General features: G+C 31.2%; 1 protein-coding gene and 1 long non-coding RNA gene across 2 annotated transcripts; both read right to left on the bottom strand.

The window, feature by feature from the left end:
• Window positions 1–17,992: 17,992 nt before the first annotated feature.
• On the bottom strand, window positions 17,993–47,598 carry LOC132726494 (adhesion G protein-coupled receptor L4-like). Its single transcript, XM_060711816.1, has 28 exons — window positions 47,578–47,598; window positions 47,044–47,311; window positions 42,799–42,900; window positions 42,400–42,576; window positions 42,013–42,213; window positions 40,815–40,991; window positions 39,437–39,550; window positions 39,119–39,219; window positions 38,699–38,887; window positions 36,750–36,839; window positions 34,535–34,652; window positions 34,145–34,243; window positions 33,606–33,678; window positions 33,246–33,345; window positions 31,126–31,172; window positions 30,446–30,557; window positions 28,955–29,058; window positions 26,257–26,359; window positions 25,679–25,829; window positions 25,220–25,289; window positions 24,902–24,968; window positions 24,203–24,288; window positions 22,639–22,765; window positions 22,232–22,273; window positions 22,006–22,086; window positions 20,493–20,559; window positions 19,914–19,975; window positions 17,993–19,074 (listed from the first exon to the last, which is right to left on the bottom strand). The coding sequence occupies exons 1-28, from the start codon at window positions 47,596–47,598 to the stop codon at window positions 19,036–19,038; spliced, it is 2,988 nt and encodes a 995-aa protein (XP_060567799.1). The 3' UTR covers window positions 17,993–19,035.
• Window positions 47,599–47,611: 13 nt separating this feature from the next.
• On the bottom strand, window positions 47,612–50,755 carry LOC132726492 (uncharacterized). The gene is made up of 3 exons (XR_009625201.1): window positions 50,634–50,755; window positions 50,264–50,371; window positions 47,612–47,736 (listed from the first exon to the last, which is right to left on the bottom strand). It is a non-coding gene; the product is annotated as an uncharacterized LOC132726492 (long non-coding RNA).
• Between the last annotated feature and the right edge of the window lie 21,334 nt (window positions 50,756–72,089).

Here is a 72,089-nt window from a genome sequence, read left to right as displayed (position 1 = left end):
AGATCAACAAGGAAAGGCGGCGTTTAAAGAACGCAACCCCCACACGACCCAGCAACAAGAACCAGTGGCAAGGAGCCCAGACGGACCCCAAACAAAAACAGGACAGGGCACAAGACAGAGCTCGGACAAGTCTATCACTAAATGATAAATAAATTGAAACTGATTAGGAATCAAAAGAAACCAAATAAATGATTGAGTAATAGGCCCACAAAGGGCACAGGGGAAGGGGACAGGAGACCTGGGGAAGGGGGGGGGGGGTAATCAATGAAATAAAAACTAGGGGTAAAGGGGGAAGATACTTACCGTAGACGAGAAAACAACAAGGGACACAAGCAAAAGTGTCACCAAAACAGTATGAAACAACATAGACATACAACTGAGGAACACAGAGGGGCGCCGCCTTGGAACGGTAAGCAGCATAGTAATGACTGCTGGGGAGTTTAGACCGGTTAATGATGCATCAAACCTCGCTCTTAGCCCCACCATTATCCAAACAATCATTGAAACGGTCAGCAATGTCAAATGATTTCGTCTGAAAATTGTCTCGTGGTAAGAAGCGTTATTCTTAAAATTGTAAGGTTCTGAATATAGCTATAATTTCTTTGTATAATTATGCCACCACCATAGTATGCGCTGTTGGAGGGTATTATTTTAAGCACCAAGATTTGCATATTGTTGATGAAGATTTGTTTTAATCTGATGGTATGTATTTGACTTACCTTGGAAATGATGTGCGGTTGAATAACTTGTCAGCACAATTACAAAACTAGAACTGCCAATGTCTTGGTGTGAAAACCCCCGCATACCACATTGTCAGAATCAAGAGTGGCCATTAAGAGCTCAAGGACAACTTCCCTGTCAAATCTGAGGTTAGTAAGACAGTGTATTGCTAAGTTATTTATTCCATATGCTTCAAATGTGAAAATGTCAAAATCAAAACACTGCAGACAGGTATTCTTAAGCATTTGAGCAGACAAGCTTATTGTAGTTAAAGCCCCTGTAACCTGAACCTTTGAAACAGTGACCTCAAAATATATACGGGTCATCTGATTATCATGACTAACCTCAATGCCAAATGTAAAGACTGTGGGTCAATGGGTGGACAAGCTTTTTTTAAGTAAATGCCCATGTGACCTTGAACTTTTACCCAATGACATCAAAATCAATAGGCGTCATCAACTAATCATAACTAACATCAAAGCCAAATATGAAGACTGTGGGTCAAACGATTCTTAAGACATTAGGCAGACAAGCTTTTTTTAGTCAAGGCCCTTCCAACTTTGACCTTTGACCTCAAAATCAATAGGGGTCATATAATAATCATGACTTACCTCCATGCAAAATATGAAGACTGTGGGTCAAAGGAATCTTAAGTAATTGGGCGGACAAGCATTTTGGTCAAGGCCTGTCTGACCTTGACATTTGACCCAGTGACCTCTCAAAAACAAATTGGAGTCATCTACAAATCATGAATAACCTCCATGCTAAAATATAAAGACTCTTGGGAAAACAAGGTTTTATTAGTCAAGGTCCCTGTTACATTGATCTTTGACCCAGTGACCTATAAATCAATAGAGTTCATCTACTTAATATGGCTAACATCCGTCCAAAATGTGGCGACTGTGGGTCGAAGGAATCTTTAGTTATTGGGCGGACAAGATTTTTTTAGTCAATGTCCCTGTGACCTTAACCTTTGTCTTAGTGAGTTCAAAGTCAATAGAAAGCATCTACTTATCATTACTAACATCTATGCCAAGTATGAAGACGGTGGATCAAAGAAATATTAACTTATTGGGCGACAGACATTTTTTAGTCAATGTCTGTCTGACCTTGACCTTTGACCCAGTGACCTCAAAATCAATAGGGGTCATTTAATGGTCATGATTAACCTCCATGCTAATTATAAAGACTGTGGGTCAAAGGAATTTAAAGTTATTGGGCGGACAAGCTTTTTAAGTCAAGGCCCCTGTGACCTTGACCTTTGGCCTAGTGACCTCAAAATCGATAGGGGCAATTTAATGGGCATGGCTAAACTCTGTGCTAAATATGAATACTGTGGGTCAAAGGAATCTCAATTTATTGGGCGGACAAGCATTTTAGTGTCAAGGCCCCTGTGATCTTTACCTTAGGTCTAGTGATTTCAAAATCAATAGAGGTCATCTTTCAATCATGAACGATCCCAATACCAAACATGAAGACTGTGGGTCAAAGGAATCTGTAGTTCGTTTGCGGACAAGGAAAAACCGACTGTCCAAAAGAGTGAACTATAGTTTCTAATCGAATAAGCCTTTGTTGAAAGAAGGATTATTTTTAGTGGTGTTAGACCTGTTGATGTATTTCCGGTTTAGAAGAAAGCGTGGTTTAATAAATACAATAAACAAGGAATATCGAGAAATTTTGCATTATTGATTATTTTTCCTTCACAAATATCGATCCTTACGTCCGCCGAAGGACGCCTTAACGCCCGACGGCCAGACGGACAAGCTCATTCCAGTATACCCTCCTGACTACTTTGTTGTGCGGGGTAAAATAATGAAAATATTATTCAGCTATAGGCTAACATGCTTTATTAGCATAAATCATTTTGAACAAATTGTTTGATAAGTAATGTTTAATGCATTTATAATTTGTCTGAATTTCCTTTGTGTTGACCTCTCCATGGCGGTCAATTCGTGTGGGTGGTCCCGCCATGTTTTCTTTTCAAGTCAAGAGTGTGTTGTAGATTCAGGGATTCACATGTAAACTTTAAACAGGAGCTGTGGAAAAGTTTTTGCCAAACACTTAAAAGATAATGATATAACATAATATATTTTTTAGATTTGACAAGTATTAACATATTTTTGAAGTTGGTCAATGACAATTACAACCAGACTTTACCCATAAAGTATTCAAATTGATACTTTGACATAAGCCTGTGTCTGTTTTTCTACTTCTTACCACATTCCCCGTTAAGATCTGTTAACTCGAAATTAAATGCAGTAACTGTGCCAAAGACAAAAGGAACTCTCAAGAATTCCTTTAAAGGGACATCATACCTAAGAAATTCATAGTTTTAATTCTTTTGAAATGTAAAACATGTGTTATATTATGTTTATAAAATACATTAAGTGCAGGTTAGATTTTTTGTAACGGAAAAAGTAGCACCAAACATGCAGTTATGTGTCGTAAAGGTAGCTAAGTGAAAACAAAGTAGTTTTTGACGACCACACAAATACTAATTCACCATATTTATATCAATTGCTAACAGAACTAAAGATGCAAAAACAGTTAATGTGTATAAGCAAATGAGTATTCAACATTATTCTCACAATTATATAAACGACAGTTGAATGACACGCTCTTATCTTTATTTAGACGTGTTTTCATGTTTCCGGTTTTGCATGTCTTAAGTGAACGATAACAACCAATGATTATGAAATAATATTCAAAAACAACTGGGGATCATGACAAAGAACATTTATGTTAACCTTTATTCTTTCTTATGTTTTAACTCATTAACACTTTTTCCGTGGTTTTTTGTGTTTATTCTGTTGTAGTTATTTTTCTGTCAACATTACAATTTTTCCTGTAATTATTTGATATTTATGACCTGTCATACTAGTTTTCATTGTGGTGGCACTGGAAACAGTTGTACCTAAAATAGAAATTGTACTTCTACAATTATAATGTATTTACAATGTGTTTTAATGAACAATTTATTTACATATAAGCATATCCTGTTATGAATAAGGTTAAAGCAGGCATAGTACGTATTTCATAAAGCAGCATTCCTCCAGATTCATGCTAATTTTCATAATCAAAAATAGAAAATGTATTCAAAAGTAAAATATTGTGAAGTAAACAAAATAAGTAATATACACATTGCAAACGGCACTCTACGAAAATTTCCAAAAGAGGGGGTCAAAATATGTAAAAAAATATCCTTCACTGCGTTAGTCACACGGTAGAATATGGTGACAAATAAAGAAAATAATACAGTCATTAATCGCACATAACGTGTTAATTTTTACTTGAACCTTTTGACTTTTCGATTTGTTTCTTACGTATCTTGAAATATTTTGACTCATAAAAAGGTTTGCAACTTTAGGCTATGATCAAATAATTCCATCGAATATTAATTACCTTTTAACTTTACCGTGAAAACATTAAAAATAACATTTTTCATAATGAGTGTATCTTCATATTGTCGTAATAATATTATTTTAAGACACAAAGCCTTAAAAAATATTTTTTATGAAAGCGTTCTCTACGTAAATATACTGAATGATAATCACAAACTACAAACTGTGTGTTTGTTCATGATAATGCATAATTTTAACACGTATCAGTAAAGCAATTTGATCTCCGGCCATGTAAAACTGGAGATACCAAGTGGTTTGAAGTTTGAACAACTTCTAAATTCATAACAAGATACGAAATGTTTATATGTCAAGTGTGAATGTTTAAAATAAAGTATGCATAGAAGAAAATCGAGTTATTTAGTAAGAAGTGACATTTGACTTAATATTGAAGAAAAAAACATTTTTTTGTTCTATACACAACTTTATATGCATGTTAAGGACTTAAACCCGTGAAATCTCTGAGTGATGATCGAATAACATCGACCAGCAACTTGAAAGTAGCTTCTTCATTTTTTTCCCCAAAATTTGCATATCTTTAATCTCATCGTTATTTGAACTTCCCTAAAACAACTCATGCGATATAATGAGTTATTGAAAAGATAACAATAAATGGGATAGAAAAATATATATATACTAAAGGTTAATCGGGAAAATCAGTAATTTTGTTTTCTCGGGATTTTACCATACCTATAGATGTTGGCGTAACTGTCACAGTTGCTATCGTTGTAGGTGTTTGGCCTGGAATGTAAACAGGCATTATATTAAGTTGCATGATTCTTACACGACCCGCATTTTTCCCATTGAACATAGAAGAACCGAAAGTGTGTGTTATTATGCAAGAAAACCACAGTTTGACGTTCTATATTTAGGCATGTGACGTTATCATTATACACGTGATGTAAACACTAAAAATGTGACACGCTGAAGATAAGTACGCGCAATATAGGTTAATATCAGGTACGACAGTATTTATTTGTTGATGTCGTGTTAGTATCGAAATATTATATCCAAAAACAGTGATTTTATCGCTTGATAACATCACTGTTTGTCGTTCGGATGCGGATTATTATATCACGAGGGCTACGCCCTCGTGATATAATTCCTCTCATCCGAACTCCAAACAGTGATGTTATTGAGCGATAAAATCACTGTTTTGGATAAATTATATTATTTCCTAAATCAATATTCAATTATGTCATTATTTAGGTGACAATCATGAGTTATTTATTTATTGATTAACAAAATTAATGATTTAAACACCAAAGCAAAAAGCAAGTCGAGATTTGGAATTTAAAACAAATCAATATCTTCATTTCATTTCTTTTTGCATGTAAATTCCATGCATAGTAGCATTTCAAGCATTTTGTTTTAAGTAAAATGGTCGCTTATGCTTATTCAAGTCGTAAAAGTTAATTTAAAAGAAGTTTGTTGATAAACATTTATATATACATTAATTAGTATGTCTTAAACTTTTAAGTTGTAAGAATAGGTAAAAATAAATTCTAAAACTCCACGTGATTTTGTCACTAATAGACCAAGAAGAAGAAAAAGCGGTGTTATACTGTCAATAAACACTGGTGAGGGACTACTTGTAAAAATGGCTGTTATGTTTTCACCCTCGATCATATAGTTTACGAGCCTTTTCAGCAAGTCTAGAATAAAAAGCATTTTTATTTATATTTTCAGTTCTTATAATGTTTTCTTTTCAAACAATACCGAAATAATATCTCACATACAACAATGCCACAGATTTGATCTATATCAGTTAATAAATATTTTGACAAAACGGCGCCGATCCGTAAGCAGCGTAATGACTTCATCCTAAGAATACAACTCATTCATAAACGCTGACGTCATTACAAACACACAAGAATGATAAATTTAACACTGATGTAAACACAATACAATCCGTTTTAAGACGTAAGTTTTTTATTGTTGAAAACTTATTATATCTTTTGTTTAATAATTTCTATATCTAAGCAGCAGCAGGGTGCGAAATCGAACAGCGTTATACGAAAATCGGTACCGGAATTTATTTCCACTTGAAAAATAACATTAGTGAACTTCCTTATTTTATCTTGTTAGAATCGATAAAATATCGGTCTGAGTGGTGTTTATCGGCTATTTAACACCTCTTTTGTCGTTTGGATGCGAAAAAAATTAACCACTCAGACCTACGGCCTTCGCGGTCAATTCCTACGCATCAAAACTCCAAACGGTGTTAAATAGCCGATAAACATAGCTTAGACCGATATTATTTCTTAAAATTGTATCATTAGATGATGCTGAAATACAAGCTTGACATATAGTTATCTTTATGTCTGTTGCGTTATGCCTCCTTGTTATCATTATACACGTGATGTAAACACTAAAAATGTGACACGCTGAAGATAAGTACGCGCAATATAGGTTAATATCAGGTACGGCAGTATTTATTTGTTGATGTCGTGTTAGTATCGAAATAATATATCCAAAAACAGTGATTTAATCGCTTGATAACATCACTGTTTGTCGTTCGGATGCGGATTATTATATCACGAGGGCTACGCCCTCGTGATATAATTCCTCTCATCCGAACTCCAAACAGTGATGTTATTAAGCGATAAAATCACTGTTTTGGATAAATTATATTATTTCCTAAATCAATATTCAATTATGTCATTATTAAGGTGACAATCATGAGTTATTTATTTATTGATTAACAAAATTAATGATTTAAACACCAAAGCAAAAAGCAAGTCGAGATTTGGAATTTAAAACAAATCAATATCTTCATTTCATTTCTTTTTGTATGTAAGTTCCATGCATAGTAGCATTTCAAGCATTTTGTTTTAAGTAAAATGGTCGCTTATGCTTATTCAAGTCGTAAAAGTTAATTTAAAAGAAGTTTGTTGATAAACATTTATATATGCATTAATTAGTATGTCTTAAACTTTTAAGTTGTAAGAATAGGTAAAAATAAATTCTAAAACTCCACGTGATTTTGTCACTAATAGACCAAGAAGAAGAAAAAGCGGTGTTATACTGTCAATAAACACTGGTGAGGGACTACTTGTAAAAATGGCTGTTATGTTTTCACCCTCGATCATATAGTTTACGAGCCTTTTCAGCAAGTCTAGAATAAAAAGCATTTTTATTTGTATTTTCAGTTCTTATAATGTTTTCTTTTCAAACAATACCGAAATAATATCTCACATACAACAATGCCACAGATTTGATCTATATCAGTTAATAAATATTTTGACAAAACGGCGCCGATCCGTAAGCAGCGTAATGACTTCATCCTAAGAATACAACTCATTCATAAACGCTGACGTCATTACAAACACACAAGAATGATAAATTTGACACTGATGTAAACACAATACAATCCGTTTTAAGACGTAAGTTTTTTATTGTTGTAAACTTATTATATCTTTTGTTTAATAATTTCTATATCTAAGCAGCAGCAGGGTGCGAAATCGAACAGCGTTAAGTTTGTCGTTTGGATGCGAAAAAAAATAACCACTCAGGCCTACGGCCTTCGCGGTCAATTCCTACGCATCAAAACTCCAATCAGTGTTAAATAGCCGATAAACATAGCTTAGACCGATATTATTTCTTAAAATTGTATCATTAGATGATGCTGAAATACAAGCTTGACATATAGTTATCTTTATGTCTGTTGCGTTATGCCTCCTTGTTTTGAAAATCCAATCCGAGCCTGTGATTCTCTTTCATTTATACATTATGTATTAAATACATGCAGCTTACAAAGAAATACAATTTAAATGATATTTCTGATTGTTTTTATGTTAACATACAGTATTGAAGACTTGCTTTTTGAATTGAATTTGAACTAGTGACGTGTTACTTTGACAAGGTGTAACACATGCATGCATCTGTTTTACAAAATTTAAATGCAAATGTATAATCATAATTGATGTCTGCAATTTGTATGATAAACTAACCTTTTCAAGACCCACTGACTGTACGTTCGTCAAAAAATTAAAACAAGTAAGACATATTCAATGTTTTAAGTTCATACAAATGATGCATTTAAATTAAAAGTTAAAAACAATTAAATTATTTTAACCTTTGTGAAAATGAATTTGAAGATATGTTTTTCAATACATCGATATATGTTACATTTAATTAAAAAAGATAATAACACCATTGAGAATATTAGAGCTACTGTTAGCTGGTTAATGCATGTCTGAAGTGTACATTAACAACCAATGATTATAAAATAATATTCAAAAACAACTCTGGGTGAAAAAGAACATTTATGTACACCTTTATTTTTATGTTTTCACTCATGAACACTTTTTCTCTGTGTGCTTGTGTGTGTGTGTTTTTTTTTTTTTTTTTTTTTTTTTTTTTTTTTTTTTTTTGTTGTCTTTTTTTCTGTCAGCATTACAATTTTCCTGTTATTATTTCATATTTATTACCTGTCATGATAGTAGTTTTCATTGTGGTGGAATTGGTATCAGTTGTACCTAAAATAAAAAATTATACTTCTACAATCATAATCATGTATTTTACAATTATGTATTTTAATGAACAATTTATTTACATATAAGCATCATTAAATATCCTGTAATAAAAAAGGCTAACGCAGTCATAGTACGTATTTCATAAAATAGGATGCCGCCTCAAGATTAATGTTAATTTTCATAAAAGGAAATACAAAAATTAATGTATTTAAAAATATAATATTGTGAAGCAAATAAAGTGAGTTATATACACATTGCAAACGGCACTTAAACTCCACGAAAAACACCAAAAGATGTGGTCAAAATACGTAAAAAATATCCTTCACTGCGTTAGTCACACAGTAGAATATGGTGATGAATAATTAAATATTGCAGTCAGTAATCGCACATAACGTGTTAATTTTTACTTTGACTGTTCGTATTAAATGAAATATTCTTACATTTTGCTTACGTTTGACTTTCTTGAAATAGTTTGGTTCAATTTCAGGTTGGCAGCTTTTATCTATGATCAAATAATTTCACCGAATATTAAGAACCTTTTGAATTTACCGTCAAAAAAAGGATATTCATTTAATAAAAGCCAGTATTTTTCATAATGAATGTATCTTCATATTGTCATGATAATATTATTTTTAAGACACACACAAAACCCTAAAATTTTGATTTTTATAAAAGTGTACTTGACGTAGATATGCTGAATGATAATCAAAAACTATAAATGTGTGTACGTTCATGATAATCTCATGATAAATGTGTAAAATTAGAGATACAAAGTGGTTTGAAGTTTGAAAAACTTCTATAACAAGATACGAAATGTTTATGTGTCAAGTGTGAATGGTTAAAATAAAGTATGTGAAGCAGAAAATGAGTAATTTTGACCGGAGAGGCATTTGATATAAAATTAAAAGAAGAAATTGTTCTATACATAACTTTATTTGCCTATATGTCTTAAAAAATAACAATAATTATGGTAGGCATTAGATGGGTCCGTTAATCTGGCATACATCTTTTTTCTCTTTTCCTCCATATAAAGTCAAAATCTTTAAAACAAAACATAAATGCACTTAAAATGGAAAAATTTGCAGACGATAATAAAGCAATAAACACAGAGTAGATTTATATTAAAAATCAGTATCTTGCACGATCGTTAGCCTTGTTTTGGATGCAGCGCTTTTAATTTTGTGTCTTTTGCATAGTACATGTAAAACTAATTTTTCTGGAAAAACGGAGTGAGGGAATTATCAAACATTTTGAGTCAAGATCAACATCAAATGGCACGTTCAGGTCCCTTCAAGTCAAAACCTACAGTTGAATCCTTTAAATGTGATATGATGGTGGGATTAAATATAAATATAAATATTGAAATGCTGTGTATTTCATCTCAAATGTTCAAGGGACAGTTATTTTTCGAGATAATTGTTCATTTGATGTATGTCTACACCAATAACTTGTGTGCAAATTTTTTTGCTCAGTTCGTTTTTCCAAAATTATAATTCTAATTGTGAAAAAAGATCAACAAGCGTTGCAACTCTTTACACTTAAATCGGGCTAAAATAGCACAACATCTTTCTGTTTTACGAGCCCAAGTAAACCTATGTAAGATATTAAAATTTTATGTTTTATGCAGTTGGAACAAAGTTAATTTATTTTCATTACTGCGAGTTGTTTGATTTCGACCGGCTTTTTACGCACTAGATACTGTGAGTTCCATCAGACTTTTCGTCCACTGGATAAAAAATGATAAATTACATAGCCAGATAGACTTTACAAAACATATAACATCAATACAAAACGGCTAGTTAGACAAACTATTATATTCTTAAAACATTCGCAAAGCAAAAATACACAAGACAGGCATGTATCGTTTCTTAAACATAACAACATTCTTTAGACGCTTTATCAAAGGCACATTATTCCTCGGAAATGTTTATTTTTTCTGCAAAAGGAGGAAATATATGTTTTAGAATGGTGCAAAATTAGATTTAGAACAACGTATGATGCTTATCACTTGATTAAAAAGCCAAAGATGTTTCAGCTGTATGGCTAATGAGTAACGTTTTTGAAACTATAACAGGACAACAAAAATGAGAGCTTATAAGAACAATGATAATATTTCTGAGCCTTATTGTTGTTAATACAAATATGTGCATGCATTCAGTTATTCAGTTTGCATGTATCTATTTTCAGCCCCTTTCATGTGTGTTAAAAAAACGGGTACTATCCATTATCTGTGTGTCATTTTTACAACAACAAAAAATACATGCAATATCAAACTTGCACATATCTTATCATCAGACAATTTCGATAAACGTTAACAAAATTTAACTTACATATTTTTATAACTAAGATATTTGAATTCAATTAAAAAAATGAAAACCCATAAAAATCCTATGTAGTTTCATAAATTGAAGAACAATGCTTACGTAAGTATTGTCATCTGACATTGAATTAAACGGTGTTGACAGATAGTGAGAGTCCCTTTAACATATTAACAGATTTTTGGTTTGCTTTCTACTTCATGCTAATCTTTAAGTACTAGCTCACTCATTTGAACTTTGATTTTTTACTGTCAATGGTGGTGTAGGAGAAATAATAATGTTACAGGTCAATAGTATGAGGTTATTATACCTTGTCAAGTACAGCACTGGATTCTAAAAGACGAGTTCACAGCTAGCCGAGACGGACGTAGATTTTCTAGTACTAAGAAATCAATGTAAAGTTTTCTGCTCAAGGAAACAACGCCCTGCCCTTAACAGGGTTTAAACCCTCACGATCCTTAGATTACTAGTCCGACGCGTTCACCACTCGGCCACGCCGCCACTAAACCACTTTGCCACTTATGAATCTACAACTCTGTACAATGATGGTGTATTTATTAAGAAAAAAAATCTACATTTTTTTTCTCAATAAGTGAATAACCTTACTTAAAACAATTATCAGAAATTATTAAAAACATCCGATCTTGTTGTGCACTGTTAGCTTTTTAGGTCCTCACTTTTCATTTCCTTAAATTTCCCTAAAATTATGAATGGTTTTTGTCTAGCTTTAAAGATAAAGACCATTTTAGATATTAAGGTTAAGGAACAAGCATACATCGTCTTATCATGTACAACATGATGAATTCAGCAGGAAAGAAAACCCTATTCCCTAATACATACATAGGGTGTGTATGCGTGACAAAATGTAAGTTAATTGGTAAGTTTTGTTTTAACATGTTCTTCAGTTCCATGTTTCAGAGATATGTTGACGCTTATTTGAACTTAGCACGAGTCCGCTTTATGGAATTACTGCTGTCCTGAAGAAACATGGTCATGAGTAAATAAGTGCACAAACCACGATTCCAGAGTTGAATAAATACATTGGATTTTTTTTTAATTTACAAAACTGTTTATATAGAGGATATTTGTTTGTTTGTGTATCAGATGAAATTTCATTTCATCGAGTGGGCTTTAAAAAACAGTATTCTCACGAGTGGCGTAGCCATGAGTGAGAATACTGTTTTTAAAGTTCACGAGATGAGATAAAATAACATCGTACACTACAAACAAACAAATTTTCTTTTTATTTCATGCTTAAAACAAGTTAAAACGAAATGTCCATACTATTAACGTTAATATTAAAATCTGTTTTCCCCATTGAGAGCCTCATTTAGTCGGAATTTCTAATGAAATACAAGAAGTCTTGGGCTGAAAAAATAAGTTCGGCAATCAACGTTAAATGACGGTGATATTTTTCATTTTATTAAAAAAATATAAATGATCGCTTGTTTTAATAATAAAAACAAATTATTCTAGTAGGAGAAAAAGTCCAACCTTCAATCCATATTTCTGTTTCTTACTGCCAGTTTATATTAGACCTGGCTTTATTAAATGTAAGCGGTCGCCATTATCAAAAGTTGTGTATTTTACGGGAGGAAAATAATCGTGTTAGATTCAGAGGGATATCATTTGGCTTTGTTAGTCATACACCTTTTTAAGAGAAAGAAAACTTATTTGAGGATTGTAACAGGCAATAAATAAGTGTTGACAGATGTGAAAACATTCAAAAAGAGGCTAGGAAAATGGAAAACTTGGAACTAAAAAAGGCTGCATTACGAACGCTGGGTTGTTTACTTATTCTTCGGGCTGATGGCTGTCATTGCTTATCAAGTTTTCATAAAGCATACGGCAGTTAGTATTGCTCGTAGGATACTTAAATATGCCCAAAAGTTATCAAGAGCAGTTTTGCATGTGGACGGAATGTAATTTTCAGACTGTTTAAATGAAACAAACAAAATTAGAGACGATATTTGGTGATTGGAATTTTAAATGAATACGAGTAGAAGTAAGTTTTCTTCTTTTATTACTTTTGACATGACAAACAATTTATCAATTTCAGCTTTGCTTTTCTATAAACAGTCTGACATTGTCAGAATTGTCAGCAAAAATAAATTTGCTGTACCACATGAGGAAAATCTTAAAAAAGTAGTTTCGTCATTGAAAAGTGTGAAATTATATTTTGATAATGTTCACTGTGAAATTATCAAATTTAATGTTCACGGACAAATCAGTAATCCACTGAACAGCATAAAATGAAATGAAATGTAAGTAACGTACCATATATCAGTATGAATATATGTAACCAAGATAACTCCATTATTCCTATTTTCATCTGTTTATGTTAAATGTTATACAGTTATCATATGCCCGCTTCACAAATATGCATCCAAATAACACGTGGGTATTTTTATTTATTTTTATTTTTTTGTATTTCAAATATTTGAAAAACTTGTCATAACGGACAGCAACTAGCTTACTCTATATCTGAAAGACGATAACCAACAATGCATATTGACACAATGTATCAGATAGCATTTATAAGATTTGATAATGTTAAAAGTTGAAGTGGAGTTTTTGTGATAATTGTGCAGATAACGTACAGATAAATCTTCCTTCTGTAAAAACTTAAATATTAACAGGAAATGATATATGGTTTAATAACTATAGTTTAAATAACCCTTTAAAGGAACTCAAACACCTTAAAAACATAAAAGTCGAATTTCTTACATACTCGTAGATCAGCTGGTACACTTGAAACAGAAAGATATACAAAAGATAATAAAGAAATATACTCAGAAATAAATTGGAAATAGTATTTTTGAGCTATTTTAGTCCAATTTGAGTTACGCATCTCAATTTTGCGGCATTTTTCACACTTCTACTAATAATTATCCTGGAAAAAGCTGTCAGCTATTGATCCGAAAATTTTCACACAAGTTTTTGATCTACACTCATATCAAATTGAACAATTTGAACAATAATCTCAAAAAAATAATTCCAATCCTGTCACGACAAATAACCTCAATAGAGTCCCTTTAACATATTAACAGATTTTTGGTTTGCTTTCTACTTAATGCTAAGCTTTTAGTACTAGCTTACTCATTTGGTTTATACAGAATTTATTTGAGTTCGATTGTGTAGGAAGCTATAAGCTTATAGACTCACTTTTGAATCCGTTCCTGGAACCAACCAGTACTGAACAATGAGTGTAAAGTTTCTTGCTCAAGGAAACAACGACTATATATAATTATATCAGCTAGGCTTCAAGAGCGAAATCTTGTTTTATTTTTATAATCAACTTGAAAGTAACAAAATGAATTGAATATACGTATATTTGACAATATGTATTGCATAAATGTGGTAATAAATGTGTCAAACATGTAAACTAAATCATGCCCATACCATGGAAAACTTTTTAGTGCTTGACGCGCTTGTCAACAACGAGCTTGCATACTTCCTTTTTCGTCTTTCATTAACCATTCGTATCTTTCAAAACAAACCAAATTTGTACGTGATAAATTTGAAACAAGTATCTCTTTTGCAAATTTTCTGTTCAAATGTTACTGTTCAAAACACTAAAAGTGACATTATGCTCAATTTTGCATTGTCAAGTTGAGCTGATTGACTATGTATTTCAAAAGATGTTAAGAATGAAATATAAATCTGCCTTAAATATTAATATAAATCAAAAACAATGCCCCACTCTTTTTATAAATTGAACGTTACAGGTATTTATAGAACTTTTCTTGAGCCACATTATTTTTTTTTATGTTAAAATAAATCATGAAATTTATAAAATTGAAAGAAATTAATGCAAAATTGAGACTTATTTTGACCTTCACTTGTTCACCAACTATAAACTCTTGGATGGCCATAATGTAACTTTTAATAATATACAAATATTTTACATGATATATTTGATACATTATATACTATGGCAAGTTTAATTTGTTTTTCAAATTTCTTCTGTTCAACACACTTCAAAAATAAGCCATTATTATCTTTGTAGATTTTATATAACTTTTTACTTCTGAATAAGCTAATTTTCTTTTCAAAATTATTCTGTTAAGAACACTAAAATAGGCGAATTTTTAGATTTTATATAAAATATTACAACATGTAAGAAGATTAATTGAAATATTTCATTCCTGGTATTATGTATTTCGCTATGATAACCATAAATATAATTATTTTACAACATCTAATGAACAAGCTACATGAAAATATGATTCTCAAAAATGGCAGTATTGTAACAATACTGTAAACAAAACAAACTCTTCATTCAATAGTAGATAATAAGTATGATAATTTTAACCAGTTCAATGCGCAATGAAATATTAATATAACCAAGCCCTACAATACAAAATGATTTTCTTTCTACCAAAACATTCAAAGTCATTTTTAAGATAATAGATATGAGTTACAAAGACATATTTATAACTACAGATACAAAACAAACGTTCAAGATTGCAGTGTATATCCTCTGAATATCATCTGTTGCTTCATCAAGCGGTTTTTTACACAACATGTTGGATTAGTGTTCATCAGTCATAGTCAGTACTTTTGGCGACTCGATACAATAGTGCGTTAGTCAATATATCTCTTGTATCATAACAAAACGCATCAACATTTCAATCCAGCTCTGAAATGTAAGACAAAATGTATATAATATTATAGTTTAAAAATATAATTCAAACATAAATATATTAATATAGAATAGGAAATGGCGAATGCTGATAGTATAAAAGTTGTATCAGTTGTTTTATAAATTTAAACCTCATGTTGTAACAATATGTTTGGGCATACATTCCTCGCTTGGATATATGTCCGGTACTTCCAAACAACAATATGTAACTCAAAAATTGTATGCCTCGGAAATGCTATCATTTTTATTTCTCAAAAAAATGTTTATTTTTGGTATCTTGTTACAGTTTCCAAACATATACTCATTTCCTATTTAACTGAGCTATCTTTGCATTTATAGATATGTTGTCAATTACTGTTTTTATAGTGACTAAGTATTTTGTATTGAAATCAAATGACTACTTTGTTTAAGTTTTGCTACCTTTACGACACATAACTGCATGTTCGGCGCTACTTTTCAATTGTTCAACAACTAACATGCTCTTAATTTTACACGTTATGAAACACATGTTTGATATTTTTAAAGAATGTTAAAAAATGGAGTTCTGGCATTATGTGTCTTTAAAGTTTTATCAACAAAAGAAAATTTAAACCATTATACATATAAACTGGGATCGAACACTAATATATCAGACGCTTTGATCATCATAGTTTTTCAATGCAAGTATTTACAAATAATTTATGAAATAATATTGCTGCATTAAATAGTTTTTCAGCAAAAATGTAGTGTAATGCTCTTAGGTCCTGAAACTATTATGAAAGCTATTCAATAATAAATCGGTGTATATTGTATAGCTTTCTTTTTTTGAGAATTTAAATTTCTTTATTTTCTTTTGACGCAAATGTGGTCGATATGCATGATCAGTTACATGCCATTTATGAAATATTCGTAATACTTTTTTCATAAAACCCAGCAACAAGAATTTGTAATAAACCTATTCTGTTTATAGAAAGCCACAAACATATATATGGTTAACAAATCATGTTATCAGTCTACACATACTTTTCATTTTATTTCAAACGGCATTGCAATTGTGTTATGAAGCATTGTAATATAGTTTAAAAAAATATGGTTACTTGGTTTGTTCAGATTTTTGTTTGTTTTTTATTTCTCTGCAAGCGTGCGAGCACCAAATGCAGCTCGTAAAACGAGGTCAAGAAGGATAAAATTCACCTGTTTTAAGAAATACAAGACTGAACTCTTCTTTTAGAAGACTTTCACTTGAAAAAAAGGTTATTGAGACATTTGATTAAGTAAACATTCTTAAATTATAAAATTATTGCCATTTGTTTCTTTTGAAGTAATGAAGTAATGAATATTAGTCAACAACTTTTGATGTTGCTACAAATGATCCTATTTTTACATTATTCATTAAATTTTATTACAATAAATTTCTTTAAAAAAGAAAAATGATCAAAGAAATTGTTTTCTTCGTAAATATCTAAATTTACTGAATATAATTATTGGTTTCATACTTTCATTTGTATGAAAATATCATTGTCTTTATACTAGCTTTGGTTTAATTCTTTCAGTTTATACTTTATAAAAATCAAGTTTATGAGAATTTTTCATACAAATCTGTACTTACAACAATTATTTTAAATGCTGGAGCAACAAAGGCCCAAATAAGTCCACTCTCAACAGACACCCAACAGCTTCAAAACATTCAATACATATTGTTCATGATGACCGGGAAAGTACAGACCTGCACAAAATGTTACTGTATTCTTTTAAATGTGATTTCAAACTATTACTGTTACTGAAGCGCTGCTAAATTGTTGAATCAACATAAAATAACTTGGAAGTCAGACACTTGCCAAAGAAAAATAAAGTATGTGTCGGTATAATTATGAATAAACATATGTCTGACAACCATTTTTAATTTAAAAATGCCCACTGATGCACAATTTTAAACAAATCCGACTTTATGTCAACAGAATTGCATTTTGTACTGTCGGGTTCTACAACCATAATAATAAATATATAAATAATGTAGTGTTTGATTTTGTATCTATGAATGAACTTACTTTAGGGGGACATTTACTTTATTAATTTGAAATAAACTTGTCAAGATCTCCCAGCATTTAATTACTTTTTGTTAATTTCTTAGCGTAGGTTAGACCGAAATACCGTAGCCGGTCTATGTATTCATACTATTGTGTTTGAGGTCCTTATCCGAAGACTTACGGAAAGGGCCGCAAAGTTGCGATTGGTGTATATGTTGACTTCTAGAAAGGCATCAGACCCATCCGTGCATATTATATTACTTGTATATTATATAAAGATTCATTTAGAACTTGATTATGTTATGTTATTATTTATTGTCTCAATACTGAGATATTGTTCGAGAAATACACAGCTGTTAAACTGTTATAGATTTTGGAACTGTGTACGGATCCAGTAGAATCAGTATTGTACTCAGCCATATGTATAATGGCAATATTATTCCACACCACCATATTAATGTTTGACTTGTTAACAGAACTTACTTCGGGTACATTGAAGATTTGATAGATGTTCAGGCCTCTGAAAAGAAAATGAAACTTGACGCAGAAAAATAATGATTTGATATCCATGGATGGTTTCAATTGAAAGAAAAAATGAAGCTACATGGAGTACAATTGTGGTGTAATATGGAATGTTATGATTTTCATATTGAAAACAAGGCTATATTCTTAACGTTGAATCATATCATGCGTTTTATTATGTCACATGGTGCAAACGCTGGACGTTCATTGATAACATTAAATGAGGTGTGAAATAATTGTAGGTACGCCAAAGAAGAAGGTTCGTGTTTAATACGTATAACCTTGTTCATGTATTGTGCAATAACCATTGTAATTTCTAATTGTTCCTTGGTCTGATTTCCATGCACATGTCTTTTACTTGTGATCTTTTAAGCATCTTCCGTATAAGTGCATCATACGTAATACCTTGTATGGTGCAATAACCATTGTAATTTCTAATTGTTCCTTCATTTCAATTCCATGCACAGGTCTTTTATTCGTGAACATTTAAGCATCTTCCCTATAAGTGCATTTACACGTTCTAATGTCTGTTTGTAAGACTTGTTTATTACCTACGTATATTTATTTCCAAAATGATTTGATATTACTTAAAATAACAATTGTTTCATGTTTTCTTTATTCTGCATAATTACAACAGACACACGTATTCAAAATGAAATAAACACTAATTTAAAATAAAACTACTATAGAGTTATTATATAATGACAACAAGAATAAAATTTCATGTTTTCTTCACAGTTCAGACTAAATATCACAGAAGCCTGTCCTGAAAATGTCGAGAACATGTTGATATGTAATTAATCTCAGACAATGATTTGATTGTAGTCCATGTTTGACGGAATCGCCAATCCAGTTTTAAGATTATTTAAGAATAATCATGAATTCAGAAGAATCAAGAAGAATCACCATGCACCGCAGCTTCCAACATAGCCATAGATTTTAAGGTCACTATTCATCAAACTGGTAACGTCGGTCTGAATAATGTTTCTAGAACGATAAATAATAATATGTATTATTACTAAGATCATTGAAATCTTTTTCATGTCCAATGTATCAGAAAGCGCAAAGATTGACACGAATTAGGTTATTCAAACAGATAAAATTGCATGTAAGTCTGAACATATAACAGTTTATAAACGGATAAATGTTAAAGCAAATTAAAACATGATAAACAAGATCAACAAGGAAAGGCGGCGTTCAATGACCGCAACCGCCACACGACCCAGCAACAAGAACCAATGGCAAGGAGCCCAGACGGACCCAAACAAAAACGGGACAGGGCACAAGGCAGAGCACCAACAGGCTAACCACTAAATGATAAATAATTGTGACTGATAAGGAATTCAAAGAAACAAATAAATGTTTGATTAATTTGGTAAAACAGACTTTTTTTCAAATGTAATATATATTAGCAAACAGTAATGTAACGCTTTGTAGATTATTAGGAATCATGTAAAGAATAATATATTTTTATCAATTGACATGAGCTCATGTACTGTATTTGTATTGTTGAGTAATAACTATAATATCTAAGAACTTCTAGATGAACGATATCACGACCTGTGCTTTTAATTGTCATGATCTGAGTTTCAAAGCTCCAGATTTTGAAGCATTTTGTAATGCAAGGACACTTTCCTTTTAACTTTTTCTCATTTATTTACTCATATTTAAGCAAATTTCATTGGCCCTGACAAGTTGATTTAAAACATTTAAAGAATACAATATCCTCTTAAAGTGTCAAATCTGCTTCAAAATTAAGATGGAAGACACTTAAATAAATCATTTCATATATTCAATAATCTAAAGTAATTTTAATTGTAACTCACCATTTCAATTTCTTCAGCCCCTGGACGCCTTTCGCGAACATTCCTGTCTTGGTGATAAGTTGCTAAAATAACAATAACAAACAGATTAATGATGTTTTGAACTCATAATGTTTGATTCTTTACTCACAACGTATACTCCATGGTCCGTTAACTCTTCCGCTTACAAGCTAGTAAAACTTGAAAAATAACCGATTTGTACTGAATTTGATAACTTAGCCAAATAAAGATCAATCATTGAGGAATGCTACTTTTTTAACAAGGGTAATTATTTGGCTGAAATACGAATAAATACTAAATATTATACTTTGAAATTGGTATTTGCAGTCGACAAAAAGACCTGTTTTAGTGTTTTACCAATGAAATAATACGGATGGCCAAACACATAACACTTATTCAATGATTGATTTTTACTGAACTTTTTTACTTAGTCACAAGCGGAAGTTATAGCTGAAACTGGGAGTATGCTGTGATACTACATAGCAATATATTAAGATAGCATTTGAGAGGAACAAGAAAGAAATTATTAATATGAAAAATAATAAGTTAATGGTTTAAAATTAGATAATAAATTGAACATACTCTCTGCTCCACTATCAATGATACTGTTGTATAATTCTTGTGTTGATGAGTTAGACTTTGCTCTCGGCTGCAACATATCCAAGATTAAAACCAAGAAACAAAATACAATTAGCAGGCTAAGCATTTATTTTTTTCAGTTGTATCAGTATTTTTGTGTTTAATTTTGATACAATAATTGTGCATTCAAAAAAGTCACATTCAATCAAGTCAAATGAGTTTTTATGACATCAATGGAAATGTGTTTACAATGTGATAAAGGTCTGACCCCATAAGTTATGTGGAAAAAAAAACACATTAATCGGGTGTTGTTGTTTTTTATTCAAATTTTCTTCTAAATTATCATTTTATCACTCAAAAAGACACATACATGAAAAGCGTAGGCCCCCTATATCCGTTTATTTAATTATTAATCGTACTATAAGCGATCTCCTGTATACCTTTTGTATATTTGCATTCTCTGAGAGGTTTTGTTTACGTAAGAATTATATTTATTTTAGCTTTTCGACCTCGGTTAAGTTCCTATCATTTAATGACGTTATTTATTTATGACGTGAGAATTTGATGTTTCCTATCTTTAATATGAAAAGTTTAATTTATATCTAAAATATATTTGAAAAAAATAATAAAATTTATTTTAAAGGTTGTTAAATTATCGGTAAAAGGAGAATACCTATAGTATGCTTTCCATATTGGAACGTCCGTTTCCGAATGGTTAAGGTCGCTGATAACAAACAACTTACCTGTGGGAATATCTCGGCCATTATCAATAATAACATCATACTTAATATGGATTGAAATAGAAAACAAAAATAGAGGAAGTGATTTTTGATATTTGTATATATTTGACAAATAAGTCTTTTTTGGTAAAATTCTGATAGAACATTGTCTGACAAATGCTCACTGATGTAAAGTTATAACCAAAGTCGAATATATGTCAACAAATAGACATGTTTTACTCTCTGTTTCAAAAAACCATAAATTGTCCATAATAATAAGTTTGTAAATAATGTCCTGTTCACTGTTATATTTTTTATATACTTAATTTAGGTGGCCTTTAACTCGATATATTGGTATAAATTTTTATTTCAATCCCAAGCACGAAATTTCTATTTGTTTACATGTTATGTTTCTTGGCGTAAAATTGGCCGAAATACTGTATCCGCTCCGTGTGTTTGTATTTTTACGACTGTCTTCGTGGTTCTTATTCGAATATTGACGCAAAGGGCTGAAAAGATGCGATCGGCAACTTCCCCTTCACCGCTGCGAGTTCGAATCCCGCTATAAGGGAGATTTCAAGCTGACATCGTCGGTGCTTCTATTTCGATGCCCGTTCGTACCTAAATAATGTACGGAGGGGCACCTGAGGTCTTTCTCCACCAGTAAAGCTGGAAAGACCCTATGTAACCTTTACAGTGCTGGTGCGACATAAAACCTAACGTAAATCAAAGTTAACCTATAATGAATATACTTGATAAACATTATACATGTAGGAATATATAAGAAAAACGCTTACAATGAGGATTGGATTTGAAGTTGACCGTGTGAACATACCAGAACTTGCGTATCTCTTCTTTCTTTGGTAAGCATGCTTTATCTGAAATGTATAAAGATACTTTCCAATATAAGTCAATAACAATTTTGAAGTTTGTCTTGAAAAGCAAATAGAACAAAATATATCTTTAAGAATTATTTTTTTGTAAATAGATTATGTTTAAGTATCAGATCAGATTGTACTCTACCTGCGTGTTAAGTAAGCAGTGGAAAATGAATATCGCCAAACCCTGAAACGTAAAATATCAAATGAATACCTATAAAAGGAATTGATTTCAAAATTTAAGAATGAAAATAACTAGAGGAGACAGCGGCCAAATTTATTTGTGCTTTTATTAGCTTTATTTGCTTTAACATGATATTTAGAGAAATTAGTAAACAAAACACAATGCATGTTTGGGTGTTCAAAAATTAAGAAGCTTACTGTTGCGTTTCGTGATTACATTGTAATTTTTATGATAACTTTGTTAGTTTTTTTAATATGTTTTACATATTCTTTTCAGTTTATAAAATGTTTTATGATAAGAGAGGCATGGTGTTTTATACATAAAACCGAGCTCTCACTCAATGCGAAGAAAACAACACCCTAGTGTACCTGAAGTCCATTACAGACTGCCGAAACATACTGTATCCATGCAAAGTCTTTATTCACATAAAATATACCGATAACCCACGTACAGCCAACAAGAGGAAGTAATACACAAAGACAACGAATACCAGTTCTGAAATATATGGCAATATGTAAATCAGAGACATGTTATGTTTGATCTTAATAATGCCAAGGATATGTATTTATATCTAAATAATGTCGAATATACATATGTTTGATTTTAATAGTGTTAGAAATCATAATGTTTGATCATGATAATGCAAAAGATACGATTTCCTTGACTTTGTCATGTATATCTACGTTTTGTTTGGTGTTAATGATGTCGCAGTTCCGTATATTTGATCTAAAAAAGTCACAAATATGAAACATTTTTATAATTTCAGATATACATATGCATAAGATCTAAATAGTGATGAAGAGACACATTATATTTGATTATAACAATGTTGAACAAGCGTATTTTTATAAGTATCGGAGATAAGTACAACAACCATTTTAATTCTAGCCAGAACAACTTCTTAAATTCTAATTTTAGACAGAACAACTATTTTAATTCTAGACAGAACAACTATTTTAATTCTAGACAGAACACCTATTTAAATTCTAATTCTAGACGGAACGACTATTTTAATTCTAGAAAGAACACCTGTTTAAATTCTAATTCTAGACAGAACAACTATTTTAATTCTAGACAGAACAAATACTTTAATTCTAGACAGAGCAACTATTTTAATTATAATTCTAGACAGAACAATTATTTTAATTCTAGACAGAACAACTGTTTGAATTCTAGACAGAACACCTATTTAAATTCTAATTCTAGACGGAACAACTATTTTAATTCTAGACAGAACAAATACTTTAATTCTAGACAGAGCAACTATTTTAATTATAATTCTAGACAGAACAATTATTTTAATTCTAGACAGAACAACTGTTTGAATTCTAGACAGAACACTCATTTAAATTCTAGTTCAAGACAGAACAACTCTTTTAATTCTAGACAGAACAACCATTCTAATACTAGACAGAACAACTTTTTTCCATTCTAGGCAGAACAACTATTTTAATGTAGGACAGAACAACTGTTTTATTTCTAGACAGAACAACTATTTAAATTCTAGTTCTAGACAGAACAACTATTTTAATTCTAGACAGAACAACTATTTAAATTCTGATTCTAGACAGAACAACCATTTTAATTCTAGACAGAACACCTATTTAAATTCTAATTCTAGACAGAACAGCTATTTTAATTCTAGAAAGAACAAATATTTTAATTCTAGACAGAACAACTGTTTTAATTTCAGACAGAACAACTGTTTTAATTCTAGACAGAACAACTATTCTCATTATAATTTTAGACAGAACAACTATTTTAATTCTAGACAGAACAACTATTTTAATTCTAGACAGAATTACTATTTAAATTCTAATTCTCAGAAATCCAATAATGAAGTGTTAGATTCGTACATGTAAATCTGTTTAGCTACTAAATTTATGTAACTATGTTAAGAATTTGAATAAAATATTACAAACAAAAACATACATGGTTCTTTCCTTCAGAGATTTCTGTGACAAATTTTTTGTCTTGAAAATGGCTTTCAACACAAGAACTATCAGAATAAAATTCACCTGAAGACAAAATAAAAAGCAAATGAGTCCTAGGGCATCTAAAATAACAGAACTGGGAAAACTAGAACAAAAACTACATTTCTTTAATTAAATGGTGTTTATAAATCTTTAAAGCTAATAATGTATATAGAATCCGTTATTTGAGTTGTTGATACCTGAATTTAATTTACAAATAAAATTGAGTGCATGATAAAATGATATTTAGTGTCCCTGCTCTACAAGACTCATGAAAGTTTATATCAAATGCAATAAAAGTCAGACTATTTATCACAACACTACATTTAAGCGATAAATTTCGTTTCCCTTAACAACATATGCTTTAGTAAAAAAAGAGTGGTGTAATAAAACACCTATGTAATATGAAGTATCTGGAAATGTAATATTAAAAAAGCAAAAATCATGTAATAAAAGATGATAAGAATAAATATTCTAAGTGTACATATTTTAGTTTTACGACATGAATGAACTGTGTGTAGATATAATAGATGAAAATAAATCAATTTATGATTTTGCAAGCATTCATACCAGTCAAGGGATACATTGAATATACCTCTTACAGCAGGAAAAATATATGTCACAATAATAAAATAGTGTAATGTTACTAACAACATACCAAAATAATCAAAAGGGCCGGTCCTACGAAAGCCCATTTGAGTCCATCATCAATTGAAAGCCAGCATCTGATGTAAAAGATTTATGTAAGACAACGTTTTCTTCAGAAAATAACTGGTGATTCAATACAGGATTTGTGATTATAGAAAAGTACTATTTTTATAAAAATGCTTGCAATGGACGTAAAAAGTATAAAAAGGTAATAAATGGTTAACGGTATTTTGCTAGACCAATTATACAAACGCACATTATTTATATATTTATAGTTTAGTTGTGATAAATGCAATACCATATCATTTATTCAATAGGAAATACATACGATTTATCGTTTCCATAGCCCTTTGTCTGAGTAACCGCTAAAGATATGCCAACTATTACAGCTGGCAGTACTAAAAACACGAAATGTAAAAAGAAAATACATGCAAATATTTGGAAATAAAAGACATGAAACAATAACATAGCAAAACATATTCTAAAATTCGTAAAGTTAACTTAAATAGAAATAATGTAAACATTTTTGCTTAAAATCTGTCATTAGTCTTATAAGATAGACTTTTACTTTTAAATTAACAAACACAAGTAACTTGACCAATGGTTAGTTTTACTATATAAAAGAAGACCACAAAATAGAAAAAAGATATACAACGCTCATAATGATTAAAATTGTATAAACAGAAATATATGACAAATCAAAGAAAATCAACATTTGGAAAAGTTGTGGTGTGAATATGTTTAGAGAAACAAACAAAAACTAGACAAGAGATTACTAAAGACATACACCAAGCTAATGGTAGTATCCACTTTAGTCTAGATTCAGTAGTAAACACATATAGAACAACAAAAGATATTTCTACAGCCTCTGCCAACATTAGAAAAAACACCACGAGATAAATGTAATGTAGTAATACCGCGATTGTTGTGCAGACATCCTGGAAAAAAACAAAAATGTCATAACAAATATTAAATGTTATCTTTAAGTGTTGGTCATCTTCTCCTGAACAATTATTTCCATTATCGATACTCATAAATGTCTATTTCCCTATTCCCTCCTTAAGTGCGCGGTTTGAGGCTCCTATTTTAAAATGTTGGTTGTCAAAAGTTTGGAAATGTTAATGACCCCACATTGTGTGTCCTACCTGTTAGACAATCATATTTCTCCATTTATATACGGTGCCATTCTAGCGTTTATGTGCCCCTGGTTGTTCAACAGTTTGTGGGCAACAATTTTCTCTCATAATTCTAAACAAATGCTGATAACAATTCAATTTTTATCATACACAACAAGATATAACGTCGACATAACAGCTTATCTTAAAATTAGTGATACTATGAATTGAATGATTTTAGTGAACTTACCTCGTTTGTTGTTTTATCAACACCGCCGATAAATATACTGTAAGAAATCAGCAAAGCAAAGCAAAGATTCATCAGAATCTTCACGCGATCGGATTTCACAAACCTGAATAAATGTAAACAAGAGGGCCATGATGGCCCTGGATCGCTCACCTGACACAACCGCATCCAAGCAATGTCTTAAACAAGCATCATGGCCAAGTTTGATGACAACTGAGTCAAACATGTTACCTCTAGTGTGTTATAAAGATTTTTCCATATTTGGGCAATATGACCTAATGTTTGACCAGACACGACCCATATTCAAACTTGACCTAGAAATCATCAAAACAACCTTCCTGACCAATTTCCAGGAAATTTGGATCAAAACTGCAGCCACTAGAGTGTTAACAAGCTTTTTCTATTTTTAGCTCCTGTGACCTAGTTTTTGACCGGACATGACCAATCTTAGCACTTGACCCAGAAATCATCAAAACAACCTTCCTGACAAATTTCCAGAATATTTGAATCAGAACTGCAGCCACTAGAGTGTAAACAAGCTTTTTCTATTTTAAGCTCCTGTGACCTAGTTTTTGACCTGAGATAACCCATCTTCGAACTTGACCCAGAAATCATCAAAACAACCCTCCTGACAAATTTCCAGAATATTTGAATCAATACTGCGGCCACTAGAGTGTTTACAAGCTTTTTCTATTTTTAGCTCCTGTGTCCTTGTTTTTGACCGGAGATGATCCATCTTCGAACTTGACCTAAAAATCATCAAAACAACCTTCCTGACAAATTTCCAGAATATTTGGATGAAAACTGCAGCCCCTAATGTGTTAACAAGCTTTTCTATTTTTAGCTTCTGTGACCTAGTTTTTGACCGGAGATGACCCATCTTCAAACTTGACTTAGATATCATCAAAACAACCTTCTTGACAAATTTCCAGAATATTTAGATGAAAACTGCAGCCACTAGAGTGTTAACAAGCTTTTTCTATTTTTAGCTCCTGTGACCTAAGTTTTGACCGGAGATGACCCATCTTCAAACTTGACCTAGATATAATCAAAACAACTTTCCTGACAAATTTCCAGAATATTTGGATGAAGACTGCAGCCTCTAGAGTGTTAACAAGCTTTTTCTATTTTTAGCTCCTGTGACCTACTTTTTGACCGGAGATGACCCATCTTCGAACTTGACCTAGAAATCGTCAAAACAACCTTCCTGACAAATTTCCAGAATATTTGGATAAAAACTGCAGCCATTAGAGTGTTAACAAGCTTTTTCTATTTTTAGCTCCTGTGACCTAGTTTTTGACCGGAGATGACCCATCTTCAAACTTGCCCTAGATATTATCGAAACAACCTTCCTGACAAATTTCCAGAATATTTGGATAAAAACTGCAGCCACTAGAGTGTTAACAAGCTTTTTCTATTTTTAGCTCCTGTGACCTTGTTTTTTACCGGAGATAACCCATCTTCGAACTTGAACTAGAAATCATCAAAACAGCCTTCCTGACAAATTTCCAGAATATTTGGATGAAAACTGCAGCCTCTAGAGTGTTTACAAGCTTTTTCTATTTTTAGCTCCTGTGACCTAGTTTTTGACCCGAGATAACACATCTTCGAACTCGATCTGTATTTCATTGAGACCAACATTCTGGCAAAGTTTGATGATGATCCAATCAAAACTGTGACTGCTAGACTGTTAACAACCCAATTGTTAGAGTGTTAACAAGCTTTTTCTATTTTTAGCTCCTGTGACCTAGCTTTTGATCGGAGATGACCCATCTTCGAACTTGATATCATTAAAACAACCTTCCTGACAAATTTCCAGAATATTTGGATGAAAACTGCAGCCTCTAGAGTGTAAACAAGCTTTTTCTATTTTTAGCTCCTGTGACCTTGTTTTTGACCCGAGATAACCCATCTTCGAACTCGATCTGTATTTTATTAAGACAAACATTCTGACAAAGTTTGATGATGATCCAATCAAAACTGTGACTGCTAGACTGTTAACTACCCAATTGTTGACGAGGCACGACGCAGAACGACGGACGCCGGACATAGCCCCATCACAATACCTCACCTTGACCACTTCGTGGTCAGGTGAGCTAAAAATCCAATAACAAATACTTCACACTCTAATCAGTTCAAAGGATGCGATGATACTTTCTCGAAGAATAAAAGAAACGATCATTGACAAGAACTTACGATGATAAAATTGTTTCATTTTAAAACTATGACAATAGATTTTTGTTATCTTAATCCATAAAGAAAATATGAAATTTAGAATAACAATTCAAGTATTCAATATGATTTACTTTATGTAAGTAGACGGTCGGGGACAAATGATCTTAAATTCCGAATTTCTTAGATCTGTTAGTTAGCAATGCTAATGACACAAATGAATTTCATCTTGAAACTAAGAGAATATATTATTTTTTATTTGAATCCATAAAGAAAAGGTAAATTTTAGTACAACTATTCAGTATGATTTACGTTATGTTAGCAAAATGTCGGAGATTAATAATCTAAAACTCCTCATTCTTATCTCTATTTGTCAACAATTTCTAACAATAACACAAATGACAACCTTGCAAGTGAAATGATCCAAATTTGATGTATCTTTATACTTAATGTAGCAAAAAGGAATGAAGTATTTTAATCCTCATTAAAATAATGAGCACTTTAAATTTGTTGTGTCGCCCGTACTTACTTCCAGTAGCATATATGTGTGATCATCGTTATTATCAAACACAACATGGATATGGAACAGCCTACGATTGATATGATATGTATTGCTTCCGTTTCCACATTCTCCTACAAATTCGATAAAAAAAGAATGCATTTATTGATATCTTACAATATAAATCCGTTACAAATTTTCTTCATACAGTAGCCAGATCTTTTATATAACTGTTATGAAGATTGTGATTAAAGAAAAATGTAAGTATATTCGGAAAAACTAGTTGTATAGCATTCGAACTCAGGGTCAATATAATACAAAAAAGACGGCGATTTAGATAATACAAATCCAAGACATATATTCCCTCAATCTGATTAAAATCAGCTCTCAATAAGGTTTCGCTTTAAGATCTGACTGTGATCAGATTCGAAGTCATTTCTAGTGACCTTTCATACAGCCAATCATCGGCGAGCTTTCATAATTTTTAAAGCGAAGCGATGTGGTTTCTACTTTCAACCCTTAGAAAAACAATACTGAGTAGGTATTTTTCACGATTTTGAGAACAAACATGGCGTTGTCCATATAGCCGACAGGTATACTGGCAAAACAATCTTGCCCATTAAAGATTGACTTTATTATTTAAAGTTAATTTGTTAAAAATACTTCAAACATTTTTTTTCTAACAAAAACCAGCAATTTGTTTAACTTCCACCGATAACGGTATTTTGATACTTCTTTTAATGCACATGTAAAAAATCGGTTTGATTGCATGGCTTAAAATAGCTTTCTTGGATAATCCTAATTACTATTAAGATCAATATACGGTCGTCATCTGATCTACATAAAAAATAAGTTGATCTGAACTTTAGTCAGATTGTCTATTCCCTGACAAAGCTTTCTTTATATTAATTAGAAAAGGCGTGAACAAAACCATCACTTCTTCGGAAACTTTGCACGGAAAAGTTCATTTACATCGGCAATATTTTGTGTGTGTTTTTTATAGGAGGAGTTCTGTTCTTTGATTAGAAACAATTTCATTTAAACAAAAAAGGAAAAGCGGGAATCCAGGACAAGACTTCATCTTACGAGCATTTTAAATTAAAATTTTGTAGAAAGATAAAACACCCCCTGGTTCTATTTAAAATAAAACCAGTTTGCAGATGGATGTAAAATGCTTCCCTGAAGCATTTATCAGAATAAAGGTTGTTTTTTTAAGTTATTTGGAGTGTGCGTGCACTCATACAAAACATTTGATAACTTTAAACTGAAGTTTATATAAAGCAGGACTTCTGCAGAACACTTTAATTCGCGTTGTTAAAATGTAGTTTTTTTTCCGCGTATTGATGTATTGCTTATTTATAATAAGACATGTTTTGCAATTTCTTGCTACTAACATATTAAATCACGATAACTATGAATGAAGTTATACGCGGAAAAAAAATGTTCTGCTGTATATAAAATAAAATGATTTAAATGTTGTTTCTAAAAATATATTATATCATTTTAGAGTTTTCACCTTACCTTTGTCCATGGACTCATTAAGATCGCAAAATTAGTTAAATGATCACATTCACAAACAGTTTCATAATTATCCGAACGCTTTACTGTACATCCATCTTTTCCCCATAACACCCTGTGAATCAAGATAAATCTTTAAAAATATATGTTCATTTTAAACTGTTTTGGTTTCACGATCTCTGGATTAAGAGACAGACATTTTAGCCGCCAGATTGACTCTCTATATGTTTAGCATGTTGTTTTAGAAGGTAGTAAGTAAATCAGTTAAAAAGATAAAATGTCGCTTGCTCAGTTTGAGCTTGATCATAGATGGTAGTGGTAAGTGCAGTCTAACTTAACCGCCGCCTAGCACCGGTTTATGCAGAATTGTTAAACATTTTAAACAACATTCGGAACATTTAAAAATAAAACAAAAATATAACAAAAAACTGTTTAAATTAGAATTTACAAACATCTGCATAATTATGTATAAATACGGTAATTATTATGCGTGTTTCGATGTGATACCTTCTTGCCATTTTGTGACAATGACGCATGGTAAAATACTACCTGAATCCTAAACGAAATGACAATGGTCGAACTTAAATAAATAGAATTTTGAATGGGGGCCAGAGGTTATATTGTTTGTAAATATCAAATGATTGATAGTGATTTTCTCACAGATCTGTATAAGGTTTGTTTACCTTGATGCATTGCGGTAACTACATGTTGCTGATAACTGTTGATCAGTCTGAAAAGTAAAATTACAATTGCTAGAGTCTCTATTCTTTTCATTGATTTTTTACATATCTAAAACATAAGAGCAAAGTTTATATATAATTTTAATGCTTTTAAAACAAAATCAACTGTAAACGTTCCTTTTATTCAACGATTTAACACAAATTTAGGAAACGTTGCCTACCTTTTGATTGTTTACCATTTTAACGAAATGCGTCTTCATCACTATTTATGCTTTTATATCAGATGCATTTACTACTTATAGAGGTCAACATCACAGCAACAGAAGAAAGGTTTTCCTCAGTAGAACACAACTATACAGAAAATGACTAGGGATCCATTGATTATGATGTGATTTTCATCGGCAGAATGACATATTGACCTAAGTCACAGCCGACATTCTACCGGTGCATATAAAACAATGGATCATTAGTCAATAATGGTTTTATTATATCATAAGCAATGACATTTTTTAAAGGTCACGTTTAACAAACCTAACAGGATAAACAAAACAATAGCTTTGGCCTGTTTATTCTGAAGCGCTTAAAAATTTCGCTCGTAAAAAGATAAAGTCATGCGTTAAATGGCTGTGCGAACGCTGTACAAAGAATAATTGAAATATTGAAGTACTTATCATTGCGGTCTCAATTTTATATTTTATTTTGAATCGAACAATATAACATTTATGTATTATATTACAGCATGCAACAATAAATTTTACATGTATGCTGTTTGGTCATTAAATATGAGTCTGATTCTATTTTAGATCAAGAAAGTCAAATTCAGCCAGTTTTTATGATACTACAACCACCGAAGATGGCTTATAGTTTGTTCTGTTGAGTACGGCATGGACAAATAAGATTGCTGCTATTGTTAGATTATATGTAAATGCAAGAGATATGACAGTGAAAAAAGAGTAGAGTAATACATTGTCAATTGGCATTAAGTAGCTCTTTCTTTCTAAATACAGCAGTTTTGAAATATGAAGGTGCTCTGCAGCAATAACAAAACATCCCAATTGTATGTAATTGCCAAAAATAGTTACATTAAGAATTACATTGGAAATTCACGCGTCAAACAATAGTTTTAAATCTTAGAACTAAATCCCTGGAATTTTATATATTTAATTCAATCATCTTAATGGGCAAGAAAATTATAGCAATCCTGGAGAAATAACATTGTAAAACCGAGCCTGCAACATTTTCAATTTTGCCGTGTTGGGCTTTCTTTAGGGATTCTGTATTTATCTATTTTATAATCACATCTGTGTTATTTGTGCCGTGTGGCGGCTGTAAAAAGTATCCCCGTACATTTAATCAATGATGTTATATTTTCGATCCTTGAAGATCGTTCAGCACGACATTATTGTTGTGCTTGTGATATTTTTAGTTTCAACTTTTCGGCATTTTCTAGTTGGGTGGTTCCAATATTCCTACTTGAATAATGTTGAATCACCCTTAGGATATGTTGCCTGCTTTTTAAATTTGTCTCTTGACGTCTTATCTGTGATACGCAGGCTTCATAACCTCTGATCTCCTTTCAAAATTCCATTTTATTTAGTTCCGCCCATTGTTTTCTCGTTTAGGGCACACGCTTTTTATTACTTGGGGACCATACGCCGCTTTTCATGAAATTGCACGGAAGTGTCACATTGAAGGTTCCATGATAACCGCCGTATGAACACATCTGCGGATGTTTCTAAATTCAAAATTTTACTATTTCATGTTTAAATGTTGAATTCTGCTTAAGTCGGTGCTAGGGGGCGTGGACGGTAACTTGCACTTTCCAGTACCGTCCATGAAAAGGCTCAATCAAACCGAGCCTGCAACATTTTCAATTTTGCCGTGTTGGGCTTTCTTTAGGGATTCTGTATTTATCTATTGTAAAGTTCTATAACGGGCACATATTATTCACATTCTATTGTTAAATTAAACAAATACAGAACTTTATCGTATAGATTTTTAAATGCATAAACATACGAGACAATATTAATACTATTTTGCACGTAAAGTGTGTCATTTTGTATAAATAATTGGCATATACATGTAAATAGGTAAATATTTCTTTTGTATTGTTATTAACATACCCCAAAGTGTTGGAATGTTAGCGTAATATTAAAGTATTTAACTTCCGTCCATCTGTCCAACTTTACTGACATAACTGACGAGCCGAGTTCTATGTCATTTCTGTAACGATAAACTCAAGTTGATAGAACACACATGTCAGTAACCAAATCTATTTTGAATGTCCGAAAGATTTTCTAAAAAACAAAACATCTTAAAATTATTTTTTTCCATTTATAATGTCAGTTACTTTTTTCAATTTCTACTTCATTGCTTAATTGATCAGTTGTTTTTAATTAATATATGAAACATTGCTTTCTAAAGTAATAACTCCGTTGCATACGCGAAGAAAAGAATTACAACTTAGAGGATATGGTACTTACCCACTAAAAGCTGTATTTATTGACATCATGCCACTCAGATTTTTGTATAAAACAGCTGAATACGTCGTTGATCCTATGAAGTAGACAATATTAATATAACTTTTGCTTCAAAAATGTAAAGATATTTTTGGAGCCTCTGTGATCAATTGTTTAAAGTACCCGCTTTCAAATCACTTGACCCTCACAGCCCCACAACGCTGTGTTCTCGGACGGACCTGACAGCAAATTTCATATCAGAAAGCTATCCATCTGGTTGACGTGAGTGATATCTTCTCACTCAGGTGTCAGCTCATGCCTGGCAAAACTATAGGAAGGGGCACCAGAGGTCTTCTTTTACCAGTTAAGCTGAAAAGTCGCTATAAGACCCTAGTATACAGTGTCAGTATGGCTTAAATCCAACAACTTTTGCGTAACAAAGAAACCAACTAACATTTATTTGTTATTAGTAACTTATTGATTTAATTAATGTTTTTTTTTATAAATTCAAACATCATCATACCAGACAAAAACGCCTTGTTTTTTGCAAGCTCATGTCTTACCTGTCAGAGAAGCTTTGGGTAGATCCAAAGAAGCATTTTGTGATTCAGTAGGTGGAAACTTTATATTCGGTGAGTCCTGAATACTCCTTATTTCCAAAACTAAATATAAAAAAATCAAAAGTTTTTTAATTTCTTATTGATTTTCGAATATAAAAAATACACCTAATCATGAGCAAAAGAAAATCATAAGCAATATTCAGATTGATGTTTTATAACAGTCATGTGAAAAACATAGAATATGTCTAAATTACACGTTATCTACATTTCGTTCCTGATTGAATGTCAGTTGCATAATGTTTAATGACAGTAAGAGGTTTTACCATAAAATATGCTCAATACATATATATGTAGTATCTAAATATGAAAATATACCATAATATAGTATCTTACCTAAGTTATCAAATGTCTTTGAAAAGTTCCCTCCTGCGGGAGAACGGTTAAATGAGCTTGAAATAGCATCAGTGAAATTACTAATTACGTCTAAAACCTTTGACGCCCCTGATGGTGCCTAATTAAAAGAGTGCGATTTTATAATTTGCAAAGCAATACAGAACGTTATATTTTGACAGTGTCTACAGTTATTGTTGTTAGGAGTAAGATCAAACGCTATTTATTTTAAAACGTTACTATTTTACACAAATATATATACAAGAATGTACATTATACAACAATGAATTTAATAAGCAGTTTCAGATGAAAGTTAAGTTGAGCAAACATACAAAATTGTACAAATTGTATAATTAAATAGCACTAATTACATTTGTATAAGTTTTACGTCTTACAGTCGTCTTACATCATTTTAACAATCCAATTTACTGATTAGTCATTCAGCTGTTCTTATTTTGGAAGTTACATTATATTAAAAACAATCCCAGTTAAGAAGTAAGTCTAAAATACAGTTTAGTTTAGGAAACACGAAATTGCCATGTGCACCCCGAAGAAAAGAAACATTTTCAATGATTATAATATAAAAAAAACAAGAATAAACATCAACAAGGCCAAGGCAACGTTCACAGGTTGCGGCCCCCAACACACTCAAGTCGGGCACCCAGAAGGCACCAAACAAAAACCTGGAGTGGACATAAGGGTGAAAGGAGTGGGACATGTAATGTGAAATAATATCAACTAAAACGGGCCCATAAGGGAATTAAAGGGATAAGGGCTGTAAGGGTGAAAAGGTGGGGGGGGGGGTAAAAATGGGTGAGGGGGATTGAGAAAATACCTACCGTCAACGACAATCCAACAAGACAGACATCACAAAACATGTAAACATCCAAAACAAGTAACAATACAGACATGAAAAACACGTGAAGGAACACAGAGGGGTACCGCCTTGGAACGGTCAGTGGTAGTTAAACCACTGGGGAGTTTAAACCGGTTTTAGGCGCGCCAAACCTCACTCTTAGCCCCAATATGTTCCTGAATGACATGAAAGTGTAAATAAAATTAATCCCCGCCAAGTGAAATTCTAACAATGGTCATGGTAACATTAGACGAAATAAATAAAACATATACAAAATTATGAAAATATGTAGAAAAGCCTAATGACCATTACTTAAAATAATTGGGTCATAACCTCTTTTAATAAACCGTTTGATAATTTTAGTGAAGACGGCAGACAAATTACTATGACCCATGATCCTACAAAGTTTGTAAACCACATCTCCATAGAATTCAGGTTTGCTTATACCTAGTCGTAAAAGAGTTTTTAAATTTCAATTAAATTTCAAAACTAAGTCTGAATTACGATGGTAAAACTTTGTAAAATATTTACGCATTTTATGATAGCGATAACCTTGTTTAAGAAGTTTGTTAGTAATAAGTAACTTGCGTTCACACGACTGCATACACCCCATATGATGTAGCATGAGGTACATTTCTATCTAAATGTGGATAGTTAACAATATTAAAATAAGAATCATCTCTTTTATCGTAGATTTTAATTACTTTAGAAGTGTAAATGATAGACATGTTTAAATCTAAAAAAGATGTAATAACGTCTGAAGAGTAAGTTTTAGTCAATTTAAGTTCACTGGGATATATTTTAGAAGCCAATTGATCGAAATAAGGATTATTCATGTTAAGAATATCATCTAGGTAGCGGGAAGTGTTGTTAAATGCATGTGTAATTTCCTGATGTGAAGTAGGGGAAAGACTTAACATAAAATCCCTCTCATAGCAGTAAAGAAATAAATCAGCTACAAGTTTTATAAGGTGGGCACAATTAGTTCCCATTGGAATGCATGTTGTATATAGGGTAGAGAAATCGTAAGTACTTACAGATGAAGCTTGATAATTCTTAACTTTAAACTTCTCTAAAATTTCAATAGAATTTTTAACAGACCAAAAAAGATTTTTGCCCATGTTTTTCATAAACTGTTTCACAGTATCTAATCACATGTGTCTTGGTGGCAGTAAGACAAGAAGTCAATAAAATATAAAGATTACTGGTAGTACAAGATGTAGAATTAGCAATAAAGCGGTGGATTTTTTTGTAATTTAGGAATCCAGTACATGATAGGAAGTTTAAGCTCTTTCTCATCAACACGTACTTATAAATCATTTCAATTCGTTTTTTTTTAAAGTTTAATAAAACAAAACAAACCTCTGACGACGCTGACGATTGATCACCAATAGCTTGCCATGACTCAGTATTACTTGTACTCAACAAGTTACTAGTAGTTTCAAAGAAGGACTGTAAAAGATATCATACTGTTTATAGTTTACACATTTTGTAGTAGTAGTAGTAGTAGTAGTAGTAGTAGTAGTAGTAGTAGTAGTAGTAGTAGTAGTAGTAGTAGTAGTAGTAGTAGTAGTAGTAGTAGTAGTAGTAGTAGTAGTAGTAGTAGTAGTAGTAGTAGTAGTAGTAGTAGTAGTAGTAGTAGTAGTAGTAGTAGTAGTAGTAGTAGTAGTAGTAGTAGTAGTAGTAGTAGTAGTAGTAGTAGTAGTAGTAGTAGTAGTAGTAGTAGTAGTAGTAGTAGTAGTAGTAGTAGTAGTAGTAGTAGTAGTAGTAGTAGTAGTAGTAGTAGTAGTAGTAGTAGTAGTAGTAGTAGTAGTAGTAGTAGTAGTAGTAGTAGTAGTAGTAGTAGTAGTAGTAGTAGTAGTAGTAGTAGTAGTAGTAGTAGTAGTAGTAGTAGTAGTAGTAGTAGTAGTAGTAGTAGTAGTAGTAGTAGTAGTAGTAGTAGTAGTAGTAGTAGTAGTAGTAGTAGTAGTAGTAGTAGTAGTAGTAGTAGTAGTAGTAGTAGTAGTAGTAGTAGTAGTAGTAGTAGTAGTAGTAGTAGTAGTAGTAGTAGTAGTAGTAGTAGTAGTAGTAGTAGTAGTAGTAGTAGTAGTAGTAGTAGTAGTAGTAGTAGTAGTAGTAGTAGTAGTAGTAGTAGTAGTAGTAGTAGTAGTAGTAGTAGTAGTAGTAGTAGTAGTAGTAGTAGTAGTAGTAGTAGTAGTAGTAGTAGTAGTAGTAGTAGTAGTAGTAGTAGTAGTAGTAGTAGTAGTAGTAGTAGTAGTAGTAGTAGTAGTAGTAGTAGTAGTAGTAGTAGTAGTAGTAGTAGTAGTAGTAGTAGTAGTAGTAGTAGTAGTAGTAGTAGTAGTAGTAGTAGTAGTAGTAGTAGTAGTAGTAGTAGTAGTAGTAGTAGTAGTAGTAGTAGTAGTAGTAGTAGTAGTAGTAGTAGTAGTAGTAGTAGTAGTAGTAGTAGTAGTAGTAGTAGTAGTAGTGTAGTAGTAGTAGTAGTAGTAGTAGTAGTAGTAGTAGTAGTAGTAGTAGTAGTAGTAGTAGTAGTAGTAGTAGTAGTAGTAGTAGTAGTAGTAGTAGTAGTAGTAGTAGTAGTAGTAGTAGTAGTAGTAGTAGTAGTAGTAGTAGTAGTAGTAGTAGTAGTAGTAGTAGTAGTAGTAGTAGTAGTAGTAGTAGTAGTAGTAGTAGTAGTAGTAGTAGTAGTAGTAGTAGTAGTAGTAGTAGTAGTAGTAGTAGTAGTAGTAGTAGTAGTAGTAGTAGTAGTAGTAGTAGTAGTAGTAGTAGTAGTAGTAGTAGTAGTAGTAGTAGTAGTAGTAGTAGTAGTAGTAGTAGTAGTAGTAGTAGTAGTAGTAGTAGTAGTAGTAGTAGTAGTAGTAGTAGTAGTAGTAGTAGTAGTAGTAGTAGTAGTAGTAGTAGTAGTAGTAGTAGTAGTAGTAGTAGTAGTAGTAGTAGTAGTAGTAGTAGTAGTAGTAGTAGTAGTAGTAGTAGTAGTAGTAGTAGTAGTAGTAGTAGTAGTAGTAGTAGTAGTAGTAGTAGTAGTAGTAGTAGTAGTAGTAGTAGTAGTAGTAGTAGTAGTAGTAGTAGTAGTAGTAGTAGTAGTAGTAGTAGTAGTAGTAGTAGTAGTAGTAGTAGTAGTAGTAGTAGTAGTAGTAGTAGTAGTAGTAGTAGTAGTAGTAGTAGTAGTAGTAGTAGTAGTAGTAGTAGTAGTAGTAGTAGTAGTAGTAGTAGTAGTAGTAGTAGTAGTAGTAGTAGTAGTAGTAGTAGTAGTAAGTAGTAGTAGTAGTAATAATTCTTTCACATATATTAAATAATTCTTTCACAAATATTACCGTAGAAAGACCGTCATTTATGGTTATGTTAGTGTAGTCAATAGTTGCTATGACTTCTAGAGTTGACGTAACCGCTTCTAATTCACCACTATATGTTTTGTTGCTTTCAGTTTGATTGGTTAATGACGATAGTTGATCAAGTACATCAACTACTGTCTCGGTTGTCGGTGTTTCTTTAATAATATTTACCTAAATAACGAAATGTATCATACAATAAAGAATTGAATAAACTATTTTACACATTTAAGTAATTATATCTGATGGAAAACGCGTTGCTTTTCATTACTTATCATTAATTCATTTATCAAAAAGAATGTATTGTTTGGGTAATATGCAAAATAGTAAGTATAATTTTCTTCTTTGTATTGTCTTATCAACTAAAACAGAATTTCTAAACAAAATATAAACTAATTTATTTACACTTTCAGTTATTTCCTCTAGCGCCTTTCTAATACAGTTGTAATGAGGTAACAACCACTCCCCTTCTGTTGAACACTTTCTCGTTACATAATTAGACAAATCTATAATAATCAAATATATGTGTGAAAACGACAAAATATAATTAATAGCGACATGGTCATGAAAAAAATTTAGTTGGAGTTTTTAATGTCCTACTATTTAGATATGTGAATGTTCGATTTATTTCAAATCAACTTTTCATCAGAAAGTATCGTTTAGTAAGATTATCAATTTCAGAATTATATTTTATTAAATAATTGTTCAGTTTCAAGAACATACCTTGATTTATTTTGGAACATGGGAACACTCGTGTTTCGCCTGCTTTTGTTTCACTCCAAATCTGTCCATGGATGTCTGTGTTTTTTTCACATGGACTAACTTGTTTGCTTGGAGCTGAAGTATAGATTTCATTCTGCTACATATGTATTTTTGTAGAAATTGAGAGTTATGAAAAAGAGATGGAAGTATTCCATACGTCCATATATATAAAATATTAAACTGTTTTCTACATGTAGCTGTGTTTCATTAACTCCAACAGTTTATCAGTAAGTTTGTAAGGTTTTGTAACAAGTTATGTCACCCAGAAAATAGGAAATTTGGGATGAATTAATGCGATAAGTACTAAAAACGTGAATTGATATTTATAACAGATATACAAAATTAGCGGGACTTATAAACCAACGACAAAAAGTCCTCAATAGATCTGTTCAAGGTATCATTAGGTGACTTTTTCATCAGTAATTTAAATTAAAACAGCAGGGTGTTAAATATCACATTTTATTACCCGTGTATTATTACACAATTGGTATTCCTTTGAAAGTGGATTGGCAAGGCGGTAAGTCTAAAACAGATTTACACGTGACCGGTTGTTAGTTGCTATCATTCAACCGGGTAGTTTTAGTGCCATGACATAGTTAATTACTTAAAACTATGAAAATGATAAATCGTAATTTAAGTAACTTTTATTTATACCAATCTGATCAATGTTCATTGATTTTGTAAATGACAAATAGTGCACGTGAAGTGCATTTCCATGTTTTACAAGGAACCGGACAAAATGTGTGTTAATCCAACACCAATCGTAACTTCTCAAGAGTTTGAAAAATTATTTAAATATATATATGACTTAAAAAATTTATATTTGGCATCTCAGTCAAGTCGGATATATGATAAAATTTGCTAAAATGCATTATATCACGTGTTCCGACTTTTTTTCAGAATGATAATAAACCTTGATTTTATAAAATTTATATAAAGATGTTATATATTATATTAATAAAAATAGTTTTTATATGGAACAATTAATTGACTTCTTTATTTGCTAATATATATGTTGCCACATTTTTTACAACACTAATCTCAATGTCAGGTCTGTCATCGTAAGAGGGAATTCTTAAACAATCGTCTTTTCCATGCCTTTTTGGGACAATCTTGGCCAGATAGCTATCAAGGCATCTTTTGTGTTTCTGTTAAAAGCTTTTTATATGACTTTCTAATTTTTACCTTACACTAACTCGAAATTGTCTATGAATGTCTACTACATTTCTATGTATTTTTGCCCTACGCAAATTGCGCATGCGTGAAAAAAATACTATTTCCGGGCATTATTTCATAGCAACGGACCGCGTCGTAAAAAGGTCTATATGTACTAACTTACCTTTTATGCATTTAGGTGCACTTCCGCTCCATTGTCCAGACTTCAGACATACGCGAGAACGATAGCCTTCTAATACATAATCGCTTTGACAAGAATAGTCTATGACTGAATCAATTTTGAATGTAGCATGTGAATCTGAAATTGTAGGTTGGTCTGTGACGTTTGGGCGTCTGCAGTCTGGTAAATGAAATAAAAATAGAAACATGATAAAATATAATAATTGTCATAAATAGTGAGTGTAAATTAAGTTGTAAGGGTCTTTATACTGGGCAGATTATAAAATGTTTAAGCGGTTGCATTAAATGTTCATCTTACTGCATAAACAAAATTATTGATATACAAAGAATTGTTTTCATGCATTGACATTTGACATGTTTATCATAACAATAGCATAGTTATAACATTTATTGATTTTCACTATCGTTACAAAAGTATTATCTATATACACCACTGTTGCAAAGTTATCAAATAATTTCCATTTTAAGTAAATAAACCTATTATGTAGTACGAGATTCGTTATATAAATGATATACCCGTATATAAACAGCTGTTTGCTATATAACAAGCACTTAGTGGTCCGAGTTAGATAAGCTTACAGCTGTTTTTTGTAAGCCATATAACCTGTCAAAAACCTTCATACAATCTAAACAACATCATAAATTCAAGAATAATTCGAATGAAAGTTCCGGATCATAGATATTGACATATGTGATATTCATTTTCTTACAATATTATCTTTGCACACAATAAACGGTATTGCTATACTATTTTTATTGCTATTTGACATGCAAAAAATAAAAATGATTGATTTTGTTTTCATTTTTAGATATAAGCGAAATTAGGAATGTTTAGAAGAGTGCTTTTCACTCTTGATTATCCCACGGTATAAAATAGGCTTTAAGGCACTAAAACTGTCATTAATACTTATTTTTAACAAAAAAGTCTCTTAGAAACAGTATGTCTTATTTTTATACGAGTGATCATGCGTTGATCAAATTAGTCGGTTCCTACTGGGCAATCGTGCCAATGTCTGTCGTTACGTAAACACCAATGACCTTTGACATCTTTATATTCTTGTTAGGCTTTGTTAACAAATATGTTTTGTAAGCCTGTAGAACCAAATCGTGAACATTATTTATACACTCTAAGCAAGCATTCATTTGAATGAATACAATAGCAACCTTAAGTATGTACTTACATACAGGCAAGCATGTTATTGATACATTGCCATTCCATGTTGCTTTTTCTGAACATAGAAATGTGGCACTCGTGTTTTCATTTGAAAAAGAATATCCAACTTTGCATTTTATTAAGGCGACGCTTCCAAAATGTGTTGAATTCTTCGGAATGTATGTTGTCTCTTCACTGTTATTGATAGATAATCGCAGACGACCGCAATCTATAAGGTATAATATCATAATGAAGTTCATAAAAAATGAAAACGTATTCTTCAATATTTATTAATATTTAAAGGAATACAAAAAAATAGAACATATTCATAACAATCGAGCGTGTGCAAAAATAAAAGTATTATATAGAGATGTATCTGACCATTCTAATGGATGAAGACTGAAGAAGAACGAACCTACTGGAAGACACCTGGCTTGGTCTGTTGACAACGTACCCCATGTACCGTTCGCCTTGCAATGAATGATATCATTACCAAATATTTTATATCCTGGATGACAAACATATTTGGCGACAGATTCGTTTGCTTCTAAATGAACATACCCGAAAGGAATATCTGGTGGGCTGCCACAGTCTACACGAAAAATAAACAGTATTGTTTTTGTTGCAATACTTTTTAATACGAAAAAATCTTTTTTTTTAAATAGAACTTGCTTATGATATTTGTTTACAATGTGTATAAATAGATAAGATAGGGGTAAATCTTGACGGCGCAATAAAAAATGATTAAAAATTTTGTTTATTGCAAAATTTGAAAATATATTATTATTATTATTATTTTGTAAAAATAATGTACCTGGTTTTATTTTACTCGAAGTTATCATTGATATTGACGAGCGGGTACTTGTTGGTACTGTCGTGCGTTGTTCTGTTGGAGTATTTGATGTTGCAGTTTCTGCTGTAAAAGATGGTGTTATAGTTGTATTCTCTGAATATTGTGTAAAAGTTTTTGTTGTTAAACGTGAAGTTAAAGTTGTGTTCTCTGTTCGGCTATTAAAGCACTAAATAAATATGAAATCATTTCATTAAAATACAAAGTGTATGTTTTATGTTTTATTATCGTACTTTAGCTTCATAACTATAAATACGGGTACGAGGTATTTGCTCAGGCCTTTTCCAGATAATAATAAAAACGTGCAAACCTGTACATTAAGTCACTGCATTTAAATTATTTCGCTTCGTTCGTTCTTTATGTCAGAGTTTTAAATATTAAACGGTAACATTTTTATGATATTCCTAATCTTGTCATATTACTAAAATACACATTGTCAATGAAATTATCTTACAAAGTAATTAAAAGTAAAGTAAACTGGTGTCATAAAATAGTTCAGCCTTATCTAATCAGCATTGAAAGCTCAAAAAGGGATCAGCATGGCAAACGACCAAGCATATTGTTATTAAGTCATAAGCATGGACAAATGATTCAATAGTTGAATATATATTTTTCAACATAGAGGACAATTCAGTCTTTTTGAAAAAAATATCATCATAAAAATGATATGAAAAAAATAAAATTGTTCAGGGTAATCAAATATATTTGATAAAATTGTTAGCTTGTTAAACAAACCAGAATTCAGAATAAACTTATCATCCGATTCCATTGATACATTTGTTAACACAATGTAAATTAGTAAGCACCGAAAACGACCTAGGATTTTATTTCTATCAAAGTGTTCAGCATAAAAAAAGAGTCAATATCTTTTTTGAAAACGTGGCTTTACAAAGAACGGTCATACATTTGAATACATAAGATATGACTGTATAAAATAATCACACGTTAAGAAATAAATTACTTTGCTACGTATAGCGTAGAAACACAAATCAAAACAAGCTAACAATGTTTGAAACCGACATTTGGAGAAGAAGATATAAAGTGACCACATTCAACATTAGCCTGAACTACTTATTCGTTTTCCATATCATATTGTATGAGTAATATATATATACTGTGTGTCTGGTTTGACTATACAAAATTTATGAGATTATGATTAATTTGTTAAAAGTAATCGACCAACACCACACGGTCTAGAGTTTTGTCAGTTCACAAGCACTTAAAGATTGACCAAGCTCTAGATGAATGTTTACATACTTATCTTTCGCCAAAACGGTTTTGTATTTTTTCATGGCCGGTTAAAACGTAAAAAAGGTTGATAAACATGCTGACTAAATGGAGTATATCAGAGCTTAACACTGTTTGAATTTACGCATTTATACAATAACCCCCAGTTATCTTAAATTTTTGTTAAATCACTCTGAGGTAAAGTTTGAAAACATAATGACAAGGAAGTAAACACTTATATTGGCTCCTGACAATTACAAGATAACACACAAGAGTGTGTGTATGTATATTTGATATTTTCAAAATGTTTAAAATAGTTGTAGATCTTCAAAAAATTAAAATTATTAAGGTTAAGTCAACTATTGTAACACGTGTGCCGCTCCAATCAGGTTATACTAGTACTTTTAACATTTTCTAAGAAACAAATCTGCTTGAAGTTAATAAACTTTTTTATTTTCAATCAAATTCAGCAACTACTGTTTTAAGTCTGCTGAGGACCGTCATAGACTTGTTTGATGACCTTTCTGTATATCATTTACACACACAGGTACTTATCACGGCTAAGTTATAGTTGGAAAAAATTATAACATAAATTATATGATTTATACAACTAAAAGTGTGAGCGGATCGACCGACTGTAACTATTCAAAATTATTGACGTCGAGATAGGATAGTCGTTGGCTTTCTTCACGACTGCGGTAAATTCCTACAATAATAATAATTGTAGACTTTGAATAAAGAAGTGATACATATACGTTGTTATGGAATATATCAATTTTACTCTCGAACTCACAATTGTAACGTCATGATTGTGTGAGATATCAACATGTGTATTAGTAAATTCAACATTACACCTTAATAAATACTTTTTTTTCACATTCATTAATTCATTATTTTAACCTAAACCAAATTTAAATGTAAACTTTACGAATTCACAAGAAGACTTCATGAATGTAACGTCACACATTTATTGAACGTAAATACATGAAGTAATACTGAACTTAAAATAGTAAGCTCATGATCATGAAATTGTTGAAAAATGAGTGAGTGAAAATAAAAAAGTGAATTTTTATGAAGTTGAAATCATTAATTCGTGAATTAAAACCATAAATTCTTGAAATTAAAATGTCACAGTTGGTCTTATAGATCAAACAACTGCTACTTTAACAAGGGAAATATTTCAAATTATCCACGCAGTGTTGACGCATATGACAAAGAAGTATGATTGCAATAGTTTAAAGTATTTGTGTGGCATTAATCAATGACTCATGTTCGTGTTGTTTCATTGAACGTGTAAATACGATGGATATAATCACGTTGATTAATTGTATTAACTCACTTTCGCATCGGATAAATTTAATCTATGATCGGTTTAATGATACTCTAAATAATGTGCATTGCAACTTACAGGATACCCATCTACATTATAGGAACTCCGCCGAGGTCCAAAAATCCTAAAATATAAAAGTTTAAATTTGGAACAAAGATCAACTGTGACACTTAAACAGAAAAATTTGCAAAGGTAATTTATAAACATACTCGGAGAAAAATTGAGAATCGTATTTCTGTGTGCCTGATCGAAGTTTTTGGTTGTGTTTTATCCAATTAGAATAATTAGTTTGAAAACAAAACGTATTGAGTAAATGATCTAAAATCTCGTATACAAGTTATTGGGTTAGACCTACATTAAAATGAACATTACTCTCCAAAAATTATTTTCATCATGTTAAAAAAAGTCTTAGTGAAGTCCAACATTTTGTTTAAAAATAGCAACGAATACAGACCTGCTGAATATTCTTATAGGTCGGATGACGCATATACATTTTTATTTCGGAAAAGACACTTTTAGTGATTAACTGATAATCTTACTGAAATCGATTAAATATGAAAATATCCAGAAGGAATTTCAATTGTTACCACTAAAACGTTAAATATATTAACTTACATCAAAAAACATTATTTTTTAAGAAAAATAATTTCACTTTTAAGTGTTATCTGTTTCATAAGTGTGGAATATTTCTTAATTTTTCAAATACCTTTTAAGTGTGTAATTTTATATCTTTTTATGGTTATGCTGTAAAGGAACTCCACTTAGGTCCAAAAGCCTAACAATATGAATTTTATTTCTATACGTTGTTCAGCTTGGGCACAGAAATACATGTATATGAAAGGGAATAATGAATGTACACAGAAAAAAAGAAAATCTTACTAATGTGCTAATCGAAGCCCGATTTGAGAGAAAGGAGCGTTCATATCAATCTGCCTTAATAGGTTTAAAGATCGATAATATGTTAAGTATTGTTATCCATTACAAAATTTAACTATGTTAATATTTTAAAACTAGTAAGAGTTTGTTAATAACATACGATATGTACGATATGAATAAGCTGATAAGACTATGTAATCATAAATTAAAACAATAAACATCGTCGTTAATTGGACGTTTATTTGCCTGCATTGGTGATAAATATCAAACCTTTTTTATGGAAAAAATGATAAATCATACTTCTTACACTTTATCATTAATTTCTTTATCTCGCTAAATGTATATTCTACTTAACAATTTAAACAAATGTATATCAAGCACTTAAATGTCTCCTTGTAAAATTGTTGCACAAATTCTAAAGAAAATGTTTAATTTTATTTAATACCGTATACGGTTTATAGAATATTATTTGTCAAACTCTTTTAAAAATATTTAAATAAAAAAGATTATTATTTATTATATTTTTATTTTTGTTATTTACTATCATGCCGGATAAAAGTTCAATGTTAAAACACTTTTAATTGGAAAGGAGCTATAAATCGTTTCAAAACAACTTTGTACTGTTTCACCTTATTATACAGGACCTACAAGAGAAAGAGATTCTTGAGATAGACATTGTACATGTTTATATAAATTATTGCATAACGATTTCTACAAAAAAAACCTAAAAACAAAAACATTACGATTTGTCCATGAAGCCTGAAGATGTATAATACCTAGATCCCATATATGAGCTACAATAACGCCGTCATCACTGGCTTGAACATTTTTTCCTCCTCCCATTCCATTTGCTATACAAATCAAAGCACCATTAGATGTCCCGTTTCCTGGACCAGGTTGCCAAAAGTATACACGATTATAACTATTATATGCGTAAAGAAATCCACCATAGCTACAACCAGCGGCCGTTTTAACCTCGTCGTATGCCAAGTTTCCATTACCAACAAACCGGAAGCCTGAATTTACTCCAGATGTTGCTTCAACCTAAAACAAATATTTCATTTTGACTCTAATGATAGTTCATTTGAATTTAAAGTTATAATTTTTTTTTTATAAAGACATTGTTCATAAGATACAGCGTATTTGTTTCTCGTCACAACTATTTTATGATACTAGGCAAACAAAATGTTACATGAAAATTAATATTTATTCTATTTTACAAAGATTATTCTGTCAATAATTTTGGATAAAAATTTTCTGTCTTAGCTACAATGTATATTTCATTACCCAAGCTTTAACAACAGTTTCACTAAAGTTATAGTTAGTTCCATAACTTGGACTGAAAACAGAAGGAACTGTAGTTTGTGATGAAAAAGACGTAGTTAATGATGAATTCCTCCATGCATATAATTCCAAAGTTCCATTCTTAACAGCATTAAAATTCCAACCATCCGTGCCAGCAAATACATCTGAAAAATGCATTATTAATAGAGATTTCATGTACCCTCTTCCGTGCATAAGTGTCTGCAAAAGCACGAAAAAGGGTGATTAACGCTATCATAAAACGTATACGTCTAAATCCAGTACTTCGCATTTAATGTAAAGAAACGATTGCTTTCGTCCTCCTCTCAAAATGCCAGTGCGATGTCATTCGATAGTAATGTTTTGAATATAAAACGACCGGTCAGCCTTTGCTTTTAGCTGTTTTAGAAGGCGCCCAATGTCATTATGCATAATTATGTTTTCTTTAATAGTAATCGGGTGATCTGCAATAAATGGGCATTAAAATACATTGAAATGTATCTAATTGTAGTTTACAATAGAGAGAGATTTTTTCAAACAAATCATAAATCATAAAGCAATATAATTATAAGAAATTGCAACCAAAAAGTTATTATCATAAAATATCTGTCCAATTTCTGCATGGTACAAAAAAATGACATACATATCCTACAAAAATATATTTTAACACTTACAAAACAAACAAAACAAATAAAAACAATAATTTGAACCGACATTAGATAATGATTTATATGTAATCGTTCATCTCTCTTACTCATTTTGTGTGAAAGAAGAAACACATCTTCCGCCATTTTTGTAATTTGTTGTTTTCAAAGGCTGTCGTATTTATGGCGTTCTATTTTGTTTTCACGCTATGCAATTTCTGAACAATGAAATAACAAGGTAAACAACCTAATTGTGAAAGTAATTTCTTTAAATTAACAAAATCCTGAATTAAAGTTTTCTTTTATCCCATACTTCACCCACCAGTATACAAAGCGCATGGTCGAAACCCATGGGTTCTGATTTCGCCCAACTACACAATGAAGTGTGCACGTAACGAGTTCGCATGGGTAACCGAGGATGACAAAAACGGTAAATATCATAATAACAAGTACAAATGTTGCTACAATACAGCAATTGAGAAGCTCTGCGCAAAAAATGCGCTCATTACAGATACCTTACCAAATCATTCCTGCGCCTAGGTCTTTTCTATTTAGATTTAATACTAGTGAACATTATCAAGGCATCCATGCAAGAAATGCAGCAAGTGACGATGACCTAGTAGATATCTGATTACACAATTTTCTTATAAACTTTTCAATGGTTAATTGGATTTAACCAGAATTGTACATCAATTGTACATCTATGTATATCATAGATGAATAGGCGGACGAAGACATAGATATATTCTAAGACCCAGATAAATACTAGAAGAAGAACACAAAGTGGTATAAAAAATTTGGGATGAATTTCAAAAAGACCAAATTCAGGATTTTTTTTGTTATACGCGTTAACAAAAATAATGGTACATTAAAAATCATTAATAAATTTGCATGGCATGTTGATATAATGAAACACTATTTATCAAAGGAAGACTGTTAACTGAATTCTAGATTGATATGAGGAAATTCACAAACATCATGAACATGCGAGTCAAAGATATAAAAGCTACCTGACATTGATTATAAATAAGAAGCTATTGCTTATTGAATTATTAGGAAATCAATCTACTATTTTGTTGAATTGCTTCAAAATCCTCGTCCAGTTTTAACACCTTATGTTAAAAATGCAGACGAACGTTTCTGTTGTTAAAATGTAACAGTATTCGGCAATTCCACACAAACCACCAGGAGCTATTAATTTACCGAAAAAAAAACCTACGGAAAAGACAATTTCAAAATGATAATTCGATGATATAACAGTAAAAATAGCAAACTTAAATTTTTTTGATAAAATCATGAAGAGTGCAATTTAAGGTTGAATATGTTTGCTTTTCATTTTCTGCAAAAATATCCAGTTCGTTATTTATTACCATAGCGCGAAACAAATGACCGTAAATAGATTTTTGGACTTTCACAATGTAAAGGTCATAATTATTTATAGCTTTCGAATTCATGTACAACAATAAATACATACATAGCCCACTGTGTTATACAAATAATTAATAGTAATTTCCTGTGTAAGAAATGATTTACCAAATTTAAGATTTTTTTTTGTCTTTTATACTGCTTTTATGTATGATATTTGTTCCCGTTCTCATCCATTAGTATGAATGCGAATCACCGGATTGGAAACCAATATTTGACTTTACATATTAACAGAAAACCGGAAGGAATTCTTTGTTTCCGAATTTATTATCACCTGTAAATTGAAGGGATTAATTGATAAAAGTCGGGTCCATGGACAAAAAATGGCATAAAGTTGTCCATTTACAACTTTCGCCATATGTGATTAGTTTCATTTGTGCAAATTTTTATCTTTATCATCCATATCTTTAATATTTTTTTACTGTCTATATTAGCATAATTGTTTTCATTATTATCAAATTTATCTTTACTATGGTCATTGTTCTTATTGTCCTAATTATTATCATCATTATAATCGACATCATCATTATAACAGTACTACATGTATTATTACTATTATCTTTATAACAATAATGTAACAGTTGTATTTCATTACAATTAATAAATTTAATCGAAAGTAACTTACAGTCATCTTCAGAAGTCGGTGCCCAAACTCTAATAGTTTCATTACTAAATCCGTACACAACAAAAGCGTTCTGAGTTGATGTGTTGTCGTACATTCCCATTGAAGAACCTACCAATATAATTAAGCATCCATTCGATTTACTTAGGAATATTTTGGGTAAAAAACGAATGGTTTTTTAACAATGACTGGTTTTTAGATAAAAGGTAAAACGGGGGAATTGTTCCTTTTAATAAAGACCACTGGGACCATCTTTTGACAAAACGTTTTGGAAAATCTCATTGTTACTGTTGTAATGAGAACAGTAGGTATGTCATGTCATACATAGGACGTTTTAATACATAATATAGATTAAAAAAATATATATACTTACCAACAGAATCAGAATAGTAATCAGGATATGTTTCCGTAGACGATGGAAACTAAGTTCTTGATATCACTAATGAAGGATAATCACCTAGGCCATGGGATTCCTCAAAATAGTTGTTCTGAGCTTTAACAAAAATATTAATCTTGGAATAACACTGTTTATATGTATTGATAAATGTATCTAATGGGTTATCTTTGATTACATTTTGTAAGACGTACAGAGTTGTTCAATGTCAAAATACATGTACGAAAAGCAAGCAATCAATGGCGGAATAGAACCACTATGACAAATACAAACCTCGAAACGCAAATGTCATCATAAAAATGCATATTTCAAATCTTATCAAAGGTGTTGAAGTCATCAAAGGTCAAATTTTATGTTCATTGCTCAAATCTTATTTGATTTAAATTTGCAAAATGTACAAAACTCTTTCGAGCATGCTTAAATGGTTTCATTAAAATGCTTAAATATTGTAAACTATAGAAAAAACAATTCTATGTATAACAAAGATTTACCAGAAAATGTCAGTTAATGTAACATACCATCTCGTCTGCTTTTTTGATATTCATTTAAGGCCGATTATACCTAAGAAATGCTTTTAATTTTATTTTTTAAAAACCTGTAGTATTTGGTATACCTCTGTAGTTCCAAAATACCTGCTAATTAGCCAATTTCCTGTTGTTTTTTTTTCTTGCAATTAGAACAGTTATATCGAAATAGTATTTTGTATGGAAGTCAAAATACTACTTCGCATACATTTTGCTACTTTTCTGGCAAATAATTTCAAATTAAGCACTACTTTAGAAAACATGCATCTAATATGCTCCAAAACCATAATATAAACACTATATAACTCAAGTTTGCCGTTCCTAAAGAAGGAAACATTTACTCGCACATGGGTTTTTAACAAACTGCACTTAAATTTGATACAACGTTGAATTCGATAAGCTTTATAAGAAATGTTTGGCTCCCTGCCAGTTCTGATTGCTGGGTTTTGTTGGGGGATGCGATCAATGAATGTCTCCTTCTTGTTGATTCTTCTTTCCATATTTTTATACAGTTAGGACTTTCACTTATTGAATCAGTCTGCCCTTTAAACATATGCTAAACGCGAAATACGTATTACTCCTGTTGTTGTCTTGTACTTTAAAATTAAATTAAATTGTTGTCAAGTTTAGAATCTTTGAAGTCAGATTAAATTTATTACTCGGGCTTTTGTTTAATTTGCTATGACCTGCAAAGAAAAAATACTACCTAGTTCAAAATCAAGGAATCAAAGATAATACTTTTAACTTCCCTAAAGTACCCCTCTAAATTTACAGGGTTTTTTTTGTTGTTTTTTTATTGTTTGACAACAATTATACTTACAATGTTTGTTGAATTATAAAGAAACAACATATTATATTAACCTCCTGTAGATATGAATTGTCCTGTCCTTACGAAATCTGCGGGGGGCAGGGTAGATTTTTTCCCAAGCTCGAGCTCTGACTTGAGCGTAATAAGATTCAATATCAGTGTATCCATTCCAGTATGGCCCTTTTCCTGGATTAAATAGAATGTTTTCATGTTTTCATATGAGCAAATTGTTCTCAATTTTATCATCACACTAAACCATTTGCAAATAGAACGACTGATTACGGGTAGAAGAGCTTGCAATATTTTAAAGGGATTTTAATTAGGGTAATGTCGTCACATTTACATATATACAGGCCAATGCAAAATCGTTTCTTCGGTTCGGAGAAGCGCCACTAGTTTGTCAAAAATAGCATATTCTCACATAATAAACAAATATTGATAAAATCTCACTTGTATAATCAAATCGTATGTAATTATCGGCATTATTTACATTTTTATGGTTAACGCTTTTTTGTTAATTTGAGAGACTGACAACCATAAATAATAACAGAATAATAAAGATTTATAATTTAGTTATTAATTGTCTGCATATTTTCTTGTAATCAGCGGACATTTAGCTAAAAAAATTGCATCTATTTTAATTTTACTCGATAAACCTTGACATGTGTTGTTGTTGTTCTCTAATGCATTATGGGTTGTATAACTACCATTGTCAATAGCAATTGCTGCTGAAACGACCAAAGCGTACAGCTGAACATTTTTATAACCTTTTTGTGTTCGTTTTCTCAAATTTGGTATAAATAGGCCAGAAAACGATCAACTTCAGTCGGTTTTCATTTTATCTTTCGGTTAGTCTACATTATTGTCGTTTTCTTCTGAACGGCACATTTTGTCTATTTTTAACGCAAAACAAAACATAGACTTAAGATTCTTATTTTACATTTAATCAATTATTATCTAAGAATAATTGATAAGAACTTGATAATTTGTTTCACATTAATACGATCACTGACTTGACCAAACTTTTTTAACGTTTCCACATTTTGAATAGAAATTAAACGACAGTTGCAATAATGATTTATGTGAAGTAAATATAAGATATAGCTATAGGAGATTTAGGACTGAATCATATACATGTGTTGATGTTATTTACAATACTGTTATCTGAATATTTGACATTTGAATTTGTTAACAGTTTACCACAAATTAAAAAAAAATGTGAACAGTCCTTCTTTTTTGTGACTCAATTTTTTATCTTAAATTGGCATACCTCAAGAAGTGAGGAATCAATATCAAGTACTGTGGAGTACAGTGTTCTTGCCATACATAATTATACAGAGTAGCCCACTATTGACAGATGTCATTATAGCATAGTTCAGCTAAATGGATCTATAATTTTTAGCAGCCGTCCGGAACAAGTATCATCAGTCCCTCTCTAACCATAACAATTTCTATTTTATATAGAACATTGTTATAATTGTGATCAATTCATTGTTTGTGAATGTATCGTTGTATACAGTCCAGTCCGATTATTGGTCACCAAGTTACCACATTTCTAAGAAGGTTAAAGGGGCCTGGTACCATATAGCGGGACTGTAGCGCAACAATAAAAACAACTGTTACAGTGTTTCGTCTAATAAGCTTTATGTAACCTGTGAGCTATTTAACAGGCTAAACCAAGCCAAGAACGGTTGCTGTTCTTCTGCAGCAAATATTTTTCTCATTCCCACCTGACCGATTAAAAATTGATTCATAGCTCCTTCAATATTGTGTTTTATTCGTCCATTTTTGCATATATTCCGAGAAGGTTTTTAAATGAGGTCATACGAGTATGAATTAACCCTTTATTGATGGGTACCTTAGAAATATCTCAGTGAACATTTTTTGTGCGTTACCCAAAAATGTAAATTTAACTCGAGCACTAGATAAACGTCAGTTTTAAACTTGAATCACAGTTTTTCAATGAAATATTCATATTGTGTCACTTTTTATTTACATGATTTTCTATAACATCTTTTACCGTACCAAGTATTATTATTTCTCAAAAAGTAATGACATTCATAGATCTTACAGCTAACATGCAACGTATTCAAACGTATAAAAGACGTATCCGTTAAGCAAACGTTATACTTACAATGTTCTTACAAGCTTCCGAATGCTCCGAGAATACTTGATATTTCTCATAACCAATAAAACAAATTTAGTCATGCTCTATAGGCACAATTTAAGAGAAAGATTTGCCTGTGTGTCTGTAAAAATGACACATGTATATTTTGTAAAACATTTATGAATTAAATTAGACATTAAACCTGTGTATACACAGCGGCCAAGATATCCATCCGATTGCATCGGAGAGCTGATGTCAATGTATACATCGTTGTAAATGTAAATTATTCCACCGTATTTTTCTGGTTGATCATCATCTCTGGCACGACAACCTATAAAAATATATAGGTCAAAACATAAACGAAAACGGTTAAATGATTTGTTTGAAGGCAAGGCCAAGTTACATTCTTAAAGACAAAAAAAGAACAAAAACTAAATATATATAAATGTCACATGTGCTTAATTGAATGTTTACAAAATCGTATTTTTTTCTTAACGGCAATTGATTTGACAATAAATAGATCGCATCAGAAACATACATTTACAAACTGCATTACCACTAGAAAAATACTGTCAGGTAGGAAGATATATATTCATAAGGATTTTTTGTAAATAAAGCTTATAAATACCTATGTTACTATATATAGTAACAAAATCTAGGGTATTTCAGGGCCATTATGGCAAGATCTAGGTCATTATGCAATTTTGGCCGCCTTGCTACTCGGCATTATTTTTCCATAATGGGCGAGTGAATGACGGATGTGTAATATGACGTAATCAACTTTCAGTGACCTTCAAGATGGCTGCTGAATGAACTTAAATTAAATTGTTGTCAAGTTTAGAATCTTTAGAAAAATGAACTGTAGTCACTTGCATACAATTTTCTTTAAAGTTTAAATTACATAATTAATCACAATCATTGAATATTTATAACCTCAAGACAATACAAGACCCTCAGAAATTCAAAAAATGATTTTAGACTAACTGTCCGGAAAGGTCGGATCGTTCAAATTTAGACCTAGACAGTCTCAGAAACACCCAACTTCATAACAAAAACTAGCACAAGATCTAAATGTAATTCTCACAAAAAATGTGAAGAGTAAGTGTCAGAATAATCATGAAGTTTATATGTAGATATGTATCTTACAACGAGTTAATATTTCCCTACAGTGATATATTGTTGTAGATGAAACAACGAGTTAATATTTCTTTACAGTGATACATTGTTTTAAATAGAGTGTAAATATCATGTTTAAACTAGTCGCTGTATGTATACATGTTTAAAGGTCAGATCGTTTAAGCTAGCAAATATGCGCGTTTTGAGAGAGATTACATCAGTTAGTCGAGACACGCTGATAGTGCGTAGCGGTTATTTTTTTATAGAGAAGATAATTTCGTTGTTTTGAAGGGAGTTTTGTTGGTTTGTTGAAGTGGTTGAATATAATTGTGGTGATCTTAATTGATCAAGGTTTATTGGTTGTATTTAGTTGTTTTGGTTGTTGAGTTATATCTGTTTGTGAAGATATAATTGGTTGATATTGGTTGAATGTTTGTTATTGTCAAGATTATATTAGTTGCTGCTTTGTTTTGAGGATCTATGTAAATATTGGGTGCTTTAGTTTAAGTTGTTTTCTGATGCTGATTAGATTGTGTGAAGTTAATATTGTTGGATGAATGTTTGTGGTTTATACTGTATCTTATAGTTGTAAAAGTATTTTTTTTTTTGTGTGTGTGTTCTTCATTTTGTGATGATTTTATTGTTTTGTTTGGTCATAAGTTGTTTAAAGCTTGGGCTCGCCAGGTGTCTAGTATTGTTTCGTATAAAAGACGGATACGTGAAAAGATATGACGTATAAGTGGTTGATAAATGATGTGTGTTTGTTTTGGGTGTTAATAATGATCAAAGTTCTTTGTTTTGGGTGTAACAAATAATCAGAGTTTGTTGTTTAAATGTATATATTGATTTGAGATAGAAAAAGATAAAATGCCTAAAAAAAATAGTGTTAACTAAACAATTACATGCTAGTTTTCCAACTGAGAATATTTCACTTTTAAGTCAGGCGGTGCTGCCCAGCTCCCATATCTTGGAAATTGCTTCTAGTTTGTATTACTAAATCTTTTCTTAGATTAAATAACATCAAGGCAGGCATTACTCCTGACAGTAAGATTCTGTATTTATCGATAAAAACAACAATAAAACAACATTTTCTGATATTTATTTTGTGTTGTATTGTTTTCTAAGTTAATCGGAGTGTTAAACTGTACAGATGACAGATATTTGTATTTGTATTTGTTTACATTGACAACTGTCCGTTTCTTAGAAAGGGTGACAACCAAGATTAGCGGCGATGTCTAAACGCCGTATTTCGGACATAGGTATTAAAGACGTTAATGCTTGGTTGCTGCTCGCAATTATGCGAGATGGCCCTCGAGTTCATAATGTCCTTCGGGCCTGCGGCCCTCGGGCCATTATGCACATCTACGGGCCATTATCGCATAATGGCGAGCAGCAACCAAGTATTAACCTCTAATTATTCGGTAATAAATTTCAGTAATGATCTCAATGCAATAAAGTACATCTTTATTACCTGACCCTGGAAAAACAAGGTCATATCGACCAATGACTTGCACGTCAACAAGCAAAGGTGTTTCGCCAAGTCCATGCTCAATGGATATTAATGTCATGTTAGTGACATCAGTGTATAGGTCCATATCATACCAGGAGCTTACAAAATCAGGTTCCGTCATTAACATCGTATCCACATGAAATGGTAGCACTTTAAAAATTTCAAAATAATTATATTTATTTCACAATCGCATTCAAATTGAAATGAATAAAATCAGTAATTTATATTTGTATATGATAAGCAAGCATGCTAAAAATCACTGTAATAAAAATAACGTGTTAAAGTTGTTGACACTAAAAGACAACAGAATTATGTAACTCAGGGAACGTATTCACAACTGATCTTAAGTTAATTTTTTGACTTAAATATAAGATTTTTCTTATATTTTGAGAAATTATCTTAGATTTAAGATAAGAATCCGCAATTTACTTAAGTGGTATTCACAACTGTTTTTTATCTTAAGTTTTGTCTTAAGATGGACAATTTTTGTCTTATATATAAGTCAGCTACTACCCCCCTATCTTAAAGTTAAGAAATTTTTAACTTGGCAGTAAATCATCTTTAAAAATGGCGGACGGTAAATCGTCGATTCGATTTGAAAACTTGCGTTTTTTACTAGTATTAGATATATCATTGAGGTATTCAACGCCAATAATTACAGCAATAATGATTTCGTTCAAAGTAATTTTTACACACGATAAATGTGAGTAAAACAAGGAAGTTAAATCGGCAAAAATTGAAGACGCAAAGGAGACGCTCATTTCACAAACCGGAGTATGATCGTCAGTTTCTTGCTGGTAAGTACTTGTAAAGAAAATATTTGTGCACAGAAAAATGTAAAATATCGGTTTGTGTGTTGTTCTTTGAGAAAAACATAACCGCTAAACGCTTACGAGTGTTTATTTGCAATGTCACTGGTTTTCGCGAGAATCACTTATGGGACAACTTGCAATGCTTAGCGGATAAATTTAATTGAATAATTTACATATGCAAATTGATAATGTTCCGTATTACCGATGTGTTTATTGAAAACTTGACACATGCTGAATTGATAATGATTTACCCCACCGATGATTCGCCCAAGAACGTTTCGCCCCACTTTTTTGATGGTTCACTTCAGATTAGAGACGATTCGTCCTACCTTAGAATGATCCTTAGGTTATTAAAATAAATAAATGAAAAAATGAAATGTTTCTTTTGGTAACCGTTTATTTGTGAAATAAAATGTTCTTTGTATTTAGCAAATGTGTTACCATAGGCGCCCGTACTGGGTGTCATAAGTTCTAGCTGTATGTGAGTCACATATATCTAGCCAATACACACTGTTGTGGCTAGCCGTACAGTAGGTTTTCAATAATAGATAAATGTAATGATGAAGTCAGTAATTTGCAGGTCTTATTACATTTTCACACAGAATGTACATACATATATTGAAAAAATAATATTACCGATGATGTTCCGCCATTATATTATCATGATGACAAGATATCGGATAGATCTAGCAGGTTTTTTCTCTCTGCTTTGTTTATTGGTGTCGGTACCAGACTGATTGGGAAAAAATGCGTTATTTTGACTCAAATTTTATTAAGCATCTTTTCAGCTACAAATAAGATTAGCCATAATGAATAAAGACAGTTAACATCTTCCAGTGTCCAGGCAGAACTATTGAGTGGTAATTAATATAAATATAATCATTTTAGAGAAATATCATGGCCTGCTGGAATTTTAAACAGTCATTTTGAGAATTTTCTCATTAGATTTTGGGAATTCAGTTAACATCTTCCAGTGTCCAGGCAGAACTATTGAGTGGTAATTAATATAAATATAATCATTTTAGAGAAATATCATGGCCTGCTGGAATTTTGAACAGTCATTTTGAGAATTTTCTCATTAGATTTTGGGAATTTTCATGTCTATTTACCATTGGGAACAGTACCTTTTTCGAGTAGTAGTTATATAAAGAAAAAACACTCTGATCTATCAGAAATAAATTCACCTTTAATTGAAGAGTTTTCGTTAGCCAATGGAAATTCTGTACATGTTATTTACAAGTTTTAATTATTAAAAATACCTTTTCATGATCTACATGTAACTACTGCTGGATATTGACCCACAGACTTTAAGGTCAATTATACAGTAGTGTTCTTGTGCAATCGTGAAAAAACAGACCTGTGCGTTTCATCTTTGTATTGGTTGAGCAAACAACCAGCTTGTCATTTTCAATGCCTGCTTAAAAGCGTTCGAAATAAAATTTATTACAAATGTATTATAAATATGTTTTTCCATACAAATGATATTTAATATTGTTTCAGGTTTTTTCTCTTCATTTTGTTAGTATGTTTAGGTTTCCGCCTCATTCTCTTCACAAAGTCTTCATATTTCTAATTTTGATTGGTCATAACTATTAGATGAACCCTATTGATTTTGGGTCACTTTCAGTTCAAAGGTTAAGGTTAGGTCACAGATAGGCCTTTTAAGTCAGAATGATGTCTACTTCATATCTTGAAAACTATTTTATCACAAAGTCTTCATTATTTTTCTTTTCCAAATAAACTGAACTACTTCCAAGTACCGAATCTAAATGAGGTGAGCAAAGTGTCTAATAACAAAATAAAACAAATAATGTGTCAAGGGCCCCATAGAAATGGGGGGCATGTTTGTTAGACATTTCTTGTTAAAATTTATTAGTTTTTAACTCTAAATGTTTTTGATAAAATATACAAATTGTTTTGTAATTGTAATTCGCATTAAACAGATATTTTTTTTTATTCTATCTCTTAGTCTATATAAAATTTTTATCTATGCCAAATAAATGCAAAAAAATACCACAACCATAATCTTCTTTCCATCAAAATGAATCAAAACATGTTTTATTAAATATATTAAAGCTAGGACAAATCGTCGCTAAAGTGGGGCAAATCTTTACCAAATAACATAGGCACTCCTCCGGGATTTAAACCCCAAACTTTTGATAACAAAAAGCTAAAGGGGTTAACCCAACAGCAAGGCTGTTGGGAAGTGGCCTAGATGTATTATACAAATACATTCACAACATGTTGATTTTTTTTGTAAAATAAATTCCATGAATGTCCAGCATTTGCATTCATCAGCCCAGTGAGTTTCAAATTTAGTCACTCCATTTTATAGCCTAACGGGTTTGCTTTATAAATGATGCTTTGTGACATCTATGTTATATAATTTTTTTTAAGTATTTTTTACTTCAAATAGTTTATTCTTTTCTTAGTATCTCTGAGATCAAACAACAAAAAATGAATAGTTTCATGAATCTTCCAACCACCCCAACAAATACTCCTGCGTCATATTTAGGCATTACTCTTAATTCTTATCACACACCCAATCCAATCTCAAAGATTCATTCATGAGCTGTTTATTTTTCACTAGAAGCGCCCTGGATTAGATCAACTTGTGTGCACAAAAGCTTAATTTTTGATAGACAGTCACATGTATGCTGCTGTCAAATGAAAACAATGCATAAAAATGTTTTTTTTTTTTTGTTTTTTTAACCCATCTTTTACTAAAAGGTTCTTGTTGCTTAAATACATAGAAATAGAAGCAGGTGACAGTATGAAAAGCAAAAAAAAAAAACAAAAGGCAGCCCAATCTATCACAAGGAATTCAAAGAAAAATAAAAAATAGATTTATTGATGGGAATGAAAAAGCTCAATGAGTAATTATATGTTGGTTCAAATCTCAATAGTTTCTACCTAAAAAAAGGTTTCAAAAAAATTTAGACATTGTAAGCTTACTGACACTAGGGTATCAGCCATCAGTTTGTATTAACTTTGCAGGGTTTTCACTAGCCTGAAATCCTGAGGGTCATTTTGAACAAGTTTTACAGACTACATAGGTCAAATCCCTATGATTTTAACAAAATTTGACCCTCCAGTTAAAATCCTGAGGGTCAAATCAGGCCTTTTTGAAATTTGAAGGGTCTAACGGACACCCTGTTAAAGTTTTCTATGCACCATCAACATTAAATTATTTAATTTAAACTTAACACATATTTTTTGGATCATAATTGGTGATTATTATCCAAGGCTCATAACTCTAGCATAATTTTGCCAGAATTATAACCCTTTTTGAACTAGAAGTTCCTGATGCTACCTCAATCTTCAAAACTACTGAGGTATTCACTTAAAACTTAATATTTAGGATTAAAATTGATCACCATCCAAGGTCCATAACTTTTCTCTAGCATGGATTATTGCAGAATCCAGATTTCAGGTTAAAGTTTTGGTTTACTAAAATATTTTTCACTATAACTTTTTCATTTTCTTAAGGTATCAACTTCAAATATATGTATATATTGATATATATTTTCATCAACCTCATCTTATGTGGCAAGGTTCATAACTCTAGCACAATATTTTCAGATGTATATCCCCTTGAACTTAGAATTTTCCTTGAAAAATACTAATGTTTACTGTTACTTATTTATTTTTTAAGGGATCAAATTCATACTTCAAATATATGTTCCTTATCATTAACCACATGTTATATGACAAGGTTCATAACTCTTAGTCTAGCACCAATATTGCAACAATTATCTCCCCACATAACTAAGATTTTTTACTGGAAAAATGTAGTTTTTGCTATAACTTCTTCAGTTTTAAAGATATCTACCTCAAACTTCAAATACTTATTCATTATCATCAATTACATCTTATGTTACAAGGTTCATAACTATTGACGCAATATTGTCAGATTTATCTCTCTTTGAACTTAGGGATTACCTTAAGAAATACTTCTTTACTTTTAAGGTATCTACTTTAAACTTCAAATATATATTTCTTATTGTGTGACAAGTTTCATAACTCTAGCATGACTATTTCCAGAATTATTCCCCCTTGAACATGGAATTATGTTAACAAATGTTATTTTTTAGCTCACCTGACCACGAAGTGGTCAAGGTGAGGTATAGTGATGGGGCTATGTCCAGCGTCCGTCGTCGTGCGTCGTCAACAATTTAGTTGTTAACAGTCTAGCAGTCACAGTTTTGATTGGATCATCATCAAACTTTGTCAGAATGTTTGTCTCAATGAAATACAGATCGAGTTCGAAGATGGGTTATCTCGGGGTCAAAAACTAGGTCACAGGAGCTAAAATAGAAAAAGCTTGTTAACACTCTAGAGGCTGCAGTTTTCATCCAAATATTCTGGAAATTTGTCAGGAAGGTTGTTTTAATGATATCTAGGTCAAGTTCGAAGATGGGTCATCTCTGGTCAAAAACTAGGTCACAGGAGCTAAAAATAGAAAGAGCTTGTTAACACTCTAATAATTGGGTTGTTAACAGTCACAGTTTTGATTGGATGATCATCAAACTTTGTCAGAATGTTTGTCTCAATGAAATACAGATCGAGTTTGAAGATGGGTTATCTCGGGTCAAAAACTAGGTCACAGGAGCTAAAAATAGAAAAAGCTTGTTAACACTCTAAAGGCTGCAGTTTTTATCCAAATATTCTGGAAATTTGTCAGGAAGGTTGTTTTAATGATATCTTGGTCAAGTTCGAAGATGGGTCATCTTTGGTCAAAATCTAGGTCACAGGAACTAAAAATAGAAAAATCTTTTTAACACTCTAGTGGCTGCAGTTTTGATCCAAATTTCCTGGAAATTGGTCAGGAAGGTTGTTTGGATGATTTCTATGTCAAGTTTGAATATGGGTCGTGTCCGGTCAAAAATTAGGTCACATTGCCCAAATATGGAAAAATCTTTATAACACACTAGAGGTCACATGTTTGACTCAGTTGTCATCAAACTTGGTCATGATGCTTGTTTAAGACATTGCTTGGATGCGGTTGTGTCAGGTGAGCGATCCAGGGCCATCATGGCCCTCTTGTTTACTATAACTTAATACATAATAATAATTTAAATTGATTTTTTTACATAGTTTTGTGTTCCGCACTGTGTCTAGAATTTTATTAGTCGAGCTTCGCTTTCGCCTTTGACAGCTTTTGTTGATGTATGTACCTATATTTTCTTAAAAAAATTTTTTTTATATTTTCAGATGATATCACACTATTCATGAACCTCGGATTTAGTAGTCATCCAGACTGACAGTAGTATGGAGAATAAAGATATCAACATAGTAGCAACATGTTACATAATTTATAATGCTGCTGAACATAGCATTACTTCATTGACCAAATACATGGAGAATGAATTGGGATTAATGTGTAGTGACTATATACTACCATAATGTATCAGATTTTCTATCCTACAGCTCATGACATATAACATCAAATATCACCTGTTGCAACTTAAAATCATGGACACATGAAAAACACATAGGAACAATGAAGACTTAACTGTGTTCATAAACACTGGAACACATCAGTGGAATCAAACTCTAGAAGACCACTAGTAATCCAAAAGATTCATACCTGGGTACATCATCAAGGAGCCTTATTGTTACTAACTTTTATACAGGACATGTCGTTATCCAATTTCTTGTGTGATAAAATGTTATATCTATCACTGCCGATTGTGTTCATAATGTGCAAGAGGAATTGGTCCATTTTTTTCATCGAAAAACACATGAACATTCTAACTTGTGAGAAACTAGAAGACTATCAAAAGGATCACTATGAAAGAAAATTTCATTCATGGAAAAAGAACTGTGTGATTTAAGATCAGAATTAACATTTCCTAGTAATTGTTTTCAGTAAGATTATCAAAGAGAAATGAATGTTATATTCATTCGGTATGACTGACCTGTTGGTGTTGTTGATTTTAATTATATATTACTTACAAATCTATTACATCAAAACTTTATATGTGGATGAACCTTGATGAGTTCAACCTGGTTTTCAGGTCAAAAGGTCAAAGTCACTGGGATTTGTGGTAACCAAACATAAAATAGGCAATTACTGAGGAACATCAGACTTTGACAAATTGTATGTATGTACCAGATTTAACCATGATGAGTTGTACCTGCCATGATACTCATTTTGGGTCAAAAGGTCATGGTGATGGTTCACAATGACCTGTGTTGATATTTTTAATAAGATTTTTAAGGTCAAGAACACAGTTATGAAATGTGGGCACAGCCTGCTTAGTCAAAGTTGAGGTTGATGTGATTTTAACAAAACCAACATAATGGATTTGCATCCGCGCAGCCTGATCAGGATCCATGCTGTTCGCTTACAGACCCTAAAACAAGTAAAGAAACTGATAGCGAACAGCATGGATTCTGATCAGACTGCACGGATGCGCAGGCTGGTCTGGATCCATGCTGGTCGCAAACCCATTATGTTGGTTTTGTCATGACACAGCTCATATAAGCTTGCATACCTCTTAATGTTCTAAACTACTATGCCGGCAGCTTTCAGTATGTCTAAAAACATTAATCTGCAGTGCAAGCACTATCATAATGTCAAAAATAGAAAGCATAGGCTATATACTTGGTCATAGCTTCTGAAATATGTATTTCTTCTAACATGTATGTATGATGTCAAAAAAAACTGTTCATGTAAAGTTTTACATTTGATAATGCAATTAAAAGGGAATAAATAATAAAAAAAAAACAACCTGTGACTTGTTTACACACTAGATGATTTATCATTTTGAAGCAGAACAGCTGAAAAGCATGACATGTAATTTAAATGCCTTATTTTTGTATTATTTTAAAACAACATTTCAATGAAAAACAATGAAATTTAAGCCATCTGTCTGTACTAGGTTAAAACTTTCCATGCATAAATAAGTTATACCTTTACCATGGGCTTCATTCACTTATTTATTACAAATTTTTTGCAAGTCACTTCACTTGACGCCTTTTCTGCCCCCCCCCCCCCCCCCTCTATTATTTACTTTTTTTATCCTTTAAGATTCAAGTGATGTAATGGCTAGCCTACCCCATTAAGTTCAGTCATCTTACATGAGCCACGTCACGACAAAACCAGCGTTATGCTTTTGCGACCAGCATGGATCCAGACCAGCCTGCGCATCCCGATCTGATCAGGATCCCATTTTAGGCTATAAAGCTTAAAATAGTTTTAAACTTAGATATAGATTTTCATTTTATTATTCATGTTGCCATCCCTTCCACATAATCTACATCTTTTAGTTTAATATGGTACTTTGACATGTTTTCAGCTTGATTTGACAGCGTATAAACACCCGGTTCTAATTTTAGACATTGAAGAGCACTTCCGTTACTATTTTAGTAACGGAAAACCCCTCTTTCATTAGGAACCAACTTAAGATTTTTTAAGTGAAATATTTACTGCTTAAGATATTTCTTAAACTTAAGAAAAATCTTGGCTAAGTTTTACATAAGTAAGTTTCGGAATATGACTTAAGCTTAAGATAAAAAAAATTCTTAGCTAAGATTTTTTTTTTCAACTTATGTTTTAACTTAAGAAATAACTTAAGATCAGTTGTGAATACGACCCCAGATATAAAATTACTTCATTTTCGATATTTGGCTGCAAAATATTACTTTTCTGCGTACTCTTGGACGAATTTTACTCAGTTTTACTTTAAAACTCAAGTCTTTTAAAAATGTCTTTAATACAATATATTTCTTTTTTTAATAATTATTTATTTACTTTTTAGTTATTTTCTAATGAGAAATAAATCATACCAATATATACTACAATGACCGAAGAAATAAATCCTTCCATCTCAAATCCAAACAAGCTAATACATATTGAACGCTACAAAAATGTAAAAGCCCAAGTGCTTTAGATAAAAAAGATCCTCAAATTCATCGACCAGATCAATGCAAATAAATTTTTTAGATAACAAATTGAAAAATACCATATTTCAGTGAAGTGTCTTCCTGATTCACTTCTATCGGTAAAGGGAATCGATTATCTTTATATCTTAAAATCTTCGTGTCAGCGAAAGAATTTAAATTTAAGTAATTTTGATACGTTTTAAGTATTCATACCACTACATTATCTTACATTACTATTGATACAGAGTTTCTATCTCTAACTGTTTTAATGTACTTTTTGTTTTCTACTTTAACATTTGGGATGTATAAAGATATTCTGTGTACACTTTTAGAAGATAATGTTGCTAGTAGAAGTGAGCATTTGTAACATGTTGCTGCTGTTGATGTGTGTGTTTCTTATCCCGTTTATATCAAATTTGAGAGAAATAGAATCCTGAAGGCCTACATAGCACATTAAGATCAGTCATACAACTTAATTGCTACCTACTTGTCGCATCTATGCGAGTTGTGGATGTCTAATGAAAAGACCTCGTGCCCATGAATTGGTGACCAGTGTTCTATCTCAACAACAAATGTCCATCTTTTAATGATAAGAAATATTTACAAAATTTAAAACAATTTCGTTTATTTTTGCTAGTGTTTACATCACCCATCACCTTTATATGCCATTCCGCGACTAATAAATGTGCAATATATTTAATTGATTAATTCAGATATATCATGTCTCTTTTATAACTGAAAGTATCGTGGTTTCTGTAATCTGGTATTTTATCAGTTTATTACTTTATGTATAGGATCCATTTTGAAACCTTCGTGCATTATTTTCAAACACTGGTATATTCTTTACCTGAAGGTAACGAATACTGATATCGTCTAACAAGCATGGGTGATACCAGTAGAACTTAAATTTACGAGCCCTATGTTAAGAGACAACCACATTGACCCATATTCTACCACACTCCTCCCTTAAAGTACAATATCTCTAAAGCACTCTTCAATATCTACTTCATAAACGTATGAATTTACTTGCAAACATTACGATATAAAATGAAATCGGAAGAGATGTTGCACTTCCCATTGTTTTCTTCAATTTTTAAATGCTCGTACATTTTTGGACAGAGTCTTAGATATTCACCCAAGGTCATTTAGAGAAATCTAGTTTTTTTTTCAAAAATATTGTATAATCAATGGTTTTCAGAAGACATTTTATATACAAACCTCAAATAAAAATAAAGACATAACACCTAAAAGTATTACGTATTTATTTATTATTACAGAAGCATGTATGTATATATTGGACACACAATAAATGCTTCCTAAAACTCTCCTTGTCTTGATTATTGGTCATACATTATACATATTATTAAGTAATAATAATAACATAACAAATACAAACATGATTATAATACTTCAATGAATACGTTTTTTCATTAAAAAGAGGCACCAAAGAAAGTATAAAATGTTATGTATATACACATAAAACAAATCTGATTTGCAAACAATAAGATGAGATGGATAGGTCAACACTCCCATTTTTTCCTTTCAACAATTGATTTCAACAAAAGACCCAGATGAATATCACTTGACAATTTGCCAGTATCCTTTATTTCTTTACATGGCGTATGAAAAGGCATATTGACAACATTCAAGTGTATAAAGAATGATAATTTTGGTCATATCACTATATGTATTTTATTTCCAAGCATTGTACTAGTTTGCCAGTTCGTTCTAGTAGTCATTCCATTAAAATATAACAGTTAAACTTTTATTGCACAAGTTAAAAATATCATGAACAAAAAAAAATTGTAGTTTCAGAGAACCTATTTAGTATACTGTGCAAGTTCGTGAAAAATGTGGACCAAATTAAAATTTAAAGTATCATGAAATCCACGCCAAAATATGTTTTGAACGCTAAGGAATTTTTTACCCTTATTTATCAATTTGCATTTACGTGTATTGTTAAATTATAGTACTTCGGTTAATTCAAATTTGCTTTTCATGCAAAAATATACTTTTCATTTTGTTTAGTACGAATGTGTGAGATATCGGTTAGGTTTCATCTTTGAGGCATGATATTTTATATTTACTTAGTACCATCAATATCGTCTATGTTCATGTTACGTGTGTCCCGGTCACAATTTTTTCTGCATAAGCGACGAATGTAGACTATTGCTAGATATTTGCTTGATGTGTATTTAATTAATCTATATAAAATTACAATATAACTAGACATCACAGAAATCATTGGAATAGCACGTATACAACAAAGCTTTAGTCAAAGGGAGTAAACTCGACAGCAATGAAACAAAAATTAATATATTATTTTCACATAGTAATTATTACTTCCCCTTGTCGCCAATGTGCGTGTTATTCATTCCCGATATATTATATGCCTAAGATATGATATAAATTTATCATAATTCTATCATTTTCATGATAACTTTAAAAAAATCTGTTACATATTAGTGATACAATAATATGTGCTTTCATGTGTATAAAAGTCAACTAAATCAGCCATAAATATTTTTTAAATAATGACCCAATAAATAGTTACCATTTTGGCAAGGGATGTAAATATTGTATAATATCGGAATCTATTTATAATACAAAATTGCAATCTCGGTTTGATCGGCTTTGATTTCGAGAAATGATGGGAAGACGCCTAGCTTTGGCTTAAACAGTTTTTTAATCTAAGATCTATCAAGAATTAATTATTCAAAAGGTCAAAAATTATAACAACACTCAGTTCGAGTCCCTGACAGTTTTAAGTAACCATTGAAGAACACTTGATACTTGCTGTATGAAGTATTTCATATATACTAGCTGTTCAAGTTTGTGAATCACGATAAGTAAGATATCTTAGACAGATGGTCTCGTATAACAACATATAAAGTGTTATATCTTCAGTTGCAGTTTTATTCAGAGGTTGGCTAAAGATGGCACACAGTAATATTCGCAGATTAAGATACCATTGATCAAAAGTAATAATAAACTTTAAGTCGAAAACTTAAATTATAGAGAAAAATGGAAACAAAATTTCATTTGTCTAAATAGTACTTATGCAATTATTTGAAAGGTCTTCTTTTCCTTGCTTTGACCAATTGAATATATCTTCATTTAAAATCCAAGAATATTAAGCACATTGAGGAAACTATAGCAAACTATTTCATAAGTATTACTTATAGAGCTCTTTCGTTCTGTACCGGGTCTGCTTGTAAAAGATCCTGAAAATAAATAAATTCAATTTTCTATGCATCATTAACATGTTCGTAAATTCCCAATGCCATGTATTTACAATATGCAAACTTTCAATGGTTAAGATAAGCTTAATTAAATTTGATTTCTAGAAATTGCAAGGAATTCTATAAATATAATCCATCTTGAAAATAAAGCAGCTAATGGTTATGACACTTACTTAAATTTTACAGATTTTATAGTTTGAAAACTAAGATGGAGCTATCTTAAGAAGGTAATGAATTACGTAACTATGTACTTAGATTCTTTGGCACATCATCTTGAATAAATTCAAATTGAAATATAAAAAGTAACATAAAGATGAGATGTATTCTCACTACTGTCTCTGGAAAAGGTATCAAACATGCTATTCATTCGATCAGAAAAAGATGATGTTGACGCTCTAGGCTGCTGTTACATAAAATGTAATGTTGAAAGCCACAAAACAACATTTCATTAATCATTAATAAAACAGATCTATTTCTTTAAAATGTCAAAATTTGTATTCTTGTCACTGCTTTTCCTACAATGTAAGATAAATCAGTTACTGTAAATCGTTCACTTGCTTTTGAACATTAATGTTTTACACGTATTATATAATTATTATACTATACATGTATATTAATAAAAGGCCAGACATCATGAGCGAAATTTTGTACTTTTTTAAAATCAGCTTGAAAGTATCAAAATATATTGAATATATGTATATTAGATAAGCAGGCTGTTTCTATACATGTCGTACTAAATATGTCAAATAAATCTATAATTCAGATAATCATTATCTTTTAATTTGTAAATTTAAAAGTGTCGTGGTTTCTGTATTCTGGTATTTCATCAGTTAATTACATAACATAAGGATCAATTTTGAAAACTGTTTGCATTTTTTTCACCCACTGTTTAGTTCTTTTCCTGGAGCGAACGAATACTGATATCATCTAACAAGCATGGTCTTGATACCTGTAGAACATAAATTTACGGGCCTTATTTTAAGTGACAATCACATTGATCCCTATGCTACCACACTCCAATATCTCTGAAACACTCTTCAATATCTACTTCATGAATGTAAAATATTACTTGCAATAATTATAATATAAAATGAAATTGAAAGAGATCTTGCACTTCCAACTGTTGTCTTTAATTTTTTATGAACATATATTCTTAGACAAAGTCTTAAATATTCACCAAAATTCATTTAGAGACTAATATAATTTTCAAAAAATATTGTATAGTCAATGGGTTTTGGAAGGCAGTGTTTATACAAACCAGTTTATGATACTACTGCAAATAAATTTAAAGACATAACACATAAAATAATAAATTTTATTATCACAGAAGCATGTATGTATATAATGGACACACAATAACTGCTTATTACAACTCTCTTTGTCTTGATTATTGGTCATACATAATTCATGATTAATAGTAACATTACAAATAAAGACATTATCAAAATACTTCAATGAATATGCTTTTTCATTTGAAAGAAGCACCAAAGAAAGTATAAATCTTTATGTATATACACAAAAATCATATCTGATTTGCTAACAAAAAGATGAGGTGAGTTTGCCATACAGCTTTTTCCTTCATATCTAGGCCCTTTGAGTTTCAAAAATTGACATCAAGGACATTCGGAACTGCCTCGGCTATTATCTATAATAACCTCGGAAATAATACGGATTGAAGGTAGTTCTTCCACGTGGTTTCAGATGAAACAGAGATAATGTAAAACGAATGTATATATTTCACATCTTATGTCTGCTCCGGTACTCTTATGCTTGAAAATATGTCTGACATTAATTCATAATTTAAATATGCCCACTGATGTTCAATTTTAAACAAATCGTACTAAATGTCAACAGATTGGTGTTTTGTATTTTCGGGTTCTAAAACCATAATAATAGATATATAAATAATATATTGTTTGCTTTTGTACCTATGATTTACTTATTTCAGGTGGACTTTTACTTTATATATTGGAAATAAACTTGTCAAGATTTCCCAGCATTAAATAACTTTGTGTTAACATGTTTAGTTTCTTAGCGTAGGTTAGACCGAAATACCTTATCCGGTCTGTGTATTCAAACTATTGCGTTCGAGGTCCTTATCCGAAGACTTACGGAAAGGGCCGAAAAGTTGGATTGGTATATATGGTGACTTCAAGAAAGACATTAGAGTCATCCATGCATATTATATTACTCGTATATTATATTAAGATTTCATTTAGAAACTTGATTAAGTTATGTTATTATTTATTGTCTCAATATTGAGATATTGTTCGACAAATACACAGCTATCAAACTTTTATAGATTTTGGAACTGTGTACGGGTCCATGTACACAACCATATGTATAATATATGTATAATGGCATTATTATTCCACACCACCATATAATTGTTCGACTTGTTAACATAACTTACTTCGGGTACATTCAAGATTTGATATAGATGTTCAGGCCTCTGAAAAGAAAATGAGACTTGACGCAGAACAAAAACGATATGATATCCATGGATGGTTTAAATTGAAAGAAAAAAACGAAGCTACATGGAGTACAATAGTGGTGTAATATGGAATGTTATGATTTTCATATTGAAAACAAGGCTATATTCGTAACGTTGAATCATATTATGCGTTCTATTATGTCACATGATGCAAACCCTGGACGTTCATTGATAACATTAAATGAGGTTTGAAATAATTGTAGGTACTGCGCCATAAAAGAAGGTTCGTGTTTTATATGTATTACCTTGAATTATGCAATAACCGATGAAATTTTCAATTGTTCCTTGGTCTGATTTCCATGCAAAGGTCTTTTTATTCATGAACATTTAAGCATCTTCCCTTTAAGTGCATTAACACGTTCTAATGTCTGTTGGTAAGACTTGTTTGCATAAGATTTGTTTCCAAAATAAATAACAATTGTTTCATGTTTTCTTTATTCTGCATTGTTACAACAGAAACAAGTATATCAAATGAAGTAAACACAAATAAAAACTTCTATATAATTATTTTAAATGACAGCAATAATAAATGTAATCTTCACAGCTCAGACAATGTATCACAGAAATGTCGAAAATATGTCATGAAAATGTCGAAAATATGGTGATATGTAATTAATCTCAGACAATGATTTGATTGAAGTCCATGTTTGACTTAATCGCCAATCCAGTTTTAAGATTATTCATGAGTTCATTAGTATCATCACCGCAGTTATCGACATAGTCATATATTTCAATGTCACCATTCATCAAACTGGTAACGTCTGTCTGAATAATGTTTCTAGAAGGATATAAAAATAAAATCTATTACTACTAAAATAATTGAAATCTTTACAAGAAAGTGCAATGATGGGCACGAATTGGATCTAATTAAATAGATAAAATTACATGTAAATCTAAAAATATAACAAATTACATTATGAACGGATAAATGT

The sequence above is a fragment of the Ruditapes philippinarum genome, unplaced genomic scaffold (genome assembly GCF_026571515.1).
Source record: "Ruditapes philippinarum isolate M1 unplaced genomic scaffold, ASM2657151v2 ctg1437_1_1_1_1, whole genome shotgun sequence".
Lineage (NCBI taxonomy): Eukaryota > Metazoa > Mollusca > Bivalvia > Venerida > Veneridae > Ruditapes > Ruditapes philippinarum.
The sequence above is the reverse complement of the archived record's forward strand: the minus strand, read 5'-3'. Positions and strand labels throughout refer to the sequence as shown.

Coding starts and splice junctions, on each gene's coding strand:
- LOC132726494 (XM_060711816.1), bottom strand. CDS start 47,598: ATGGAACTAACTATAACTTTA. Junction 31,173..33,245: donor TAACATTCCAACACTTTGGG/GTATGTTAATAA, acceptor TTTACTTTTCAG/ACTGATCAACAGTTATCAGC. Junction 19,976..20,492: donor CATTGATAGTGGAGCAGAGA/GTATGTTCAATT, acceptor TTGTTATTTTAG/CAACTTATCACCAAGACAGG.